The sequence below is a fragment of the Prionailurus viverrinus genome, chromosome D3 (assembly GCF_022837055.1).
Source record: "Prionailurus viverrinus isolate Anna chromosome D3, UM_Priviv_1.0, whole genome shotgun sequence".
Lineage (NCBI taxonomy): Eukaryota > Metazoa > Chordata > Mammalia > Carnivora > Felidae > Prionailurus > Prionailurus viverrinus.
The window spans coordinates 81,786,616-81,858,472 of NC_062572.1; the positions used below are offsets into that span (position 1 = coordinate 81,786,616).

General features: G+C 47.5%; 1 long non-coding RNA gene across 3 annotated transcripts; it reads left to right on the plus strand.

Annotated features, from left to right (window-relative positions):
• Positions 1 to 824: 824 nt before the first annotated feature.
• Positions 825 to 35,991, plus strand: LOC125149055 (uncharacterized). 3 transcript variants are annotated; one of them, XR_007145796.1, is made up of 5 exons: positions 825 to 1,316; positions 3,679 to 3,893; positions 4,454 to 4,541; positions 15,338 to 15,426; positions 35,851 to 35,991. It is a non-coding gene; the product is annotated as an uncharacterized LOC125149055 (long non-coding RNA). The 3 variants fall into 3 exon arrangements; XR_007145794.1 differs by lacking the exon at positions 825 to 1,316 and adding an exon at positions 2,334 to 2,575; XR_007145795.1 differs by lacking the exons at positions 825 to 1,316; positions 35,851 to 35,991 and adding exons at positions 2,334 to 2,575; positions 16,457 to 16,542.
• Positions 35,992 to 71,857: the final 35,866 nt, after the last annotated feature.

A 71,857-nucleotide genomic window follows, 5' to 3' on the forward strand; every position in this document is an offset into this window, starting at 1 on the left:
TGACAAGCGTGGGATCACAGGGACTGGAGAGGTGAACTCCGCCTGCCGAGAACTGGGGGAGGATTTTCAAAGGCACAACGTCTTCATTGGGCCGAGAAGGACGAAGTCCGATGTTCCCTGGCAAAGAGGGGAGACTTGGCAAGGCAAAGAGAACCGCATGACCACACATGGGTCTCGGAAGACACACTGCCACGGAGGGTGTGTGTCGGGCCAGGAGCTGAGACGGCAGGCGGAGCTAGCGGGAGCCCGCGGGGGGGGGGGGGGGGGGGAGGGAATGTCGGTGGGCCGTGTGTGGAATGGTTGGCACCACGGAGGAGCGGGCCTATCCCGCACCTGGGAGGGAGGCGGGAGAAGCAGGTCGCCAAGAAAATCAGGAGTTGTTTTGCTCACTGGTAAACTTGTGGCGCTTAGTGACACGTGCTAGACCCGCGCTGGTCTCAAAGATCACCTGCAGCAGTCACCTGAAGGGTTTAAATAAAAACACAGGTCCCCTGGACTCGCCCTTCCTTACCCAAACTCAGATCTACAGAACGGAAGTTCCTGTTTGGGAAGAGTTTGGGGAGTGGGAGCAAAGCAGAGCGGTCAAAGAAGGTTGAGAATGAGAACCCCGAAGTACCCGAAGATGGAGAGAGCGAGGGTGTGCCCTTAATGAGCTCCCCCCCCCCCCGCCCCGAAAGAATTGGCCATCACTGGCAGGTGCAGCAGGGATCAGGAATCGCGGTCAGTGGGGGGGGGGGGGGGGGGGGGGGGTCGCCCGGGCTGGGCCGATGTTTCCTAGAGGAGCGGCGCGGGGTGGCAGGGGGAAAGGGACCGGCGACCCGGGGGCGCCGGGCTTGAGCGGGCCCGGCTTGGAACGGGAGCCGACGGGCGCCGGGGAAGCCGCGTCGCCGGGCTCGGCTGGGGGTGCGCAGCGCAGCGGCGGGACCCTCTCTACCGCCGTCGGGAGCGGGGGGCGGAGAGCGGGGCTTCGCCGCGGAGACCGTGCGTTGGCTCCACCGCCGCGGCCTTTCCTTCCTCCCGTCCCTCCGCCGCCTCCCGCTCGGGCCTGAGCGCGGGTCCGCGGCCGGCAGGGGGCGCTGCCGCGCCTGCGGGCCTGGTTCCCGGCGGCCGCGGCCTCTGGTCCCCGCTAGGTCCCCGGAGGCCCCCACCCGGTCCACAAGCCACCCCTGAGCCTCACGCCACCGGGGGACGGAAGAGAGTCCCGGGGCCACCGGAGGGGCTGTCTTTTTACGGGCTGGGCTCGATGCAGGAGCAGCGAGGCCTACAGGGAAGCCACATCTGACTCGACTCCGGGGGATTTATGGTAATAGGAAAAGGTGAGTGGCTGAACTTTGCCGTCGGGACAGTAGGGGTGAGGGGAGGGAGGGCAGCTTGCCTGACAGAGGAGCACGAACTCCGTTTCTGGGGCAACGTTGACACCGCTAGGCAAGCACTTTGCAAGCATTTCGGGAGGATCTAATTAACCAACAAATGATACCATACGTCTGTTTTTAGGGAGGTCCCTGGACAGTCTTTTAAACTCCGTCTAATTGCTCATTTTCTTTGAAGGCAATGTGACATAGTGATCGTCAAAGTCTAGTTTGAATCCTAAAACGGCCACTTGAGCTGGAGCCTCGTCCGAGTAAGCGCCCTTACCCGAACATACAGGTTGCAGGCGTGTCCACGGGGCACTGTGAGGGTTAATACACTCAAGCGATAATGCACTCCCTAGCCTACAGGGAGCTCTAACACATCGGTACATTCCCTTCAGAAATGTTTTCCTATTCCAAACCCGCCTTCCTATTTTAGGGCCTTTCAAAGTTAGGAATGCCTCTTTTCTGTGGACCAGACTGCACTTTGTTTTATTTATGTTAACCGTTTTTATTCCATACATTCTCTACATGCATTTTATAGCTTTCCTTTTTATGATGGGTGAGCCAATATTGAAACTTGGCTACTAAGGCCCCTAGTTTACGTTCGGTTCACTGCTGTGTCGTGCATTCTGTGGGTTTTGACAAATGTATGACATTTTGGCCCCATTGTATCTTACAGAGTAGTTTCCCTGCCCCCTCCCCCATGCTCTGCCTACTCATCCTTCCCTCCCATCCCCAGCAACCAGTGATCATTCTCTTGTCTCCATGGTTTTGCCTTTTCCAGAATGTCACCTAGTTGGATTCATACAGCACGTAGCCTTTTCAGATCGCCTTGTGAAGTAATTCTCATTTAAGGTCCCTCCGTGTCTGTTCGTGAAATGATAGTTCATTTCCTTTTTTGCTGAAGAATCCATTGCCTGGATGGACCACAGTTTATTCATCCATCCACCTACTGAAGGATATCTTGGTTGCTCCCAGGAGTTGGCGATTATGAGTGAAACTGCTCTAAACATCCGTGTGCAGGGTGTATATGGATGTACATTGTCAACTTACGAGTAGATACCAAAGAGTGCAGTCGCTAAGCCGCATGGTAGGCTATGTCTAGTTTTCTAAGAAAGTGTCGAACTGTCTTCCATTTTGCTTCCCCGCCAGCAGTGAATGGGAGTTCCTGCTGTCCTCACCAGCATCTCATGTTGTCAGTGCTTTGGATTTTAGCCATTCTAGTAAGTATGTAGTGGTAATTATTGTATGAATTTGCAGTTGCCTAATGACATACAACGTGGAGCGTCTTTTCATATGTTTGTCATCTTTTTTGGTGAGGTGTCTGTTCAGATCTTTCGCTGATTCTTTTTTTTTTTAATTTTTTTTTCAACGTTTTATTTATTTTTGGGACAGAGAGAGACAGAGCATGAACGGGGGAGGGGCAGAGAGAGAGGGAGACACAGAATCGGAAACTGGCTCCAGGCTCCGAGCCATCAGCCCAGAGCCTGACGTGGGGCTCGAACTCCCGGACCGCGAGATCGTGACCTGGCTGAAGTCGGACGCTTAACCGACTGCACCACCCAGGCGCCCCTCTTTCGCTGATTCTTAAAAGCTGGGTTGTTTGTTTTCTTATGCTGACTTTTAAGAGTTCTTTGTATATTTTGGATATTAATGTTTTGTCCAGTACGAGTTTTGAAAACCTTTGTCTTTTCATTCTGTTTCTGCTTTGTTCTTTCCACTGCAATGAAATGGAAATGTGGGAATGTTAAGGGACAGAAACCAGTCAGAGGGCTTCACTCTGTCTTTACATTTGTCGGATGCCACACCGAGCAGTCCCCAGTGGCACTTCCTGGTGCATTCATCGATGTGCCAGAAATGGATTCCTCAGTGTTTGCCGAGCCCTTGACCCAGAGCTGGCACAGGTCACCTGGCAGTGGGTGTAGACCCTGGGGGCATCCAAGTCACCTCCATGTAGGGACAGCCAGGCACTTTCAGGGGGCTTGGCCACTGCTGACCCCTTTTATTCTTTGCCCGGAAGACAGAAATCGTGGGCCTCCAGTGACGTGCCCCCCCATAACTTCTTCAACCTTATTTGGGACACAAAGGCTGAGTTCCTCCGCGATTTATTTATAGAGACATGCGTAGTAAAAGAAGAAGTAAGCCAGTTTTTAAATGCAGGCTTCAAGCGGGGGCTGCAGGTGTGGCCTGTGGCTCCTCAGTGCATCTGTGACTCCTTTCTGGAACATAGCCCCCCCCCCCCCCCCCGCCCCACACAGACCTTCGTAGGGCCTTGGCAGAACAAAAGACAATAAGCTAGACCATTAATCCTGTCTGCTTCCCACAGGATGGAAAATCAGTGCGTGGACAGTGAAAGGGAAGTCCAGCCTCACGGAGGGGCTTTTCCTGTGGGTCTCCAGAACATTCCTCCCACCCCACCCACCTCATGACAAACTGAGGCAATGTCCTAATGCTTCCGGATAACAAAGCGTCTGAGGCTCTGAAGTTCAGTGTGAAAATACGCACGTGTTCGGCTGTATTGGAAAGCACGGCAAAGAGAAAGTGAGATTCTCCGCAGTGTGTCTGGCCCCAGGGAAAACAAATCATTGTGCAAAGCTGGTTCTGAATCCCAGCTCCCTCCGAAATCAGACTTTCCGCCTAATGGAAAGTGGAGGTGTGTTTGCTGTGGCAATTCATTCTTGATTGAACACAGTTGGAAAAGTCCACTGAAAGTGGCAGAATGCAGTGGGCCAGGGGCTTATCCCAGGGCCCTCCGCGCGCCGTCTGGGGGGGGCTGGGAAACGTGGACCCTGCCCCACTGTGTAGCATACCTGGGAGGGGTGGGGGTGCTGAGCGGGGGCATCTCACAGGCTTCCGGGCTGCTCAGATGTGCACTGATTTTGAAAATCATGAAGTTAAAAGCACAGAGTTTAGAAACTTAAAACCTGGATTTAGATGCAATGTCCCGAGGCTTCAGAATAGCTAAGCATCTTCTCTGAAGTTCAGTATTCATTGAATATGAATTAATTCAATCTTAATTGTGGGCCTACAGTGTTGCCTCATAATTCCTTGAACCTTATGTGGGACACAGAAGACTGAGTTCCTCCTTGTTGTATTTACAGAGACACGTGGAGTAAGGATAAGTGAGCCAGTTTTTAAGCTGAGGCTTCCTGTAGGAGTTGCAGCAGCCGTGTGACTTTGGACAAATATGTAAGTACCTTAATTAAGCTACCGAAAGTACGGAGGCTAAAGTGTTTGTGACACGCGCTAAAACATACGAGAGCTTCTCTGAAGATAAGGAAAAGGGGTCTCGGAAAGTATAGACCGTCCTCTTCTGCTACTGTGTTTTATTCCATAGGAGGTAATGGTAATGACGAGGTTTTGATCCTTATCAGGCACCGGGCATTATCCTAAGCACTCCATGCCTTATTTAATCCTCAAACAATCCTTTGAAATAGGTGATGATTATGATACCCATTTTATAGATGAAGAAGCTGAGGCAGAGAAAGGTTAAGCAGCTGGCTTATAGTCACACAGCCAGTAAGGTGCCGAGTCAGGGTTTGAACGTGGGACCCTGGAGCCTGGAGCCCTCCCGTCTCCTTGGGTCTGCAGCCCGATAGTAAACCGAAGGAGGAAAATTGCAGTCCACTTCCTGGGCAACAGGGGGAGTCTAGTTCCCCTTTAGCAACCATATGGTAAGAATGTTCAAATAATTATTATTCCGGAGCCTACAGCAGAGCTTTCTCTGATGAGAATTACAAATTGTATCCTTCTTGAGATGCTTACAGTCTAAACCTGAGACGCCCAGCTTGGTAGCCACTAGCCACAGGCGGCTGTTTAGGTTTAAATGAACTGATCAGTGGAATATGAGAGTCCAGCTATAGACCCCACACAGACACCAAACACTGATCTTCAATAAAGGGACAAAGGTGATTCAGTGGACAAAGGGTGATCTTTTCAACAAATGGTACTGAAACAGTTGTATATTCGTATTGAAAAAACTGAACAATCCCCGCCTTGCCCCACATGCAAAGTAGTGCATTTAATGGTCCATTTAACTCAAAATGGACCATACATCGAAAGGAAAAAAGATCTATAAAATTTATAGATGAAAACGTAGTGAAAAAAACCTTTGCGACTTTGGGCTAGGCAAAGATTTCTTAGGTGCTCCACTGAAAACATGACCCATAAGAGACTAAATTAAACTGGGCTTCCTCAGAATTAAAACTCCCCTCTTTGAAAAACATTCAGAAATTAAAAAGACAAGTAATCACCTGGGAGAAAATATTTGCACATCACGTTATTTGATAAGGGACTTGCATCTAGAATATGTAAAGAACCTTCAAAACTCTGTGGTAAGAAAACAATATAATACAAAATGCACACTTCACTGAAGAAGATATACCAATGCCAAATAATCCCATGAAAAGATACTCAACATCACGAGACAGCAGGGAAATAAAAATTAAAACCGCAACGAGAGGGGTGCCTGGGTGGCTCAGTCGGTTAAGCGTCCGACTTTGGCTCAGGTTATGATGGTACAGTCTGTGAGTTCAGGCCCTCGTCAGGCTCTGTGCTGACAGCTCGGAGCCTGGAGCCTGCTTCCGAGTCTGTGTCTCCCTCTCTCTCTCTCTCTCTCTCTCTCTCTCTCTCTCTCTCTGAACCTCTCCCACTCGCACTCTGTCTGTCTCTCTCTGTTTCTCAAAAATAAACATAAAAAAAAAAACAGCAATGAGATACCCCTATAGACCCATCAGAATGGCTACAATTAGAGACTGATCATACCCGTTGTTGGCCGGTTCGTGGAGGAACAGGCAGGAATGGTACCACCACTTTGGAGAAGTTTGCCTGTTTCTTTCTTTTTTTTTTTTTTTTAATTTTTTTTTCAACGTTTATTTATTTTTGGGACAGAGAGAGACAGAGCATGAACGGGGGAGGGGCAGAGAGAGAGGGAGACACAGAATCGGAAACAGGCTCCAGGCTCCGAGCCATCAGCCCAGAGCCCGACGCGGGGCTCGAACTCACGGACCGCGAGATCGTGACCTGGCTAAAGTCGGACGCTTAACCGACTGCGCCACCCAGGCGCCCCTAAGTTTGCCTGTTTCTTAACAAGGTAAACAAAACACCCACCATGATCCAGCCATTCTACTTTTAGGAATTTACCCAAGAGAAATGAAAGCCGATGTCTCTGCAAAGATTTGTGCAAAAATGCTCATAGCAGCTTTACGCGTTCATTGCCAAAAAGTGGAAACCACCGAAAAATCCATCAACAGGTGACCTTGTGGCATCTCCACATAATTAAATATTATTCAGCAATAAAATGAAACCAACAGAGACCACGTGGGTGAATCTCAAAATAATTTTGCTGAATGAAAGAAGCCAGACCCCCCCCACAAATATATATATATATATATATATATATATATATATATACACAGAAGGCATGATTCCATTTACGTTATATCCTAAGGAATGCAAACTAATCTCTAATGACAGAAAGCCGAACAGTGCTTACCTGAGTGTGTGCATGGGGGGTGGGGGTGGGGGCAACGACAGAGGGATATAAAGGGGTGGCGTGAGGAAACTTCTGGACATGCTCTGCATATTCACTATTGTGATTGTGGTAATGTTTTCACAGGCACATGTGTCAAAACATCAATTTTTACACTTCACGTGCAGTTCATTGATGGCTTTTATACCTCAAAATGGCTGTTGAAACTTTTAAATGTTTAAATAAAATTTAAAATTCAGTTGCCCTAGCCGTATATCCAGTGCTCAATAGCCTCATGTAGCTAGTGGCCACCGTATTGGATGAGAACATTCCCGTTATAGCAGAAAGTTCTATCCCACAGTGCTGGTACAAACACAGCATCTCCTGCCCCAGGCTGGCAGGAAGTTCTACTAAAAAGGAACGTTTCTTCTGGCCAAAGAGCCCACTGCCCCTTTTGTCTACAGAGCAAAATGGATGGTGGAGGGGAGGGACATTTGTCACAAGCAATCGTCTGCCATCAGGACAGGCCATTAGAAAGGGGCCAGGTGGCAGGTGCTGCTGGAGGGTAGGGAAAGGGGGTAGGGAAACCTCAGGCTGAGCTCTGAGGCTGGGGAGACCTCCTGCTAAGTGACTTGGGAGGAGGAGAGGGAGGTAGGGGAGGAGGAGGGAGGGGCGCAGAGGTAGCACTGACAAGTGGCAGAATCGTAGAAAGCTCGTCTCCTCTAGCGATGGATCTTTTGGTTCAAACTGGACGAGGGAGACAGGACCCTGGACGGGAAGGGATGGGGCCGGATCTCAACAGGATTAAAGACAAAAAGCCACAGCCGGGAGAATCCAGGTCTCCTGACGCTGGGAATCTAAGGTGTTGGTGATTAGGGAACTAAGTAGACGTTGTGATTGTGTGAGGACTGTCGAGCACGCCCCTTTCTTCAGTCGTACCGTTTGGGAGCACAGGTATCTTGCTCTCTACCTGTGTTCCTCAGACTCCATGCACCCTTAGGTGACCTACCTGTCCAGTGTGGCCGGGGGGGAAGCCACTGCCCCTCCTGACAATAAGTGTTTAAGTGCGTGAAATCAGGCACACAGAATTACAAAGAAACCCCCGGGGGTGTTAAAAGGCAGTTCTGTGCCCGGAGCCTCTCTGTGCGGGACCGGGAACCTCACTGCAGGGCCAACGAGGCCCCGCAGTGAATCTGTTCTGGCAATTTGGCAGTTCTCACCCCGATTCCGGAATGCAACGGAGTGAGGTGTGGCTGCCCTGGAAATCGGGCCTTTTGGGGATGTAGGGAAGGAGCCCACAGGACAGAGGACTCCTGCCCTCCCCAAGGGCGGCCGCAGGGTCGTCTCAGCCTGTCCTGCGACCAAGTTCAGGCTCCAACTCCTCCTCCTCCAGTATCTATGTTTGAAAATATCCATTTGACAAAAATATGTTGGGGCGGAGGCCTCAGTGCAGCGCTGGGATGAGACCCTCACGTGGAACCGCAGGAGACCCAGGGTCCCGCTGGGTTTGGGGGCGCAGGGGCTGGAGGAGGGGGCGGGTGGCCCGGGGGGGGGGGGGGGCGGGTCGCGACCCCACAGCTTCCCAGCAGGTGGGTGCCATGGGGTGGGGAGGTGGGGGAGGTCGCATGCGCCCCGAGGGCAGCCTGGGGCCGTGGGGTCCCCAGCTCGCTGGGCGGCTTCCCAACGGCGAGGTGGGCACACCGGGCGGGGGGGGGGGGGGGGTTGAGACTCCCCGCGGCTCGATCCCCAGGTGGGCGGAGACACCCCTGCTCGCCTCTCCTGCCCCTTGCGGCACCGAGAGAGAGGCGCCCAGAGGACCTCCCCGCTCCAGAGGAGGCTGCCCCGAGGGCTGCTGTAATGCCAGGACGGAGGATGCTGACTGTCCAGAAAGATGCTGGCGACAGCCCGGTCCCACCTGCGGTGGCCCCTGCTGAAGGCCGACGGGGCCCCCGGGAGGACGAGACAGCCCGGCCGCCTGCATGCTCGGAGCCGACGGGGGCCTGGAGGCCGGGAGGGGAGGTGGGCGCCGGCCAGTGCTCATCTGCAAGGAGGCCAGAGAGGACACTTTCCAAGAGGCGCGAGACACAGCTTTCCCCAGGGCTGGTGGTCTTGAAAACGCTCCCCTGCTCCCATCAGCCCATCCCCAGGGCCTCAGCCGGATTGCGCCCTGGAGCCCAGACTGGCAGGCAGGCCCACGAGGTCGGGAAATTTTTCCTTTGGGGTATCTTCTCCCCTTCTCCATCGCCCCGGGATCCTACCCAGCTGTCTCAGGTTTGCCGTCTCTGCATTTGGCTCCATCGTGAAAGGAGAAGGGAGAGATTGGACCTGGGAATATCTGCGGAACAAGAAATGTCTTGCGCATGTGAGCACTCGGTCGGTGCTGGGTGAGTGAAGTGTCCTTCCCAGAAGCAAGAAATGATGATTCTCTGAGTGGACGGTTTAGGACCGCAGGCCTGATTAGAAGAAATCATGAGGGCTTCCCACCCCTGGGTCTTTTCCGGATGGAGACAAGAAAAGGCCCTTCTGAGCCGTCAGCCTCCTTAGAACAAGCAGATGGAAAGGCAGGAAAAAAACAAAGCAAAAACAAATGGCCTCATTTATCTATTTTTAAAATGATACATGTGAGACATGAAGACTTGTTCAAAAACATTTTTGTGTTGAGAGTTAACAGTTAAAAACCCTGGTCTCGGAGCTCCGATCTTAATTGTCTCCCCAGGGATGACTGCTGTTAATGTGAAGCGTGATCACTCATCCCACTGTCCTCTGGCCCCTGGCCCCTGGGCCTCTGCCTTCCTCCTGGGACCACCTGCTGTCCCACCCAAGCCAGCCGCACCTGTAGGCCTTTGTGCTAAAGTTTCCTTCCACCTGGAACCTCCCCCCACCTCCGCCCTTTCTTTTCTCTTTTGGGAAGGGGTATTTTATTTTATTTTTATTACTGTATAACCTTCATGTAGTAAAGTGCACAAACTTTAAAGCGTGCAGCACAGTGAGCTTTTACATAATTCTGTACATAGATATTCACCAGAGTAGAGATATAGATGCCAGCAGGCTAGAAGGCTCCCCCCGCCCCCTGCTTTGAGTCAGTACCCTTCCAGAGGCAACCACTGCTCTGACCCCATCGCCACAGATTCCTTTGGTCTGTTCACATGTCCTCTTGTGTCTCCAGCGCTTTCTGTGGGAGCTCATTCCCATCTTCCAGGTCTCAGCTCAAATGTCAACTCCCCCCTTCCTTTCCATATCTCTACCCTGTCCTTTTTTTTTTTTTCAGAGCCCGTCACAGTTTGCAATTTCTGTTGGTTTACGTGTACGCAGTTCTTCTCCCCAACTAGAAGGTAAACATCCTCTTCTAGTCACTGCTGTCTCCTGAGCCTGAAGCACAGTGTCTAGTGTGTGTAGACGATCAACAAGTATTTATTCAATGAATGAATGTGTGTGTAGATGAAAGGAGGAAATGCCCCAGGTATCAATTTGTACAGTCCTGAATCTAGAATTGATTCTAGGTTGCCCAAACGCTGGCCTCTGTCTCGGGCCGCTGAGCTTCTTGTTACAAGGACAATATTCACCAAATTCAAATGTAAAGACGGAGAAATCCTAGAGCTGTTCCAGCCTGCCTGCGAGCGGAAAGTGGGCTCCTTCTCACCCTATATAACAGGATTTCTTTCTCCACCAGAACGGGCTTTCGCTGGGTGCTGCAGAATCAGTGTTTTATGAAACAACTCCGCTTTGGCTCCATAAAAAGCCTCTCAACAGTGGCAATCTCTACTGGAGTGAGAGAGGATGCCGTTTTTTGAAACTTCCTTTCTATGTTGTTATGTTTTAAAAGCCAGCACATAATAACCTCTTAAAGAGTTTTAATCGGGGGCGCCTGGGTGGCGCAGTCGGTTGAGCGTCCGACTTCAGCCAGGTCACGATCTCGCGGTCCGTGAGTTCGAGCCCCGCGTCGGGCTCTGGGCTGATGGCTCGGAGCCTGGAGCCTGTTTCCGATTCTGTGTCTCCCTCTCTCTCTGCCCCTCCCCCGTTCATGCTCTGTCTCTCTCTGTCCCCCAAAAAATAAATAAACGTTGAAAAAAAAATTAAAAAAAAAAAAAGAGTTTTAATCGTGGTGAAATACACTTAACATGAAATTTACCACTTAACCAATTTTTAAGGATACATACAGTCCGGCAGTGTTAAGTACATTCACACTGTGCAACCAATCTCTGAGCTGTTTGCATTTGCAAAACTAGAACTCTGTAGCCATTAAACGGCTCCCCATTCCCTCCCCCCAACCCCCGCACCCCGTGAACCTGCAGCAACCACCATTGTACTTTCTGTCTCTGTGAATTTGACTACTCTAGGAACCTCATGTTGAGTGGAATCTGTGATATTCAGTATTTGTCTTAGCGCCCGGCGTATTCACTTAGCAAACTGTCTCCAAGAGGCAACCATGTTGTCGCGTGGGTCAGAATTTCCTTCCTTATTAAGGCTGAATAATAATTCTAGCGTATGTGTGTGACACATTTCATTTATCCTTTCATCTCTTGATGGAGACTTGGGTTGCTTCTGCCTTTGGCTATTGTGAATAATCCTGCTGTAAATAAAGCAGAGCATCTCTTCGAGGCCCTGCCTTCAGTTGTTGGGGGCATTTGTCCACAAATGGAATTGCCGGGTCATATGGGTGGTTCTGCTTTTAATTTTTTGAGGCACTGCTGTGCTTTTTTCCGGAGCATGGCATCATTTCGTATTCCCGCCAGCAGTGGCTAAGTATTCTGATTTCTCCACATCCTCGCTGACCCTTGGTATTTTCTGGTTTCTGGAGAGTGGCCATCATAATCGGGGTGAGGTGATAGCTCATGGTGGTTTTGATTTCAATTTCCCTGATAGGCTGTGATGTTGGGAGCATCTTTTCAACTGCTTGTTGGCCATTTGCACATCTTCTTTGGAGAAACGTCTGTTCAAGTCCTGTGCCCATTTTTTAATCAGTTTGGTTTTGTTGGTGGTGGTGGTGTTGGTTTCTGAGCACATAATATTTTTAAACTCAGAAAGGAATGTTATAAAGAAAGGGGGAGAGAGCATCCAGAAGGCCAGTCAAGAGAGTGTAGCGGTTAAAAGCTTGGGCTCTGAAATTAGAACGTTCAGTCACCATAATTATTGAGTGCCTTCTATATAAGTCAGGATCGGCTAACTAACACACGACCCTAAAAGCTCAGTGACCTAATGCAATAAAAGTCTTCCTCGCTTCCCTCAAGTCCAATGGGATCTGAGATGGAAAAAGAATGGAAGCTAGGGAGGGTCAGTAGGTCATCCAGGGACTCTGTGTCATGTACTCATTTAGGGACCTGGGCTGCATCCATCCTGTGACACTGACGTCCACAACATATGCCTCCAAGGTCACCTTGGGAGGGGATAAAAGGGAAAATTACATAAGGGTAACTTTTTATGGACCAGTCTTTGCCTGTCTTACATCAGTCTAATCTTGTAACGCCGCCCCACCCACTACAAAGGAGACTGGGAAACATCCTTTTCCTGTGTGCCCCAGAGGAAGGGAAATTGCACTGTCTCTGCAACAGTACGTCGCTTTGGTCACCAGACCATCTCATTCTTCTTCCCACACACAGAAATACTCATCCCCTTCTCTAGGGAGACAACCCAAAGTCGCATCCAGGATCTCCAGGTCACGTACGTTCTTTTCCCTTGAGACCACATGATCCGGTGACCAGTGCACTAAGGGGGATAAGTTGTCTGCCCCACACCCCACAGCCGACACGCAGTCATGAAGTAGAAATAACGAAACTCCCATTGAGAAAAGGGAGAGTGCTGTAGCCCCTGGTCCCGGGAAGTGATAGACTCCTTCCTGTGAGACAGGCTTTGTGAGGGTTCCCTGCTCTGGGAAGGGCGAAGTTCCCGGATTAGGTTCTGGTCTGACCTCTGAAGGGCAGGCCCTGCCCATTTTCCTCCATGATCTCATCCTCACCTCACAGGAGTCTTTCCTTTCTCCTGATCTCCCCAGACTCTACCTGAAGCCTTCTTTGGGGAGGAAGTCCTTCTCCTTGACAACATCCAGCTCTTGGAGTTGTTCTTGCTTACGTGTCTGCCAGAGTCAAGGACGTTTTTAAGGGTGACTTCATGACTTCTCAGGCACTAATTCTCTCAGAAGGTCATGGGCTTGGTGAGGTGGGGAGAACTCTGCAAAGGGCAGGCCTACTGGAAACCCGCACAGAGGTGTGGACTGACTGGTTGGACACAGGAGTCTGGCCCGTGGGGAGTAGTCCGGGCTGGAGAGGGACACTGGGGAGCCATCACCATATTGCTGGCATTTATCAGCAGGCTGGTGCGCGTAGACAGGCCAGAGAGGAGGTCCAAAGACTGAGCCCTGGCTCACTCCAGTGGCCAGAGAGCTGAGGAGGCGCCCACCAACAGAGGAAGGGAAGGACCTGGGAGTAGGTGAAAATCCAGAAGAGTGTGGTGTCTGGGAAGACAAGTGACGCACGTGTCTCAAGGCAGGGGTGCTGACAGGTCGCTAAGGTGAGGACTGAGGCTTGACAACGGAGGAGGCGACCGGTGACTCTGGCAAGGGCGGTTTCCACGGAGCAGCGGAGTTAAGAGGCTGAGTGGCGTGGCTCCAGCCAACAAGGGGAGGGGAAAAGCGAGTGACCGTGACTGTGAACAGAAGAGTCTCGCTGCAAAGGTGAGCAGGGACAGTTGGCCCCCGCACCCCGAGAGAGGGAGGGCACAGGGTGTGACACAGATGCTGGGGGGAGTGGCGGGGCGGTGGGAAATAAAGTCTGAGGAAATGACACTCGTAGTGTGAAGTTAGGACCCGGTGAGCAGCTGGGGGGTGGGGGTGGGGGGTGGACGAAGAGGCGTTTGAGGGGGTCTGACGAGGGGAAAGCAGGCAGGAGTGGACCGGGGAGATGGGCGAGTGTGGGGCAGCAGGAAGGGCTCTGAGTGGTCGGTCGTGTGCGTGTGTGCGTAAAGAGAGGCGGCCCCGTGGGGCTGGTGACTCTCTTCAGCAGACGCAGCCACGTGAGCACGGACATGGAGCCGGCAGGGGTGTGATTTAACTGAGGCGCCCATGTTCTCAGGTGTTTAGACAAGACTAGGCCTCCAGCTGTCCTGGGCCCAGCTATCCTGGGTCTCTGGTTGTCCTGGGCCCAGGTATCCTGGGCCTCCCGCTGTCCTGGGCCTCCAGCTTGCAGATGGCAGGCCTCCATAGTTGCATGAGCCAGTCCCTCGTAATAAATCTTTCTGTAGATCTGCATATATCCTATTGGTTCTGTCTTTCTGGAGACCCCTATTACAAGGCATACTGGGGAAGTGAGGAGGGAAGGGTGAGGTGTGGCGGGCTTAGGGAGGAGGGAGGGGTAAGTCCTGGAAGAGCAATGGGAAAACCTGGCCCTCGCTGGCCGGGAGGGGAGGACGGGCATCACCTGAGGGGCTCCCAGCCGCAGTGCCCTCAGGACCGAGCCCGGTTTGGTCTGAGCGTGAAGGGGAAGAGAACATTCAGGGAAGAGGTTGTAAATGCAGGAAGCCTGGGGAATCGGAGAGGGTAGGAGACGGGATCCCAGGAGGGATGCACGACACCGTGAAAGGCTTCATGCATCAGGGGAAAGGCTTTGGGTCTCAGATCTGTAGTGGACACACCAGGCTCACAAGACAGGGGTGCAATCCTGATGCCAGAGCCCAGACTCTCCCCTGTGTCCCAGGCTTCTTAGTGGGAAACACGGGAGTCTCTTGTCTACCTCCTATTCCTGAAAACCCTAGGACTCCAATCATCTTTCCTTTCCTACAAGAAGACCCCTAGGTCAGTGGTTTAAACCCTTCTGGGCTCACAGATGCCTCCAAGATGCTGGACAAACTCTATGGAATTTTCCCAGAAAAATGCACCGGCCTGCAAGGTGTCACCCGCTGCTCCCAGGGGGTCACGAGGTGTCACCCGCTGCTTCCAGGGGTCATGGGTTTTCTGAGACCCATCCGGAGCCCTCAGGATGATACGCCCTGCCCTCTGGCCTCCACCTCTCAAGGAGATAGAGCTGAGGTGAACGGCAGGTTTGTCCTGGAACAAAACGGCCCAGTGGCCCTGATGTGACCTCCATCGGTAGAGCCGGTTTTAAGGGCCAGGTGACCACGCCACTGTTTCCGCAGCTCGCTGCCTTGTCGGAAATCTCCCTGGCTGCTGCCTGGACACCAGCGCAGAGGAGGAGGCGTTTAGACAGAAAAGTGAGGAGGGGCCTCCTCAGCCGGGAGTCCGGGGGGTGGGCGTGGTGCGGCTCTGTGCCACCCAGGGCCCGTGAAGATCATCCTGCAACCCCCGCACGGCACTAAGTAGGTCACCTGGCCTGCTCAGGAGCCCTTTGGAAGTGTCCTCCTCAGTCAGCAAGGCAGCCCTGTCTGGGAAGCTTCCGGGCACTCCTGTCTTGTGAGCATCCAACACCACCCCAAAAAGCCGGTTGGGGCATGGCTAGGACTTATGGGCACCCTACCCCCAGAGCCCCACAGGGAGTCCCTCTGATGGATACTTCGTGCTCTTTTCCAGTCTCCAAATTAACAACCACCTCCAACTGGAAATCACACTTCCGCGTGGGAGCAGAAAAGGCAGCTGTGCAGACGGACCAGGGCTTGGAAGTAAGTAACCCCACGGAGGCATCGGGCTTTAGCCAGAAAGAACCTGCTCGGGAGGCCTGAAGAGGTTTGCACAGATGCCCCTGGGGAATTTGCAGGACCTTGGCTTAGCTTGCTGGCCAGACATGTCTCATTCTCTGGGTCCCCAGGAGTCCCTGGCTTTTTCTGTCTTTTCCTGTCTTTTCATCTGACGCTAAAGAAACCCAGCCATTGTTTCACACTGGAAAGGGAACGATGCATTTGCCTTCTCCTTCTCCCCGCCTGGCCTCCCGTTTACTGGAGAAGATGAAGACTGTAAACAGTAATCACGATAAAAGCAGCCCTTAGCCTTACTAACGATAGCAAGAATAAGGAACATCAAAGTAAGCAGCTATCTTAGTCATTAGGGCATTAAAATGTACTCAGGGTGGATATGCTGAGAAACCAGGGCTCCTGTGTGTTTTAAAAGTTTTTTTTTTTTTCAACGTTTATTTATTTTTGGGACAGAGAGAGACAGAGCATGAACGGGGGAGGGGCAGAGAGAGAGGGAGCCACAGAATCGGAAACAGGCTCCAGGCTCCAAGCCATCAGCCCAGAGCCTGACGCGGGGCTCGAACTCACGGACTGCGAGATCGTGACCTGGCTGAAGTCGGACGCTTAACCGACTGCGCCACCCAGGCGCCCCCTGTGTGTTTTGATGACAATGCTGAGGCCTAATTTCTAGGCAATTGCTAGATCACCAGATCCCTATCACCCACATAGAATATTATCATTTCCTAGACCAGTAGGGCCCATGCTATCTGCTCAAGTTAGGCCCTTTTCATAGTAAGAGTCTTAAGTTACTTAAAAAAAAAAAAAAAAAAAGTTCACTTTCAGGATACCCGTGACAGGTGACAACTGACATGGGACACTATCAGGGGTTGGGGGCTCTGCACGCTGGCCAGCAGGACCCTAGTCCCCGAGCGTCTCTGCTTCTCCCTAGACGCCCTCCCCTGGGTGTTCCCCGGCCCTCCACTGGCTTCCTCTACCTACTCACGGATCCTGTTCTCTCCAGACCTCTCCAGATCTCTGAGTCCCCTTCCATCACCGACTGCCTCTTAGCTCTGATTTCTGAGAGAGGAGTGGACTGGCCCTTGAATTACTTTGCTAAGGCTGTCCTCAGAATCGGGCCACATCTGTTCTGATCAGCTATGGAGAGTGTGTCTTAGGCCGCACGACATTGGCTACAAGTGGGGACAGCTTGCTTCTCCTAGAAAGGGCATGCATCTATCTAAGAGACCCCATAACGTGCCGTCCAGTACATAGTTTCAAATACACTGGCATCTCATCTGAAGCCACTGCCGATTACTGTCCCAGACAGAGTAGGGCAGGGCCGTTTCAGAAACTGCTTGCTCATCACAGAGTCACTTTCATCCCTGGTTATGTTGGTGTCCCTTCCAGATATTTCTCTCCATTCTGCAGTCCATTTACTAAATGGTTCATGTAAGCACAGCCACTATAGTTTCCATATGACACTGAAGTAGAAAGGACAAATTGCATGGGCACAAAGAGCCACCTTCTCACTTACCTCCTGGACCCAGAAACTCCAGTGATGGCAGGGGTGGCGACATCATCGTGACTTGTCCGCAGTCAGTCGCGAGTCTGCAGATGCCATCCTAGCCTCACGGTGTTGGACCTCCACTATCAGATTAACCACCGGTGGACAGTGGGAGAATTTGGGGTCCCCACGTGGCCTCACTCCTTTGCCCCGCAGTGACTTTTGGTTACTCGATGTGACTTCTGGAGACTCTGCCTGCTGGAAGATTTATTCCACACTGTGGCCGGTGCCTACACCACAGGAAGAGCCACCTGGCTTTCCAGCTCTGTTCTGAGGTCTCCGGATTAACTGAGGGACCAAGAATCCTTGCAACACTCCTTTGAGGGAGACACGCCCCTTTTTATTAGACTGGGATTTGTATGATGCTCTAGCCCCTGCAGAACCTGTGGGAGCTGCCCCTCAGTTTCTTGCTCTGGGGTATTTGGGCTTATAGATGGATGATTTTACAGCCGCATCGGTTTGGATCACCACGGCCAGCTCTCAGTAGCTACCACTGGGCCTAAAAGACCATAGTCCCACAGCCTTCTTTGCTTACTAATGACCCGGGCTGGCCTCCCCACGCTAGAGGCCGGCATGGGGTGCGAGGACATGAGAGCCTAGCATTTTCCTCCTGGATCTGATTTTGACCTTATTGCATGATGGCAGGTGGAGAGCTTTGACACACAAGTTGTGGGTGGGGCAGGCACAGAGAAACACCCGCTGCAGGCTATCATGATGTTGTATGAAGTTCAACGACATTAAAAATAAATTCAGTCACTTTGGCAGGTGGTCAGTGGGTTGGCATTTCCATACACAGTGTCACTCACCCCACGGAGGGCCCCAGGTGGCCCACACTCGGCTTCCCCGATTGGGATCCCATGTGAGCCTCCAAATAATCCTGGTTTTAGGATTCCCCGTCTTATAACGGGGGAAAGTGAGGCAGAGAACATTTAAGTGATTTGTTCAGGGTGACAAGGCAAGAGTAAGGACCTTAATTTCTTCACTTTTCGCCCTATTCTGGGCCTTTCGTTTGATGTGAGAAAGTCTATATAATTTTAGCAAGGAGGTGTGTCCACGAGGGGTGTTTCTCAAGAAAGGACGGGCAGCCTCACTAAATGCTTAAGAAGGTCAACGTCCTTTATGCCTCCAGGCTTCCTCGTTGCCTGTCTCGGTGCCCTTGTTATCTCTGTTAGAAATTCACTTTGCTTTCTGCGGTGCTCATTAAACATTGTTCTGCTGGGGCAGAACGAATAATTAACTCGCGGGCTTGGCCATCCCTTTGTCCTGAGCACTTAGCGTGCTCCCTCTTTCTCCTCTGGAGATCAAAACCTTCATCCCTTTTTCTGGTTTCCTTTGATGCAAGCCTTTATGGCTGGGAGGATGTGCTTGTCAGTTGCTGTTCTAAGGACTCACGAAGGTCATCATTTCGGTCCCTGCTTCTGTGAGAAGGATGAATTTGGAGGAAGGCAAGCCACCAGCCCCCCCTTTCCTCCACTTCGTTTGTTTGTGTGTTTACATCATCTCTTTTCAGCAGTCATTGTCCTGTGTATGAAAATACGAACCCTTATTTTGACAGCTGGGCAGTGTCTTTGATTTTGGAAGATGTCACTTGGGAAAGGTGGGGGTGACGGCAGATGGGCAGCAGCCAGTCCGCGCTGCAGTTGCCCTGCGCACAGCTGTGGGTGGCTGCAGTGGGATTTGGGATGAGGGGTGCCTTTCTGTCTGTTCCGTGTTTTGCCAAGTTCCCGGGGCTGGATATCATTAGGCTGCAAGCCGCGCGCTCTGAGCTGTTAGAACCAGGAGTTCCCGGCATCAGGGAAGAGGGAAGGAGGTGGACGGAGGAGACAGGAGAGGAAAAGTAGGAAGAGAGCTGAGAGCCCCCCAACAGGTGCAGTCCCAGTGCCGGGAGTGGGCCATGATGCGGGGGGAGAAATCCCAGGAAGAGAAAGGAGGATCTAAGGAGGTGGTAACAGAGTGCCGGGTGCATGGATGGGCCAGTCGCCCAAGTTGGGCTCTGTCCTCGTCTGTTCAGGCTGTTATGACAAAATCCCACCGACTGGGTGGCTGGGAAACGGCAGAAACTTCTTTCTCGCATTTCTGGAGGCTGGGTGTCTGAGAGCGGATGCCGGCGTGGCCTGGTTCTGGTGAGGGCCCTTGTGCTGGTTGCAGACGGCTGACTTCTGGAAGGGTTGGCGTCTCTCACAAGAGCACTGACCCCGCTCACCGGGCCCCACCCTCCTGACCTAGGCACCCCCCCCAAAGGCCCCACCTCCTAACACCATCACGCAGTGGGGCGGAGGATGCCAACACGTGAATCTGCAAGGGGACGCGCTCGGTCCAGAGCGGGCTCTTCCCTGAGATCTGGAAACTCTCCAGCCATTTTTGCTGATTAACGTCACAGAGGCTGCTGCCTCCGTAGCACAGGCAGCAGGAAGCTTGTAGGGCCGACGGCCCCCTCCGGAGCTCTCATCCGCCAGGGAGGGTGAGAGGTAGAAAGCCATTTGCCAGCTGGCCTGCTCTGCAGGCTGCCTGTCCAGGAAACTAAATGTGTGAGACTTTCTAGCTCTTTCTCAGGGTCCCAAGGCAGACAATGGATGTCCATGGAGGCCACGGTATTGCCGTTCCCTTAGGGTCATGGGGCCCACCACCACCCAGCTCACATGTCAGCCCAGCTACAGGACCAGCTCAGCAGCTCCCCACCAACCCCTCTGATGCCAACACACACACACACTCACACACACACACACACTTCTCCCCTGCTCCCTCCTGTTCGCAGTTTTCTGTTCCGGGTGCCCCTTGTCATCACCACCAGCAGCAAGTCCTACCCGAAGGCCCACAGAGACCAGGGCTTTGTGGGGAATTCTGGCCCAGCACCATTCCCGAGGTTCAAGGGTCAAGCCAGGAATCCCAGAGACAAGTCTCTGCTTTATTACTCACAGAGATGAGCCTTTGAGTAGAGCTGGATGCAGGCACGGGGGTGGGCACCTCTCTGAGGTGTGTGACAAGGGCATCAGCCATTGGACCTCAGGGAGGACAGCCAGGCCCCTCCCTGGGCCCCTGCCCTTCGAACTCAGATCATCCCACTAAACCAGGACTAGCCTTGACCATGCGGCAGAACCACAACCCCAGGGGTGTTGCTGGGGAGGCCCGGAACCTGCTTGGGGTCCGCTGCTTTCCCCCTTCCAGTCTGCAAACTGTGAGCTGAGAACCTGCTGTCCCCCAGGGGTGCCCTGGAGACCTCCGTGGAGCCAGGGAGGCCACCCCTCATCCCCACCACTGTTCTGGTGGGAGCCTTGTTGGCAGCCATTTTTGCCTCTGCAGTCATGGGGAGCTTTCTAGGAAGCCAAGGGGAACCCTTTCCATGTACAGCACACTCAACTGATAGGAGCTGAGGACTCCAGGGAGGAATTCCAGCACTTTCTGAAGAAGGGCCTGGCCACACAGTGGCCCAGCTTTCAACTGGAAGGAAGAGGGGGCAGGGAGGTGGGGTGGCTGAGTCCCCCTGGCTTCCACAGGTTTCTCGTGGTCGTGTCCTTCCTGTGTCGGAAGTCTCCCAAACTGCTGCCCCCTGCCTGTGGCCCCGCAAGGGTGGGGGTGGGGTCCCAGGGTGGGGCCGGCAGGGGACCAGTCCCATAGGGGATCCACTACCTCCCCTGTTCTCAGCTGGCGGTGGGGGCGGCTGTGTGCCCCCGGGAAGGCAGAAGCGATAGCACACCTTGTTGGGGAAGCCGCTCTGTTGGGTCCTTATCTTGCTGGTCTCTACGCCAGCTTCTCCTGGCTGTCGGCAAGGCGGCCATGGGCCCGAGCTGGGGAAAGTGCTGAGGAGACAGGTGGTCCCCCCGCCCCCAGCACTCAGTGTTGCAGACAGCTCGAGGAAAACATTTGCCGAGTCTTACAACTGGGAAGTCCCCGAGATGGAGAAGCTGCCGAGAGCGGCTGGCTCCCGTGGGGACTTTGGCCGACAGAGCAGAACGTAGGCAAGAGGAGGATGAGACGGACCCCAGTGAAGGCCTTTACAAAAAGGTCTGAGGAAATGGAATGATTGTTTAAGACTGAAGAGATCAGGTAGCACGGTATTAATACTTCGGGAACAGTGCCGGTATGAATATCACAACAGCTTGTCAGTTCTGACCTCTGGCACACAGCAACTGGCATTCACATGGAAGTGACACACACTTCCAGGACCGTGAGCCTGCATACACCCGGGGCTGAGGTGGGACCGTCCTGCCTCTGCTGAAGAAAGCATCCTAGGGGCGTCTGGGTGGCTCAGTCGGTTGAGCCTCCAACTTCGGCTCAGGTCAGGACCTCACAGTTTGTGAGTTCGAGCCCCACATCAGGCTCTGCACTGTGAGCAGAGCTCACTTGCGATCCTCTGTCTCCGCCTCTCTCTGCCCCTCCTCTGCTCACACACTCTCTCTCAAAAGACTAAATAAACATGAAAAGAAAAGAAAAGAAAAGAAAGGAAAAGAAAAGAAAAAACATCCTAAAACACATGCCCGTGGTGGTGACTTTGTTTTAGAGACAAGACTGAATTGCCTGTCATCTGTCAAAATACTGTAATAAACCAAAAGGCCATTACTTTAACTAATAATGACAAATGACTGGCATCGTGCCTTTTAGTAACATAAACCAAAGAGAAACTCAGTGAGGTTGTGGGGTGCCTGGGTGGCTCAGTTGGTTAAGTGTCCAGCTCTTTTTTTTTTTAGAAAGTTCTTTTTTTAAATGCTTATTTATTTGAGGGGGGAGGGAGGGGCAGAGACAGAGGGAGACATGAAATCTGAAGCAGGTTCTGGGCTCTGGGCTCTGAGCTGTCAGCACAGAGTCCGACATGGGGCTCGAACCCACAAGCTATGAGATCGTGACCTGAGCTGAAGTCAGATGCTTAACCAACTGAGCCACCCAGGTGCCCCTAAGCATCTGGCTCTTGATTTAGGCTCAGGTCGTAATCTCATGGTTCGTGGGTTCGAGGCCCATGTCAGGCTCCGTGCTGACAGCTCAGAGCCTGCTTGGGATTCTCTCTCCCTCTCTCTCTGCCCCTCCCCCACACACTTGCTCTTTCCTTCCCCCCCCCCCAAACAAAACAAAACAAAACAAACAAAAAACAATACCAGTGCAAGTAACTTACAGAAAAAGCTAATAAACACTGAAAACAGCTATTTGTTTCACAAAAATTCTCTTTGGGTGTGTGTTGATAATATAGATCAGTTTACAAAGCTGCAGTCAATATGTACATACAATCTCACATTCTACGTTTCTTCACTAAGTATTTCATTTGCACATTTCCATTTACTTGCACATTATCCCAATATCTGGTAGCTAACAATATTTCACGGATTCACGTTTCCTTATTGAGTACTCATGGCTTTCATTGTTTATTTTATAAATAGTGGTGCTATGTATTTTGTATGAAATTGTTTCCATTTTGAGGTATAGCCTTTCAAAGTGAAACTGGGGTCAAAAGGTATAAAGCGTTTAATATCTCATTACATATTCCCAGATCTCTTTTCTGCAAGAATAAACTTATTTTTAGTTCCACTGGCAATGTGTAAATAACCAATTTCCCTTAGGCCTAACAGACTTTTTTTTCTTTCTTTTCTTCCTCCTTTTCTCCTCCTTATTCCTTTTCTTCTCCTCTTCCTCCTCCTCCTTCAATAGTATGAAATATTACGTAAAGAATTATTTTAATTTTTTAAAGTTTACTTATGATTTATTTTGAGAGAGAGCCAGCGGGAGAGGGGCAGAGAGAGAGAGAGAGAGAGGGAGAGAGAACCCCGAGCAGGCTCTGAGCTGTCAGTGCGGAGACCCACGTGGGGCTCGATGCGGGACTCGAACCCCTGAACCGTGAGAGCGTGACCTGAGGAATTTGGACGCTTAGCCGACTGAGCCACCCAGGCGCCCCAGAATTAGTTAAAATTTTTATTGGGGAAGTGGCGATGAGCAGCTGGAGCTCGTGTTGGAGCGCATGTGACCGGGCAGAGGGAAGTGTGCAGCTGGCCCAGAGCACATCCACCCCAGCCCCTACCCCGGCCCCTGGCAGACAAAGCTGCACTGTCGGCATCTCGGGGGCACTGAAGAGAGTGTGGCCTGGTGAAGCCACGGAACACTACAGGTCACTGCTAAAGAGTCTCCTGGCTGTCTTCTGTTCCAAGTATGGCAACCACGTGTCCTCAACCTGCCACCATTTCAAACAGTGGCTGCGGTTGTCCCCTTAGACGGCTCCCGTTCTTTTCAAGCCATGCGTCCCAGATTTGAATTTGGAAAATATGGCCACTACTATTTCCGAACATTGGTCGCACCCACGCCGCTAGATGCCAGCCTCAGAGTAAAGACTGTGTCTGATTCATCATCCCAAACCGTGCGGCCCCTCCCCTCCTACTCCCCTCCCCTTTCATTCTGAAAGCGGTTCTGTTTGCTCTCTTGTCCCTTGGAGAGTGACTCTTCTTTGAAAATACAGGTTTTAAAATAGCCCTCAGCTCTTGTCTCCCTTCCAAGCCGCGTGTGTGCGTGTGTGAAAAGACACACGCAAATTCTGCAAATATAGCTTTCCTTAATGTTTCATATGTAGCAATATAGAAGGTAAAGGCAACGATATTGCCTATCAGGTGAATTCCTCTGGATACGTCACCGTGCTGATGGCAGCGGAGGGGTATTCGAAGTCACGAATGTCACTGCTTTCACTTAGTATCCAATTTAAAGTTGGCACGGCCAGTGCAAGGTATGAGCTCTACGTGTCCATCATAACCGGAGCTCTCAGCCATGAATCCCTAGCTTGTAATAATTATAAAGATGGAGATAACCAACGCTTTTAGGAATTACCTACTGGTCCAGCAGACCCATACAGCAAAGCGTCTAGGGTATCAGGAGAAGAATTCTGGCAAATGCTTTGACTCTAAATTCTCCACACTCCTCTGACTTTACGGCAGACCCCAGCACTTAACATTTTCTCCCAGATTCCCCCCCTGGTGTAACTGTCCAGGAGCCAGAATGCTTGAACTGGCACAGTGTTCAACATGCGAGGAGACCGTGGCCATCCTCAACCTATAACAGCTCAGAATCAGGCTTGTGCTGCAGATGGGGCGGGTGAGTGTGGAGTGGAGGTGATAGCTTAGCATTTATGAAACGGTAAATTTGATCTGGCAGGGACCGTCTGTCTTTCGTTGTCCATCAGATTTTAAGATTCTCCACAAAAAAACTTGAACCGCCAATTCAAGGCAAATGAAAAAGTGTCCTTTGGAAAGTGAATATCGTCTCCCTCATTTATGGCCTCCCAGGACAGTGGCTTAAGTGGCTGATGTGGGCCAAGGGTGGTACAACGTATCTTCCGCACCTCCCGACTCTGTCTCACCTGGCCCCAACCTCAAGCTTCTAAGTCCAGGGGACTTTACGCTTCACAGCTGTCTGTTGCCCAGAAGTCGTACTAGACCTGCTGTGGCTTGCCTGCGCTAAGGCCGTAGGGCTTCAGGTCACCCAGCGAGTATCTGTTTTATCCTTCTCCTTTCTGCAAGACATCAGCGGGACCTGATGCACAGCAGAACGGAGCAGGCCGGGAGCTCATCCATGTTACCTCTGAGACATCGCTCCCAGGGGCCAAAGACGAAGCAAGGCAGGAGCTCCACTAGCCTTGGAGGATGGAGGTGGGACTCCGGACTCGCGAGTCCGGAGTGTCCACTAGGGGGCTGTCCATGTAGAACCCCAATGGCCATCGGGACCAGGGAAGAGGTCTGCCATGAACAAGAAAAGGCTGGGCCTGGGGACAACAGGAAGGGCGCTGAGTTGAGAGAACTGGCTTCTAGACAGGCCGGATTGCCTATCAGGGCAGGTGGGAAGGGCTGAGATGAAACCTTGGTTCAGGACCCCTCGGTAAAGGTGAGAGATTCTGTGACCCAGCAATCTCTACGGGGGACCTTGGCGCTAAGGATCGTTCACTCATTCAGCATATATGCTGAGCTCCTCTCACAGCCGGATAGTGACCTGGGAGCTGGGGACGTAGCAGCAGTAGAAAGCATGGCTCCTGCTTCTATGAAGAAAACAAAAAACAAAAAGCAAAACGAAAACAGAACCATTCTGGGGGGAGAGCTGGGATGGATAGCAGGAGTTAGGATTAATAACTAGGTCCCAGAGCGCACCCCTGAGCTAGGACTTCATTGTAAGCCCTGCCAGATTACCAGTCAAGTTCCTGCCTTCACTATGGGTGGCTCAGGAGCAAGATGGGACTCTGTGGACAGAAGAGCTGTCAGTGGGTCAGCGGAGAGCACCGGAAGCAGCCTCAGACGGTTATCTGCACACTGTTCCCAGCAGCACTCTCACAGCAGCCAAAAGGTGGAAACAGCCCGAAGGCCCGTCCGTGGACGAGTGGCTAAAACAAAATGTGGGGCGCCCGGGTGGCTCCGTCGGCTAAGCGTCCAGCTTTGGCTCAGGTCACGATCTTGTGGTCCGTGAGTTCAAGCCCCGCATCGGACTGTGCGCTGACAGCTCAGAGCCTGGAACCTGTTTCGGATTCTGTGTCTCCCTGTCTCTCTCTCCCTCCCCCACCCACGCTCTGTCTCTCTCCCTCTCAAAAATAAATACACGTTAAAAAACATTTCAAATCAAATGTGGCCTGTACACACAATGGAATCTTATTCAACCTTACAAAGGAAGAATATCCTGCCATGTTACAACCCGGATGAACCTTGGGGACATCACGCTAACAGAAAGGAGCCAGCCACAAAAGGACAAATGCTCTATGATCCTACTCACAGACAGTTCCTAGAGCAGTCACATTCATAGAAACAGAAAGTAGACTGGTGAGTGCCAGGGGCTTCCGGCGGGGGGGAAAGGGGAGGGGATTGTTGAATGGATAAAGTTTCCAGTTTTCGTGACGAAAAAGTTCTGGAGATCCGTTTTACACCGATGTGAAGATACGTAACACTACTGAGTTGTACACTTAATGGTTAAGATGGTAAATTTTACGTGTTTTCTAACCACCATAAAACAGAAGGGGAAAAAAGGAAGGAAACTCTGACCCATACTACAATGTGGCTGAATTTCCGAAATAGTATGCTGAGTGAAATAAGCCAGACACAAAAGGACAAGTGCTGTTTGATTCCATTCATATAAAGTGCCTGCAATGGTTAAAATTCACAGAGACAGGAAGTAAAATGGCGGCTGCCAGGGGCTGAGTGGGGAGGAATGGGAAATCCGTGTTTAATGGGAACCAAGTTTCAGTGTAGGGGGTGTAGAAACAGTTCTGGTGATGGATGAGGGCGATGGGTGCACAACAATGTGAATGTCCCACTGAACTCTACGCATAAAAATGGTTACGACGGTTAAGTTTTATATTATGTATATCTTACCACAACACGTTTTTTAGATGCTTATTTTTGACAGGGAGAGAGCATGGGTGGGGGAGGGGCAGAGAGAGAGGGAGACAGAGGATCCGAAGCGGGCTCCAGGCTCTGTGCACAGAGCCTGATGCAGGGCTCAAACTCACAAACCGTGAGATCATGACCTGGGCCAAAGCCGGACACTCAACCAACTGAGCCACCCAGACACCCATAAATTTTTTTTTTAAGTCCATAATATAGTAGATAAGCTTCCTTTGAACTCAGAATTCGTTTCCAGGTCATCTTCCCCACTTGGTATGTCAACCCCATGAGATTTAGCAAGCTCCAAAAGAATAAACTAACATGTTCTCTGGTGGAAAAATAAATAAAGCAGCGCACAACTGGGAAGAAGCAGGAGCAGGGGGAATGGTGGGGGATGTTGGCCCTTTCTATGAGCTTAGCCTCAAATGTTACGTGCATCTCTAACAAGTTCTCAGGTGACGCTGAGGGGGGACCACACTTTGAGAACCATAGGCCTATCCAAATCTCTTTAAGAGTGTCAAAACCACAGTGAGGGGTTCTCGAATCATAGCAAGAAGGTTTACGTGGAAATTTTATTGCAATGCTAGAATCCTGAGTCCTTTAGACGTTTGTACTTTTTTTTTAATTAGTTTATTTATTTGGGGGGGGTGGGCAGAGAGAGAGGGAGAGAGAGAGAGCAGGTAGGGTGGGGAGAGAGAGAGAGAGAGAGAGAGAGAGAGAGAGAAAATCCCAAGCAGGCTTCATGCTGTCAGTGCAGAGCCCACGTGGGGCTCGATCTCACGAAGATCTCACAAACCGAACTGTGGGATCATCACATGAGCTGGAATCAAGAGTCGGACGCTTAACCCACTGAGCCACCCAGGCGCCCCAAGACATTTATATGTTCTAAGGCTTCCCCAGCTGATTCTGATGTAGTAGATTCTCGTTCCCCAGGGAAAGAAATGATGCCCTCGCCCACTGGTTCTCAAAGTGTGGTCTAGGAATCAGCAGCAGCAGCACCAACTGGGTACTAGTTAGAGAACCACATTCTCAGGCCCCACCCCAAACCTACTGAAGCGGACGCTCTACGGGTGGGGGGCCCAGGAATGTGCTTTGACAAGTCCTTTGGGTGGTTCCGAGTCACGCCGAAGTCTGAGAACTGTGAGCTCTGTCTTCTGACACCTCCCTTTTTCACTGATGTGCTGGTGACTGAACCAGGGCTTTTGGACAAGTGGGTATGTAGTTTCCCCACGTCTGTGACTGGTTACTGAAGAAAAGGACAGTTTATTCTTTTTTTTTTTTTAATGTTGGCCTGGAAATGTGATTTGGGCGTGACTGGGTTGGGAAAGTTAATGAAGAGAATTACGAATACTCTGACACCAGAGACCGCACCTAGTGTAATTCAGAGAGACTTCAAAGAGGCAAATTTTCACTTAGTAAAAGGAAAAGACTTTAATGACTGGAGGGCCCTGGTCATGGGGAGGGTTTTCTTGGGTGTAGTGACTGTACCCTCGTTGGGTGGGTTCCACGTGATGGCCATGAGGAAATCTTAGAAGGAAGTGGACTCAGTCAAGGGTCCCAGATGACTGCCTGAACAAGGTCAGTTTCAGAGTCACCCGGCGTTGTTAAAAATAAATTCTGGAGTCCCACTCATGACAGTTCGGATTTGGCACCACTGGGGAGGGACCCTGGCATTGCACTGACCCACAGGGGGCTTTAAAGTGTTAGGTCGGAGAATGTCTAAACGGGATGTATCTGCCATTCCTTCCCAGTCCTACGACTGTCTGAAAGAGGCTAGAAAGGTTAGCTTCTAAAGGTTGGAAAATGCAGAAAGATCAAATAATTTTCTCCTTCAGATAAGACGTCTACACTAAAAATTAAAATGGATGGTAGTATTTTTGGCTTTACTAAGGGCCCCCGTAAGAAACAAGTTTAAACTACAGCAGAAAGGATTTGCATTAAAACAAGGAAAATCTCCTAGCAATGGGGGATTATTAAACATTGGGATGGGCTAAAAGAGTTGATTGTGGAAGAGTCTTCTCTAGACACTTTTAGAGCTGGGAACCTTTCTCATCTGTCTGGAAGGATGTTGGGGGGCTGGTGGGGAGGGTGGTGATTTTAGGCTCCCTTCCCTCTTGGATGCTGATGTTCCATCCACAGCAGCATAGTGAACTAAGGCAGACCGCTTCCCTCAAGGGTATGGAAGAGCCACAATGAAAGCTTCCCTCATTAGCAGATTGCTAATAAAACCAAGTCAACAAATGGTGGACAGATAACGTGCTCACGCACTGACAAGACCTGTGTCTGAATAGGACAACCCAGTTCTTTCAATCCAGTCACCAACCCCCCTGCGGATGATCTCACAGGCATCAGCTGTTGTCTTTCGCATGTATTTGACCACGAGTACCAAGTCTCCAGTACAAAAACAATGACGAAAGGGACCCCTCCTGACAACATCTTTCTGAAGTTCTAGTGTTGAGGTTCGGTTTGAGTTAGACATCAAGGCCGAGCACTGAGAAGGGAGGACCTTACGAGCGAGAGGAGGCAGGAAGGAAGCCTCTGAACAAATACAGATAGGAATAGCAACCGGAGAGAACAGGCCCCGCCCTGGATGTAAAGTGACGGGCTGACAGGGAGCCAGGGCAGGGAGACGGGGCCCAGAGGTGAAGCCAGCTGGGGCTGGGCCAAGGAGACACGGGCATCACTGCACTTCAAGCCTGTATTTCTGCCTCAGGAAAGACAGTTCTGGGGAGACCCTTGTATTTCTTCAGTTGGAAGCGTGACCAGAATGGACGCAGAACTTGTGAAAACCCTTCCAGGTGGTCCAGAAAGTCGTCCTCTGTCAAGGAGCAGGTTTGCAAAATGCAGCATCGTGGTCTAGGAATCAAATGCTGGCCCTGGAGTCAGGTGACCTGAACCAAGACTTTCCTCTATCAGTTGACCACAGACAAGTTGTTCTGTTTTTTGAAATACTTTCGGGCCTCCGTTTCCTTTCTTGGAATACGAGGACAGTAAACAGGCCCGGGATGACAACTGAGGGCAGGGGCTGGCCGGGGGTACGTGCTCGCTGTTAGCTTTTCCCATTTTTCTAAAGCATGTTACGGCTGGACTCTCCGATCCACCGAAACGGGGCCTCCCGGACGCCAGGCTGACACCCGGCACCTGTCTGTGACGGGTTTTCAGCATAACTTGGCAAAACGGAAGAAATAAGAACAAAGTCGTACGTGTGCGTGTTAGCATTTGGTAGCTAACGACAGCTTTCTTCCTCGGAGAATGCACAACGTCCCTTGCTTTTGGAAATAATGAACACAGTAGAAGGTACTTTTAGCTTTATGTTCTTGAGAGCTTTAAGTCAGCCCTTGTTTTTTTCGTTTCTGGTCCGTGAACTCCAAGAATCTGGGAACCATTCTTCTAAAAGGTGTGAGGGAAGGGGGCACCTGGGTGGCTCAGTCGGTTGAGTGTCTGACTCTCGCCTTCTGCTCAGGTGATGATCTCGAGGTTCGTGGGTTCAAGCCCCGTGTTGGGCTCAGGGCTGATGGTGCGGAGCCTGCTTGGGATCCTCTCTCTCTCTCTGCCCCTCCCACTTCTCTCTCAAAATAACTAAATACATTTTAAAGTAAATAAATAAAAGGTGTGAGGGAGATCCAAAGAGGGTGGGCAGGGCTCTCTGGAAGATTCTGCCTGATGCCCCACGGGCATGAGCTCACAGCATACAGGTGTCTCTACCTCTCACACCAACACGAGCCTCTCTCTTCATGCTTCTCATGCTCTTCCTTTGTCCCCTCCTCCCTCTCTCTGAGTAGATTCTAACCTTATTCTCTCTCTCCTGCTTTTGCTCTGGCCCTTGCAGGGCAGTAGAATATGCGCCTCCCCCAAAACATGCCGCTTTGGCCTCAGGATTATTTTGAGCTGAGAGCAACTGAGAAGAAGCAGATACAAGAACAGCTCTCTGCCGTCGCCTCTTCACCCAAACGCAGGACAAGACTCTGTAAAGGCGCCCAGCTTCCCTCTCTGCCAGGAAGGACAGAAGTGAACCGCCGGAGAGAACTCTCCACCCTTACCTAGACCACAGCAGACACACCTACCTAACGCCTCTATCACCCTTGTCTTCCCTTAGTCCCCCGACGTGATAAGCTTCTCAGTTCGCCACCCTACAAACTCCCAGTCCTTTTCTTGGTCTCGCTACTTCTCTAAACATTTATTGTTCTTTTGTTAGGATGCTGTGTAAGCCCAAGTTCCAACTACCCCGTGAATTACTCCTCACTGAGCACTTCTGTGCACACATGTTGCACCTGTTAATACAGGTGTTCCTCTTGTTAATCTTGAAGTTTTTCCTCCCCTACACCCCTTTGGGCTATTCCTGCCACCTCTCCCCCCCCCCCCCCCCCCCCCGCCTTTATTTTTGACTTTCTTCCCTGCCCTGTTTCTCCTCCCCTCCACCCACTTTCGTATCTGTTCCTGGTTTTGCTCCGGATTGTTTTCCCTAGCCACAGGTGCTGTATCTCCGGGTGTGCCCGGCTCACCCAGGTGGCCGCACGCAGATGCCGTGCGCGGTGTGGCCGACGCCCTGCCGCGTCCCCTCCTGACGGAGGCCTGTGCTAAGGACAGAACAACAAGCGAGGCACTCAAGATTGATCTTCCTGTCTCCGCACAGTGACATGTCATTAATTGAGATGCTTCCTTTTAGCACCAGAGGATGGCTCATTGCCCATATCCCTTCCAACAACAGGGACACATTTTGGGCACTGAATTTGAGGGAGAGGAGTCAGGCTCCATACAAACCTGAGGATTACAGCCGAGGCACAGCCACGAATGTATTATTTTGGCAGTTTCCTTGAAACGTGGGGGGAGACATTTCTCCTCTTTGGAGAGCCAGCTTGGCCAGTCTGTCGCGCTTTGCCTGGGGCTTTCCTGGTTTCAGCATTAGAAGTCCCGTGTCTTGGGAAGCTCGTGGCACACTAGGACAGTTGGTCACCCTAGAGCCGGCAGTAATCAAGCCTCTACTGGGCTATTTGTCAAAGATTAAGCACAAGTAGGTTCAGTTCAGACAGTGAAAACAATGAGAAGAGAGTAAAGAACCATTTAACTCAGAGAAGAGAAACCTGAGGGTGGGGGTGGGGCAGGGGAGGCTGTTTTGGTGACAAGTCTCACGTGTGTTCGCTGAGTGGGCTAGGACGTGTGTCCAGCTGCTGTCCATTTCTCCCAGAGCTCAGAGGCAGAGGAAATGGGTGTGAGTGGAGCCCGAACTTCCAACGCCAAATTTCCTGACAGTAAGTATTCTTAGACTCCAGAATGAGTTTCTAAAACAGATTAGGTATTGTCTTTAGAGGTAAATTCCTAAGGGCTTTAAAAGTTTAGGTGTGGCCCGAGAGCTGGAGGGATGGACAAAAGACATTTCCAAGATTCCTTCCAACCCTGGAATTCTGTTTCCACCTCCCCATCTTTTATGGCTCTGATTATTTTTTGTGTCCTCTTTTGCCTGTAGTTAAATCGTGTAGAATGACCAGGAAAAAGTGCTTTGATTCTAGTCTCCCGGGGCATGAGTCCAGCTTTTCCAGAACATGATGGAAAGGAAAGATTAGCATGTTTGTTTGTTTGTCCCTAAGGATGCTTAAATTTAGAAAAGGTTATTTATTGGTCAATTTCATGACAGCAATATTAGAGGTTTAAAACAGGGAGAAACATTCCCTGTGGTCCTATTATCCCAACAGCCTGAGTGACCCACTTTCTCTTCCCACTCACTGTCCTGAGATTTTCCTGGGATTTCATTAACGTTTCACCTGGGATCCAACTTTACCCACACAGGATTCTTATATTCTGGCAAGTGGGCCTTTCCGAGAGATTAAAGCAAAAGGCAAACAACCTTAAGAAAACTTAAAAAAGCATTCTGTGTAATTGAGTTATTTCCAATGTTTAAAATCGGCTTAGTTTTCCTCCACAGAATTGTCTCACATCCTGGGAAATCAAGCTGAGCCATCTGGTGAATTGTTGTGGTTAAAACTGAGAGAGCTTTGGGGTTGGTGGCGGGTCCTTGTTGCTTTAGGGATGTGTCTCCTTCAGACAAACACTTCTGTTTGTTGGAAACTGGGCACTGCCTCCATGAAATCTGAGCATCTCTTTCCACTCTGTTCTTCTGAAGTTGCTACTTCTCGCTGATCCCAGCCCACCAACCCTGAAGTCAAAAGCTGATGGCAGAAACCCTTTGGCTGATCTCCTTCTGATCAGCCCCTTACGGGAGTTGCTTGGTGTATTCGTCAGGGTTCTCCAGACAAACAGAACCAATGGGATGTGTATATATGGAAAGGAGATTTGTTTTAAGGAACCGATTGGCTGGCAAGTCCAGACTCTGCAGCTTGGGCTGTCAGGTTGAAGAGCCGATGTTGTGGTACCAATCCGAAGGCCATCAAGCTGGAGAATTCCTTCTTGCTCTTGGAGATCAGTCTTCGTTCTGTTCAGGCCCACCCACAATACGGAAGACAGTCTGCTGTTCTACTTAAAGTCCACCAATCTAAATGTTAATCTCATCTAAAAATACTCATGCAAAAAAAAAAAAAAAAATCCAGAATAATGTTTGACCAAATATCTGGGCACCGTGGCCCGGACAAGTTGACGCATAAAATTAACCATCACGCTTAGATTCACTCTGCCTGGGTGCTCAGGGCACTCCCCCGTCCTCACCCTGACTCTGCCCCCACCCAGGGTGCCCCCACACTCATACCTGTAATCTTGTCATGGGTTACCCGATGGGGGAGAAGGCAGGGGAGGATCTCTGGTCCACACACTTAAATGGCTATGAGAAAGTCAACCAGATGTAACCCAAGTGATAAGACCAGGGCTGGGAAAAACTCTTAACTCAAAGAACATCTTGATTCTTACATAAATGGCTGTTTTTAGGTAAGAATACAAAATAGCTTTGGTTTGACCTTTGGATGCAAACTAGATGAAATAAATTATGCTCAAGGGTGGTATGAAGTAGGAGGCCCTGGTTTCATATTTGGGGCAGTGGTTGTTACAAAGCCACAAGGCCGCCATCGAGCACGATACACTGTGAGCAGAGGCCAGCTCTTGGGTGTGAGGGAAGGGGACCACTGGCCTTTTCATATACGATTTCAGCAGCGAGCCTGGGGGGGGCTCCCTACGTGGGTTCTTCCTTTAAGAAGAGGAAAGATGACTTCTGTCGTGTTTTGCACTGGGCATCGATTTAGCGATACAGATTAATGAGGATGCTTTGTGGTACCAGTAGAATGTTCTCGATGTTGGGGGGATCGCTCTGCATTTTGTGCTGTTTACATAAAAGAGGCTCTTTCTTGTGTGCGCGCGCGTGTGTGTGTGTGTGTTTTGTTGGCTTTCCGAGTCATATCTTCATCAGTAAAACTCATGTTGTCATAAGCAATAGGTACAAGTATAAAATTAATTTTCTGATTTCATGTTAGTTTCGTCCCTCAACTGCCCATATGATTCTCCTCTCATAAACACACATTCCGGGTCTCAACCTTCACACATCTCACTGTATTCACTTTGTCACTCACTGTGGTGTGTCTGAGATGTAGCCTTGCTGATATGAGCAAAGCTTACTGCTTCTGACTGCTGTGTAGTTTTTCCATCGATGCACGTGCCACGGTTTACTTATCCTCTCTCCCTCGGAAGGACAGATTGTTTACAGCTGCTGACATGGAAATGTTTATGCGAACGTGCTGACGTGCGTCTCTTGGGGCACCCTCGGTTTCTCTTTGGTGTCCCCCAGGAACAGTATTTCTGGGTCACACAAAGCATACACGCGTGCATGTTCTCACCAAATACCGCCCAACTGACCTCCCAAAAACGGTGGCAGCAGGTGACTCCTGCCCATCTGTGGTGCCGCAAGGGCTTCCATTTCCCCACATCCCTAGCAGCACCTGCCGTTCGACAGCTTTTCAGTTCTTGCTAGTCTAATGGTTGGAAGGTAGGGTCTTGTTTTCAACACAGGTCTGCCTTTCTCTGACTACTGAGGAGTTTGAGGGGCTCCTCACGTATTTGTTGGCCATTCCAGTTTCACTTCTGTGAATTTCTTTTTCATAGTTTTGCCCACTTTTCTATTTGCTTCTTGCTGACTTGCAAGAGTTTCTTAGATATTCTGGATTTTAAGCTTTTGTCCCAGTTTTGCAAACTCTCCTTCTTTCCAGCACATCTCCTGTGTGCTACCTTTGTCTAGGGTCTTGGTTTAAAGGGTGAGCTTTACTTTTGATGTCCTTAAATCCCTCTATTTTGTTCCTTTGAAGATTGTACTTTTTGTGCCCCTGCTCAAACCAGCTAGTTTTTGCTCTCAAAAGAACCGCTCCAAAGCATAGTGGCTTAAATCAACGATGATTAATTGCTGTGGGTTGGGGAAGGGGTGGGTCTTCTGGACCAGGCCTGCTTCCTGGGGCTGGATAGTCAAGGGTGGTGGCCTTCCATGATGGGGACATCGCTGGGGTGGCTGGGCTTCTCGCTCCACATGGCCTCTCGGGCTCCTGGCAGCTAGCCCAGGCTTCTTCACATGGTGGCCTCAGGGTCTCCAGAAGCAGGGGAAGGTAGGCCCCAGCGCACACACTCATCGCGTGCTGTTCCAGCCTCTGCTTCTTCATATTGCTCACACCCCGTGGGCCAAAGCAAGTCACATGGCCAAGTCCAGATTCAAGGAGTGGGGAAAAAAGACTCCACCCACCTCCTGATGGGAGTAGCTGCAAAATAGGTGTGTTCGTACGTTTTAAGAAGCAGCTTTAGGGGCGCCTGGGGGGCTCAGTCGGTTGAGCGACCGACTTCGGCTCAGGTCATGATCTCACGGTTCGTGAGTTTAAGCCCCGTGTCGGGCTCTGTGCTGATAGCCTGGACTGCTTAGGATTCTGTGTCTCCCTCTCTCTCTGCCTCTCCCCCACTCATGCTCTGAAATAAAGAAATAAATAAACCTTAAATAAATAAATAAATAAATAAATAAATAAATAAACCTTAAAAAATAATTTAAAAAATAAGCAGTTTTGGTTCACAGAAAAATTGAGCAGAAGGTACAGAGATTTCCCACCTAGCCCCCCACCCCCAGCATGCATAGCCTCCCTCACTCTCAACATCCCCCTTGTTATAATCAGTAAACTTTCATTGTCACATCATTGTCACCCAGAGCCCATAGTTCGCCTGAGGGTTCACTCTTGGCGTTGTATATTCTGTGGGTTTGGACAAATGTATCATGACATGTGACCACCTTATAGTATCATACAGAGTAGTGTCACTGCCCTAGAAATCCTCTGTGCTCTGTCTTTTGTTTCATTATTCCCAATCTACCTTGTTACTCTCAGCTTATAAAGATATCCTCCTCTATTTCCTCTTAGTAGCTTTATAGGCTTAAAACTGTTTGGTGTTTCTTTCTTTAGATTGTGATTTTTAATGTAGTTGAATAAGTTGTCTAAATTTTTAAATATTTCACTTGTAATTACATACTTGGACTTATCACACATTAATATAAGTGCATATTATATAATTATTAAAAATACGTTTAAATTAAAACATTTTTCATTTAAATCTATTTTTTTCCAGAATGAACCACATTTTCCAAGATCCGTTATTATATCATCTGTCTTCTTCCCTCCGATCTGTGATGGAAGCCCTGTCATACACTGATTCCCCACATATATGTAGTTCTGTCCCCAAACTTCCTGTTCTATTTGCCTTTCCTATGTTGATGCTTGTAATATGGGTTACTATCCGATTGAGCTAGTACTTTTTTGCTTTTCTTTCTCGGAATTCCCTTGGCTCTTTGTGGATTTCTATCCTTTATAAATTAAAAAAAAAATCCCAATTAAGAAAATCATCTTGAATTCGTCCGGTTCTGGGGATCGAAGGTACGGCATGGTGACTATAGCTAACAGTACCGTATTGTATACTCACAAGTTACTAAGAGAATGGACTATTAATGTCCTCACCGTAACAAGAACAAGATGGTAATCATCTGAGGCGAAGGATGTGTTGGCCCAGCTTATTGTGGTAAACATCTCACAATGTATACGTACGTGTATCAAATCATCACATCATACCCCTTAAGCTTACTTAATGTTATGTACCAGTTCTATCTCAATAAAGCAATCATCTTGAGATTTTGATTAAAATTTCATGGATTTGGAGATCAATTTAGGGGAAATTAACATCTGTTCTGTGCTAAGCTGTCCCATTGGCACGTATCTCTGTTTATTTAGGTAGTCTTTTACATCCTTCATTACTGTCATTATCCATAATTTCATGTGATTTTTTTTTTTTTGGTTAGGCTAATTCATAGATATTTTTACAGTTTTTGATGCTTTTTCAATAATACCAAACAATGTTGGTTTTCCTCCCCCCTGGTTTTTTTTTTTTTACCAGAGTTCAAGTGTTAGAGGCGTGGCCTAATGGAATTAGTGAAATGTAGTAAAGCCCTGGATCTGAGGAAAAAGCATAATATCCAGAGTTATAACAATATTAATATCTGAGGCAACACCACTTACCATACCTTCTAAAATGCACTGACCGGTTAGTTTCAGAGTGAAATTATCTGGTTGAAGTGTTCACCCAAGAGATTTTTGGTAGATTTTCTCTCCCGGTAACCCAAGATGTCCGCCTCAGCAAAACTCACACAGGCATGAGGTCACGAATGACTCTCTTCGGAGTCTCCTTTATTTCGACAGTTCCCGAGTGTTCAGGAGAATTAACTGCTCAACTGTAGAAACTGGGTCCCAGAGAAGTTTCAAAACCCAGCCAGATGGGAGCGAGTTTTATGGCACACGTGGTCTTATACCCCAGCAACAGATAACCGGGGTGGGGGGGGGAAGCTTGCATTTCCATTATCAGCACAACACCTGTACTTTTCCTTTGTTCTGGGGGATAAACACAGAAACATGAAGCTCAAAACTTATATACCTGCATTTCCATAATGCTGGGTGCTGGGGGTTGTCATTCCTAGCTCATCGCTTGTCATTTTTTGCGTAGAAAAAGAGAATATAGGGGCGCCTGGGTGGCTCAGTCGGTTGAGCGTCGGACTTCGGCTCAGGTCATGATCTCACAGTCCGTGAGTTCGAGCCCCGTGTCCGGCTCTGTGCTGACAGCTCAGAGCCTGGAGCCTGCTTCAGATTCTGTGTCTCCCTCTCTGTCTGCCCCTCCCCTGCTCATGCTCTGTCTCTCTCTGTCTCAAAAATAAATAAAAACATTAAAAAAAATTTTTTAAAGAAAAAGAGAATATAACAAACCTTTTGAGAAATACATCTTTAGACAGCTTGAGAGTGCTTCGTCTTGTTGCTGCCTGTGTGCATTTAGCAGAATGATTACCTGGTCTGGGGAGCAAATACCGTAAGGCTAATTTTTTTTGTTAAAGACGATTCCCCCTGATTTTTGCATTTTTTTGGTTGGATTGCTTTTTTGCTATATTTTTAATCCTTTCCTTTTTTGCATTTATTTTTTAATATCCAGATCCAGGGCAAGTATTGCAGCTAATAAAGAGGTGGGACACAGTAGGACCTGGGGAGCTCAGTTCAAAGTGCCAGCATTCCACTGGGGTGGGCCTTAGGCAAGACTCACTTTTCTGAGCTTTCGTTTACCCAAGTGACACACGAAGGGTTGAGATGACCTCATATGTCCTCTCAAACAAATTCTGGGTATCTTCTTGGACTCTGAGCATTTGGAGATAATTCTTGAGGTTTCTATAAATAAAAGTGAAAATCGGTCACTTCTTCAGAGCAGTGGGAAGCTTAGGAAATACAGTAATCACCATGTGTCTGTAATCCCTATGGAACCGAATCAGAAACTGCTGAGACGGTGGAGCATTCACAGGATAGCGAGGAGCAGAGTGCTGGCTTTACCTATCTTCCCTAAGTCCACGGTTCTTCTTCTAGCAATTTCTTGAATTGCCATGAAAATTGGAAGGGATGAGAATTTCGGTTTTCCGACAAGATAGAAGGCTCACAGATAACGTGAGTCATCTGTATTTTCCGACCGAAAGGTGACTTTACCAGAAATTATGCTGAACATCTAAGGAATTAATCTGGATGAGTGAGCTCAGCCTGACATAAAGATGCTCTGATGCCCTTCTTAGCAATGATGCTGAAATAGCAACAGCTTCAGTTTGCTGAGGCAGTAACAGCTGCCAGGGGAAAAAGAGAGAGAGAAACTAGGAAATCAACGCCATTCCGAAGCTATAAGGTAGCAATTTAGAGGCTAGACTCTTGAAAAGCTTATTTAAGCAATCACTCAACCAATATCTATTGATTGCCTACTGACCAAGATGTCACATGTGCCTTCTCTGCCTTTCAGGGGCTTCTGATTCAGTTAACAGCCACCGTCTCTGCTCCAGGCCAGTGAGCCCCAGTGTCCACTTGGCTGTCTCAGACAGCAGCCCCTCAGCCGTGCGTGACTGTGTCATTGGATCTTTGACTTTTCAGTCCCTTTCGCTTCTCAGGTCCCCAAACTAGGAAATCCACCCACTGCTGGGATCTGACCCATTTCTGGCCATTCCTCGTTCTTAGAATCCACCTCGGTTACTCTTGTGTTTGCCTTTCCAACTCCATCCTATCTTTAGCCCCAGTTCTGCTGAATTCTGAAGCTAAAGACCTTCTCCCCACCCATCCTTGTCGATGTGGCGCGTTGACGGTCCTAGGTTCCACTTCTGCATCTGCCCCAGCAGATCCTTATCCATCGACTGGAGCCACCCTACAGCCTGTCCTCTACTGGAACTTGACTTTCCCTTGGACACACAAATGTGCCTATTCACAGCCAATGTGAGTTATGTCCCCTCATCCCCATGTCAGGTCATGAACCACCGGACATGCCTACTGTAGTGTCCAGGTGTGGCTTGCTAGGCATTGAGCAGAGCAGACCAGAGCAAGAACAGTATCTCCTGTGTTCTAGCAACCGTGCTTCTTCAGAGCTCCACTGAAGACCCAAACTGAGACTCTTCTTGAGTTAGAGCTGTAGAGATAAATTCATTACAGATCCAAGGTTCTGGATGGGAGAGGTATGGGCTTCCTCCAGAAGTGAATGATTTTCTCAGGTAGAAGGAGCAGGGTGGCAACAGAAAACATTCATTCCTTGGTGCCTCACCAGCAGGAGGACACAATTCCCAAGGGTCGACATCTGTGTAAGCTTTGGGATTACCAAGCCTAGCTTGGGTAGTTTATCAGGGCAGACACAGTAGTTCAAAATTAACTTCATCTTTCCTACCCCATCATTCTCTTCCTCCTCCTGTTGCCGACACCATTGTATAGCCAGCTGCCAGGTCTGAAAACCTCTACACCCTAATAGAATACTTTTGAGTGTATCTGTAAAAATTTCCCCTCTATGACCCCTCCTCTCTATCACCTAGTTTGGTCCTCATTATCTCTCAGCTAAGCCAATGCAATAAGTTCTTACCCCCGAGATTTCCAACACGACTCTTTCCAATCCCCATCTCCACTCCAACATAGCAGCTTCCCTTTGCCTTAAGAAGGGAAGTTCATGTTGCTTAGTACAACAGTCAGAATCCTCCATGAGTTGACCTTCGCCCATCTCTCATCAGCACATACCCTGCAAAATAAGGTGGAGAGAGGCCAGATGTTATCCCTGGTCTGACCCGATATAGTAGCTCTCAGATTATTTCTGGCCTGCCACAACAAATGTCTCCTTGTTAAACAGGCCCTCTATTTCCACCTTTGACCTGAGTTCCTGCCACGCCTTTGCCTGGAATGCCCTTTTGGCATCTCCCATCTTCTCTCAAGCTGTGCTCAAATATCCCCACCATCCCACATGTCAGAATGACTCTCCTCTTCTTTGAGCTGTTATGGCGTTTAGCATCTTTGATCTCGTGCTGAGTATGGTTGCTTATGTGTCTATCTTTTCTACCAGCTTATAATCTTTTTTGCATCTAGAGACACGTAATACTCCTCTTCTTGGTTGTCAAAGGCATTGGTCATTGTAGGTACTCAAGGAACGTTTGTTGAAGCGAGTCTGTCTAAATATGCACCTGAGTGTCTGGCCCCAGAGCTTGATACAGACATACACGCACACCTGTGCTATAGGCACACCTGTGTAAATGCACGTTCAGGCACACACACGTACACCCATGCATGCACACGTTAACGCATATGCGTAGGATGCACACCTACATTTGCACACACGTTCGCTCATGGGTGTACATTCACATGCACTGCTCACATGCAAGCTCACAGTGAATAATATGCACATGGGCACACACTTGCACCTCAGGCAGACCCACACACACACATGTCCACACACACATGCACACATACAAACCCACACATGGAGACACATGGACACTCACACCTTATTATTACCTGCTAAAGAGGTGTTTTGCCAAAAGCATTTGGATGTGGACTGGTGAGGGAACCCAAGTGCAGCCAATAAGGGAGGTGAGGCACCAGAGTTATATTTTCGAGGTACCCTTATTCCCTATATTCTTTCAGGAGGAGGGGGCTCTTTTTATGTAACACCCCTCAGCTCAGAGAAGATGGAGTGACTTGGTTGATAGGAAATCGGCGAAGAACAAACCAATGTGACTGGCTCAGACCCTCTCTGTTTTCCTCTTTGGGAGCCAGCCTGCTGTCCAGACACGGATTAGGGGGTGAGCTGGGGCAGGGCAAGGCCAGTGTGGGAGGCTAGCGTGGTCTGGGCTGCTGTTCAGTATTGGAAGTTCAGTATTGGAAAGCCTATTTGCTCACAGATAGAAGCTACGTCTTCAGTATCAGATTAATAAAGGTGATATTAGAGCCCACCCCTGCCATCTCTCTTGCTTTCTTTCTCAACTGGTTCATCAATCAGACAGGGAAGAAGAATGTCATCTCTTGGGAGCCCTTGAAGACCCTAACAGGACCTGAATAATTTACCACCTCTCTACTCTGAGCACGTGACTTCAGATTCACGTAAGGCAAGGAGGCCAAGGAAATGGTTGCTTGTTATCAGCTGATACGTTTCCTTACTGCTTGTGAAGCGGAAGCATCACAAGGTGTAAGACACCACTGCACGTATTTACTGTATATGCCTTGCTCTATGGTAGTTCCGTGATGCATGACATATATATGATGCTTCTCAGCTCTCCCAGGGTTATAATCTCCTCGAACAAAAGGCCTCACTCATGTTTGCCTCAATTGGTTGACAGCTTTTTGCTGGCAAGTGCCCTCCTGGTCTGTTGGCTTCATCTCCCTGGGGAGTTGGTCTCAAACCCTGGGATGTTTGTCTTCCTCCCCTGGGAATGACATCATTGTGTCAGCTGCGCCTTGTCAGGGATCTTATCCAGTAGGATCTGTATCTTCTTCACTGTGATACGTCACTTCTGAAGACACAGAACAGTAGCCCTATCTGTCACAGCGTGCGTAATTCCGGGGTGAGACACTCCCTTCCTCTGTTGTCCTGTGACATTCAGAACTGATTTCACTTCTTTTTTTTAATGGGTTTTAAAACAGGTTTTGAAAATTGAAGTATAGTTGACACACAGTGTTACCTTAGTTTCGTGTATAACAGTGATTCAACAACTCTGTCCATTAGGCTACACTCACCACAAGCATAGCTACTACCTGCCACCACACGACGCCATTAAGATGCCATTGACCACGTTCCCTATGCTGTGCCTTTCATCCCTGTGACTCATTCATTCCATAACTGGAAGCCTGCGCCACCAATTCCCCTTTACCCATTTTGTCCATCCCCCACCCGCCTCCCCTCTGGCAACCCTCACTTTGTTCTCTGCTTTTATGGGTCTGTTTCTACTTTTTGTTTGTTCGCTTGTTTTGTTTTTTAGATTCCACATATAAGTGAAATCATATGGTGTTTGTCTTTCTCTGTCTGACTTATTTCACTTAGCATGATACCCTCTAGGTCCATCCATGTTGTCACAAATGGCAAGACCTCATTCTTTTCTATGGCGGAGTAATATTCCATTGTGCATGCACGTATGTGTGTGTGTGTGTGTGTGTGTGTGTGTGTATTACATTTTTATGTGTTCGTCTATTAGCTATTGTAAATAATGCTGCTATAAACATAGGGGTGCATATATCTCTTCAAATGAATGTTTTCATTTTGTTTGCATAAACACCCAGTAGTGGAATTACTGGATCGTATGGTTCTATTTTTAATATTTTGAGGAAGCTCCATACTGTTTCCCACCGTGAAGGCACCAATTTACATTCCAACCAACAGTTCTTCCTCCACATCCTCGTTAACACTTGTTATCTTTTTGATTCTAGCCACTCTGACAGGTATCTCGTTGAGGTTTTGATTTGCTTCCTTTGATGATTAGTGCTGAGCATCGTTTCATAGTCTGTTGGCCATCTGTATGTTTTCTGTGTAAAAATGTCTATTGAGGTGCTCTGCCCTTTTTTAAATCAGATTATTTCCTTTTTTGTGTTGAGTCGTATAAGTTCTTTATGTTTTTCAGATGTTAACCCCTTATAGAATATGCTATTTATAAACTCCTTCTCCCATTTACTAGATTGCATTTTCATTTTGCTGGTGATTTCCTCTGCTGTGCATGAGCTTTTTATTTTGATGTAGTCCCAATAGTTTGTTTTTACTTTTGTTTCCCGTGCCTGAGGAGACAGATCCAGAAGAATATTGCTAAAGCTGATGCCAAAGAGATGACTGCCTATGTTTTCTTCTAGGAATTTAATAGTTTCAGATCTCACATTTAGGTCTTTAATGCATTTTGAGTTTATTTTGTGTATGGCTTAAGAAAGTGGTCTCGTTTCATTCTTTTGCACGTGTCTGTCCAGTTTTCCCAACACCATTTATTAAAGAGACTGGTTTTCCCCATTATATGTCATTGCCTACTTCATCATAGATTGATGATATAAGTGTGAGACCATTTTCTGAGTTCTTTATTCTGTCCTATGAATCTATGTGTCTATCTTTGTACAGGCACCATATTGTTTTGATATTATAGCTTTGTAGTATATCGTGAAATCCGAGATTATGATACTTGCAGCTGTGTTCTTGTTTCTCAAGATTGCTTTGGCTCTTCAGGGTCTTTTGTGGTTCCATACAAATTTTGGGACTCTTTGTTCTAGTTCTGGGAAAAAATGCTGTTGATATTTTGCTAGGGATTGCATTGAATCTGTATGCTCGGGATAATATGGGACATTGGAACAGTACGCGTTCTTCCGATCCATGAGTATGAACTATCTTTCCACTTGTTTTATGTCATCTGCCATTTCTTTCATTAGTGTTTTATAGTTTTTCAGAGTATAGGCCTTTCACCCTGTTGGTTAAGTTTATTCCTAATACTTTATATCCTTTTTGGTGCCACTGTAAATGGAATTGGTTTCTTAATTTCTCTTCCTGCTACTTCGTTGAGTTGATAGAAACACAACAGATTTCTGTATATTATTGTATCCTGCAACTTTACTGAATTTGTTTGGTACCTGTAGTAGTTTTCTGGTGGAGTCTTTAGGGTTTTCTATGTATACGTATCCTGTCATCTGCACCCTTCTGTTGTCTTTAGGGTGAGACAGATTCAGAGAAGAGTCAGAGAGGGTAGGGTTAGAGTCCAGGTCATTTAGGGCCATGAGGAAAGGCTAAAATGACAGTGATTATTGGAGGGAGGGGCTGAGGAACAGGTTAATAATTGTGGTGCCTAGAACCTCGGGGGTTATTTTATAGACGTGGTGACCACCTAATCCACCTCCAGTAAGGAACGAAGAGGAAATAGCCTCAGACCACAGCAGAGGGATCAAGTCCTAGAATGGGAGTGGCAAGGGCTTGGTGGAGTGGCCTTCTCCGCATGGCTTGACAACTCAACGAGATGTTAGTCTGCCTGGCATGGTCAGCGTTACCCTGCACAACAGTCTCCGAAAGAAAGAACAAACCTGTCATGCCGAAACCACTTCACCAACTCCTCTTCCCCAAAGAGGAGAGTTCCGTTGTGATTTTGTCGTGTGTTTGCTTTGCCTTCTGGTCTGGGGAATGCAGCGATTGCTGTCGGCTGCCCGCGACCCAGGTTGCACTCAGATATCTGCCCGACTGCGGAGCCCATGGATACGAATAGTACAGTTATTTCTGTCTCCAGCTAAGGGCGCTCCCCATCGTGGAGGGCGGTCTGCAATTGCCAGCTTTGGAGGAGGGATGTAGAGAGTACTTTCAATTTAAAACTTATAATTAAATAAAACAAATGCTTCTAGAACCGTGTGCTATTTCCAAGAGTTTGAAATGGGAATGAGAAACTCAAAATGTAAAGTATTGTATGTACCATGCCGTGTGATGCTGTTAGACATATAATTCCTTTTGATGACATCCCCACGGGTCGCTATGAACCCTCTGACCTGCCCCCACCACCCTCCAGGTGAGGTGAAGCCCCTGGCTTGCACACCAGCTCACAATTCCCACGAATGTGGCCTATGCCACTGCTGGTGTTCGAGACAATGTCAGTGACACAGAGATGACCTTCCTTTTTACTTTAAGACTTACGTATCTATTTTCTTACATGTAGGACGAAAATAATTAAAGGACAGACATTTCAAAGAAATGTGAAGAGAGGCCAAGAATAACGTAACAAAGGAACATTATAGGGAGTGCAGCATTTGGTATTTGCCATCCGGAGGGAGAAGAGTATCAAAAGAGTGTGGTGGGGGGACCACGGTAAGATACAGGAGAGGGGCGCCTGCGTGGCTCAGTCGGTTAAGCGTCGGACTCTTCCTTTTGGCTCAGATCATGATCTCACGGTTGTGGGATCGAGCCCCGTGTCAGGCTCTGCAGCGACAGCACAGAACCTGCTTGGGATTCTCTCTCTCCCTCTGCCTCCCCCCACCTCTCAAAATAAATCAATAAAAGAAAGATATAGGAGAAATAATATCAGATAGAAAATGTGGCATCTGTCAGGGGTGACTTTAAGAGCAGTGATAAGTGGCATGACATGGGCTTTGGAGAAGATAAGATGGAATTCTGAGATTGAGATACTTAACTTGACCACATATGCAGTGATGGCTATTTATTTCCTTCCTTCCTTCCTTCCTTCCTTCCTTCCTTCCTTCCTTCCTGGTGATCTCTGGGTGTGGTGGCACCATAATTAACTAATGATCACTGGTGGTAATCACGCTTCTGGAAATAGCAGAATAGGTTATTTTGTATCACGTTTATTTCTGAAAACAGCTAGAAAAGCTGGACTAAATACAGGAACATTTTTTGAGGCATTGGGGAACCACCAAGATATTGAGAATTTGCAGTGCCAATGTTAGGGTGTTTTCTCTGACCACAGTGAAAGCAGGCCAAATATAAGGAATAGGAGTTGAGGAGAAAATCTCCATATGTTTGGAAATTCGGCACTGACAATACCCATGGGTCAAAAAAGAAATCACAATGGAAACTATAAAATATTTTTATTAAGCCATAATTAAATTTCCACATTTCAAAACTTGAGGGATGCAGTTAAAGCCAAGTGTAGAAGATATTTGTAGCTTTAATTTTTTTTTAATGTTTATTCCTTTTTTGAGAGACAGAGCGTGACTGGGGGAAGGGCAGAGAGAGAGAGAGAGAGAGACGCAGAATCTGAAGCAGGCTCCAGGCTCTGAGCTGTCAGCACACAGCCCAATGCAGAGCTCCAACCCACAAACCGTGAGATCATAACCTGAGCTAAAGTCAGATGCTTAACCGACAGAGCCACCCAGGCACCCCAGATATTTGTAACTTTAAATGCCTATGTTAGAAAAAATTTTAGAAGCTGAAAAACCAATGACCAATGATCTAAGAATCTATCTAAATAATTTAGAAAAGCAATCAGAAAGTCAAATCTAACAGTAAAAGGAAGGAAAAAAATTAAAAAGCAGAAATTAGTAGGATAGAAAATAAATCTACAAGTGATAAAATCAATACTGCCCCAAGTTAGTACTATAAGTTTTCCTCTAAGCATTGATTTGGCTTCTCTTCATATATTTTGATAAGTTGTGTTTTTGTTTTCATTTTTTTCAAAATATTTAATAGCATTTCTTGAGATTTCCTTGAGGATATCGGACTACCTGAAAATCAGGAATGTCTATGCATTTAAAGGATACCATTAAAGCAAACCACACAGGGGGAAGAAGTCATTTATCACAAATATAAGTGACAAAGGGCTTGGATACAGAACATATAAAGACTTCCTACAAATCAATAAGGAAAAGACAACCCAATAGAAAAATGGGCCAAAAACTCCAAAAAGAAAAAAATGAAGAAAGAAACAAAGAAAGAAAGAAAGAAAGAAAGAAAGAAAGAAGCCCTAGGCATTTCACAAGACAGAATATCCAAATGGCCAATAAATATATGAAAAGCTGTTCAGCCTCAGTGGTCATTAAAGATATGCAAATTAAAACCACAATGAGATACCTTTATATAGTAATGGTTAAATATCATTATTAAGTGTTGGAGAAGATGTTGGAGAAGATGTGGGTCACCCCAAACTCTCATATGCTACTGCTGGGCTGGTAGAAATGTAACTTAGTACCACTTTGGAAAACTGTCTTCACAGAATCTAAAACTGAATGTCTTTATACCCTATCACTCAGCAATCCCATTAGGCATACAGCCAAGAGAAATGCAGAATTGTGCACACCAAAGACGTATAGACGCAATCTAATCTCTGGAAACTAAATATGTCACCTTGCATGGCAAAGGGGACTTTGCAGATGTGATAACGGTGTTGAGATGGGAGATTATTCTGCATTATTTAGGTGGGCCCAATGCAATCACAAAGATCCTTCTAAGAAGGACTCAGGAGAGTCAAAGTCAGAGAGAAGAGGCAGGGATGGAAGCAGATGTCAGAGAGGCGAAAAGATGCTGTTACTGGCTTTGAAGATGGAGAAAGGGACTGTGAGCCAAAGAACACAAGTGGCCTGGAGAAGCTGTAAAAGACAGAAATGGATTCTTTCCAAAAGGGTCCAAAAGGAACACAGCCCTGTGGACCCATTTTAGACTTCTTACCTCCAGAACAATAAGATAACAATTTTGTTACTTTAAGCCACTAAATCTGTGCTAATTTGTTACAGTGGCAATAAGAAACTAACATGTGGTCCAAACTGCCAACAGCCCAAATGTCCACCCCGAGCCCAATGTACAAATAAATGGTGGTATATTCCCCCTAATGGAAGGCTAGCCAGACATTTAAATGATCAATTACGGCTTCGAACAACAACATGATAAATTCTCACAGATGTGATCTTGAGTAAAGAAGCCAGACATAAAAGAAGACACATCATATGATTCCATTTATATGACATTGAAAGCTGGTGCCCTCATGGCCTTCTTGGGTGTCCCACAGATCAATGTGGAGCTGTTGAAGTGAATCGAGTTACATGGAGGCTCCAGTCGCAATGGCCCCCTACCCTTCAGGAACTCGGCAGAGCTAACCACGGGGATAAGATAATGTGAACAAGTACTATTTGGAAATTTTTGTTTATCTTAGGTTCTTGGCTTTTTCGACAACATCTGTATTCAGAGGCAGTCCTCCATAAAATTGAACAATAGGATAATAGGAGGAAAGGCATTCCCTTTGATTACCTTTCAGAGGTGAATAATGGGCTCGGAAAGCTCACTGTTCTGCTTTCTTTCTGAACTGCCAAGCAGGAAGCTGTCTCCAGGGTGGAGCTGGCATTTCCCCACATAATAGGGGGCCTCTCAAGAAAGAATGTAAGGGAGTTTTTGGCTGTTTTACAAGACTTCAGTCCTACGAAGAATTCCTTAGGCTGCTGTAACAGAGGGCTTTGCAGATTAAGGGTCTTGGAACAGATCCTCCGCGGAGTAAAGCCGGGCACCGCTCCTTGACTGGCGGTGGGCAGAGCCATGGTTTACGTGGCTGGGAACGTTCCACCTGAGTCACCACATCTGAGGCGGACAGGGTGATTAAGAATCTGCATGTTCAGTCCCAAACTATGTTGTACAAAAGCAAGTTTGGAGAATGAAAGCCACTGGGCAATCTGTACTTTCTTGTCTCTTTAAGATCACGCAGTGGAAGTGGCAGGCGCTGAAAAAGGCCATACGCTCAAGTAACATGGCAGCTGGCTTCCCACAAAGCAGTCCCATCTATTTAATACTGCCCATTGGCAGCTGGGATGGCACTTAAGTACTTCAGGGGGCTCCCTCTTGTGCCCATCGATCTCTTCCAGGCCTGATTTATTCTAGATTGTCAAAGTTCCACTTTAGTGCAACGTACTCTCAGGATGGGTCCAAATGTTTCTCTTGGAGACCCGTTCACAGACCCGTTGTGGTTTTTTTCATCTATTTGACAGAGCGAGAACGTGGGGGAGAGGGATAGAAAGAGATAGAGAGAGGATCTCAAGCAGGCTCCATGCTCAGAGCAGAGTATACCGGAGGCTCGATCCCATGACCCTGAGATCATGCCCCAAACCAAAAGCAAGAGTTGGACACCCAACCAACTGAACCACCCAGGCGCTCCATGTTGTGTGTGTATGTGTGTGTGTGTGTGTGTGTGTGTGTGTGATTAATATTTGTTGTTGATGTTTTGTACAATGCTGATCCTAGACCAAATTTGTGGTGCGAGCCAGAGCCTTCCCTGGAGTTCCCCAACCTGTCAGAAGTCTCACCTCCCTATTTTGGGTCTTAATCTCTTTGCCTAAACAAACCCCTCTCGAGACAAAATCTGAAACCAAGTCATACCAACAGGTGTGACTGTCAACAACTACCAGCTCAACTAGTTGCCTCCATCATTTTCAAGGAGGTCAGGGTCCGAAAGCAAAGGAGTCATGCACCTCAGGGTTTTAGGGAACAGTACGCAAGAGAGTTTGTTGCTCAAAGGAGCTATCCTGGTGCCCCAGAAATCACATCAAATAGGCAAATGACAGTTTGTGATGTTCCCCGCATCTCCATTTTAATATCTCAGAATTGGCAAGTAGGGGTTTAGAACAATAATAACCATTGATTCATTAGTTGGTTCAATTCCAGGTCTCCCTCAGCCCTGAGTATAGCAACAAGCAATTTGCACACGTCACCCAAACATCAATTCCTTCCTTATGAGAAAAAGTTATACTTATAAATGGAAATGATAGGGTTTCTTTTTCTTATCTAATCTTCCAAAGTGCCAACCACAGCAAGCTGAGCATTGCAAGCTTTCAAGGGTTGTTTATGGGATAAATATTAGAATATTACCTACTAATGGGCCCCCAGTTATTGCCTTGGTGTCTATCTCAGCAACGGCGTGTTAACATACATCAGCTAAAATTTCATACATATCTATCTGGTGGGAGAGAAGACTACGTCAAAAAAGCAGATTTTTTTCACCATATTTCACTAAGATTTCCAATTTCTCAGGAAGCCAAAAAAATGCCATTTACTTGGACTGACCCAGAATGCAACACTTTTAATACCAATTTGATATATTTATGACTTTTCTTGCAAAACCATGTCCGACTTGATTTTTAAATTGGCCTCTACATCAGCAATATTTCCCCCCGATGTCTTACTTTTAGCAATAGTATCTCTTTTTCTTGCTTTTATTGGAAATGCTCATGTTAATTCATACCAACAAATATTTATCCTTGAACCCTAATGCTTTGTTTCCAGTTTTTAAAAGGCTTCATATGATTGATTCCACCTTCACACATGCCTGTGAAATAGAAAGATGGTTAATGAGCTGAATGTTTACGGTGAAGGAGACACCATAGTGTCTAAGCTGCTCTTAGAGACCCAGCTGCAGGGCTGGGGTGGGGACTGGGGTGGGAAATGTACAGACAGGGAGGAGTAACAGGTAGAAGCCTCAAGTAACTCTTTGCCCCCATGGAGAGATTGCAAAATGTTAGATTGTTCCTTGTCAGTTACCTACCCCAATGCTTTTTGAGCCAGATCTGATTTTCAAAGAAAATATTTAAGAGGCGGAACGATGGCAGCCCAGGGGTTAGCACTTTGTTGCATATTGAGTTTCCCTGAATTCTTGCCAATTGTGGAGAATCCCGTGGCTTTGCGTTTCCATGGACCTCCCTCTCCGCTGCTTGGGACCTGGGTAGTTGCAATAGAGATCTACACATAGAGCGCCCAGCAATGTCACTCCTCAAGGGAAAGAAATAACTATACAGTTAGTTTGGAAGTTGTCTAGGAGCGGAGGTCACATTGCTATAGCTTTGCATAAATTGTGCCTGTGTTTTGGCAGACCGTAAGTGGGTATGAACGTAACACTCTTCAGTTCATATGTGGGGTGTGGCGCTCAGAAAGTCCTACCCTAGAACACCAGCTTAATGGACCGTTTCCTGTGTTGATGTGAGGTGTGGGGGCGTCCTGACCATGTATTGTACAAATTTACCACATAAACTGACAACGTCCCTTCAGCAGTTTAGCTGTGGTGTCAAGAATCATAAAAATGTTCATAATATCATAATAATATCATAAAAATCATAAAAATCATTACAAAAATCAAAAATCATAAAAAATTTTGTCTCATACAATAATACCGCTCACTGCTGGGGAAATTGATCCCAAGAAATGTTTAGCTGATTTTGAAGTATTTTTGCTTCAAGATGGTTTTTGGGTTTTTTTGGTTTTTTTTGCGGTGGAATCTATGAGGAAGGATGCATATGGAAAAAGGGACATATCATCAATTATTCAGTATTAGTAGAATAGCTATATAAATTCGAGCATGTTATCCAGTCGAACTTTACGCTGCAATTGGAAGTTGTAATTAGGTAACACCGTAGGAGAAACTTGATAATATAATACTCATTGGTAACAACAGAATGCAAAATTGCTCATGTCCTATGATTAAGAATATATATATGTATATATATATGTATAAACTATGTAATATATAATATATATGTTATATATTATATGTTATATATACATATAAACAAACACACTAATGTCTGAAGAGCAGAGCCTGGAGCCTGAGAAGGAATACAGAAAATCAGAACGGATGTATTCAGACACTAGAAGTGAGGTGGGGATTTTTTTCTTTCCCCTTTTATGTTGTTATAATAAAGGTTTTGTAATAAGCAAAAATAGATAAAATGCAACATTAGAACAATTATAAGGAGAGTCAAAAGAGAAAGACAACAGATTGCTGGTCTCAGAATTTTTTGGCTCGAGTCAATTTTGTGACACGGTTGACTATAATGCTGCTTAAGTGCCACTTGTCGTATTGGGTTTTCCAACACGAGGGAGTAGAAGACAGATTTAATTGTTTGGTGGATGTCTTTGGGGGGAAGACTTACCAGCATTCCATGTGCCTTATTATTATTATTTTATTTTATTTTTATTTATTTATTTTTTTTACTTTAGAGAGAGAGAGAATCTCAAGCAGGTTCATTGCTCAGCATGGAGCCGACACAGGGCTCGATCCCAAGGCATTCAGAGCATGTCACCCCAAAATATTCTACTTTGGCATGTTGATTATTTTGAGTTAAAGGCCATTGAGGGATAGCAGCTGTAAGAAAGGCACCCTGAGCCTCCTTTTCTTCTTGAAAGCAGGGGTTAAACTCCTGTGTGAAAGATGTCCTTTCTGTCCCCGGAGGGAGAAGACATTCTTATCACCAGAGATGGGGAACTGGGGCTGAGAATCTGTACGAACAAACCTTGTTAAACTCACCCTTATCTTCCTAGTTACTGCTCCACAGTTTACTACCCAGGCCCAAACCTCTTTGTCTCGTCTTAGCTCCAGAAATGTGTTATTGTTCTTTGTGGAAGATGCCGCGTGAGCTGGAATTCTAAGCCGCCATTTTGAGTTACTTTTCCTCTTGGTTTCTGTTGTATGATGTGTGATGCACACGTCAGTAAACTGTTTTCCTTTTGTTAATCTTTTTGTTGAAGAGTCCCAGCTGAAAACCTAAGCCGAGTAGTGGTAAAGTTTTGCCTCTCCTACCGCCGCAAAGGAATCCTAGAGGAATAATTTCTTGGGAAACTTCCAGACGATAAGTAACATGTGAAGCCAAGAAGCAGACCCAACACATGCCACAACAATACCAGTATGAATGACTATGATGTGTTTAACATGATAGGGGACAGTGCAGGAGAGAGAATTATGTGGGGAAGAACTTCAACAAAGAGAGGCACAGAGCACTTCCCAAGAGGAGAAAGCTCAAGCAAGATCCAAATGCTTGGAGTTCAGGCCATGTCCCAGTTCAGGCTGGCTCTGAAGGATGAGATGACCAGACAACTGCTTTGAAAAGAAGGGAGGGACATTATCTTGTTCCCCATTCGTTGTGTTTAGCACAACCTGACACGGAGTGAGTATTGAGTCAATGATCCTGGGTGGATCAACGAATAAAAACGTGTGCTCAGGATGGACTGGCAGAGAGTGGGAGCAGGGAACACTGGAAAGAGTTACGAGGGCCAGGGGCGCCTGGGTGGCGCAGTCGGTTAAGCGTCCGACTTCGGCTCAGGTCGTGATCTCGCGGTCCGTGAGTTTGAGCCCCGCGTCGGGCTCTGGGCTGATGGCTCAGAGCCTGGAGCCTGTTTGCGATTCTGTGTCTCCCTCTCTCTCTGCCCCTCCCCCGTTCATGCTCTGTCTCTCTCTGTCCCAAAAATAAATAAACGTTGAAAAAAAAAATTAAAAAAAAAAAAAGAGTTACGAGGGCCTGAACCGGGGCGGGGGGGTGGGAGTGAAGACAAGAATGGAGGGTCCAGGCTATGCAGTAGCAGACCTGGCAGAAGAATGGGAGTTGGCGCTAGGAAATGGATTCTCGCTTGAAAACCTGGGACAGGGGGAACATAGGAGGGGGAGGGGCGGCTGGAGTTGTAGCTGGAATCTGCGAGGTGTATTTGCAGTCCTGCAATATAGGCCTCCTCGGATTCGGTCTCTTAACTCATAATTGTAAGCACATTAAAATTTATTGCAAGGTGCTATTATGGCCACATGGGACCAAGAGAAAATGAGATGAGAAAAAACTGTCTCCAAGGTAAACGGGTAAAGTTGCTCAGGAAGAGGGGCGAGGAGTCATCTTATGGAAATGAAGGGGTCTAAGGAGTCCCTGAACATCTGTAAATTGTACTGATACACAATTTACATGGCCACCTGGTGGAGCTGTGCCTTTGTCCTCTTTGTCTGTTGTCAGGGGCTACCGGTCCTGGAGAGAGGACTAGCTTTGAAACAACTGATGAAATAAATTTAATTAACTTGGAAAACATAAATGGGGCCTCAGGAGACTTCTCTCTGTTTGGCCACATGTTAAGACACCATCACGTGACTGACTCTTCGGTTCCTGCCCTGACTGAGACGCTCCGACAGTTGTATGTTTTCACTAAAGGTATGTGTCTCATCCTAAAATACGTTCTTATATGACTAGAGATTTACTCCTCAGCCTTGGGGTCTTTAAAAACAACAACAACAACATTAACATTGAATCCACTGTATACAGCATGAGGTCAAAGGTAATCTTGCTTTACAGATGAGAATCAGTCTGTGTTTTGTTTCCGGATGGACTAGAAGCACATACTCCAGTATTCTTTTCTGTATCCTCCGATTTGAATTGAAGTAAAGGTTGTCTGTTGAATAAGCAAGTCAGAGACCTCAGCTTTGAGCTAAACCGGTGGTTCTCAAAGCCTGGCTGGGCCCTGGACTACCAGCAACAGCCTCATCTGGGAATGTGCTAGAAATGCATACTCTCAGGCCCCACTCCAAACCTACTACGGCAACAGGGTCTCGGCAGCCAGGGCTCAGCAATCTGTTTCAACCAGCTCCTGGGTGATCCTGATACAAGGACCACTGGGTTACAGACTAATTAACTGTATTAGGGTTTTCCAGAAAAACAGAACCAATAGGCTACATATGGAGATATATCTATGAGACGATTCATTGTAGAAATTGCCTCAGCAGTTACGGAGACTGAGAAGTCCCACGATCTGCCAGCTGAAAGTTGGAGAATCAAGAAAGCTGTGTTGGAATTCGGTCAGAATCCAAAGGCCTGATAGTCTGGGGGCCGAAGCGTAAGTCCTGATCTGAGTCCCGAAGCCCAAGAGCCAGGAGCAGCAGTGTCTGAGGGTAGGCGGAGATGGGTGTCTCAACTCAAGCAGAGAGGCCACATTTGCCCTTCCTCCCCACCTTTTTGTTCAGTTGGGACCCTCAGTGGATTGGTTGGAGGATGCCCGCCGTGGTGGGGAGGGCAATCTACTTTATTCCGTTCACCGATTCAAATGCTAATCTCTTCCAGAAACCCCCTCACCGACACACCTAGAAATAATGTTTTACCAGCCCTCTGGGCCAGGCAAGCTGACACATAAAATTAACTGTCACCATAACTAAAACCAGTCTTTAGATCGAGCATCAGGCAAATTGATACCTTTACTTTCTTTCACTCGTTTCAATCACTGTGTCATTTTATGAATATTTTATGGGGTGCTTGGCATATATCAGATATCACTAGACGTGCCTGGATGGGAAGGCAGTCGAGGTTCCTGCTCTTGGTAGAGCTGCAGATAAACGTACAGGAGGCCCAGTTAAAATGTGAATTTCAGATAAGTGATGAACACAATTTTTTTTAGTATAAGTATCTCCCAAATAGCACATGGGACATACTTATACTAAAAATTATTTCTTGTTGATCTAAAATTTGCATCGAACTGGGAGCTCTGTATTTTTATTTGCTGAATCTGGCCACCTTATTCTTGTGGCACTCCAATTCTGGTGGGGAATACAGACCAGAGTAAACTTATTTAACGAAGCAGTGCTTTTCAGTGGTGGTGGACACAAGTAAGAAAATATAATGGAGTAATATGGTAGACAGCGGCACTGGATAGACTGGTTAGAGAAACCCTCTCTGAGGAGCTGGGGGCCAGCTACATGTGGATCTGAGGGAAGAATATCCCAGACAAAAGGAACAATTTGGTGCAAAGTCCCTCGGGTAAGAAAGATCTTGACATGTTCTAGGAATTGGCAGAAGTCAGACCAGAGTAGAGAGCAAAAGGTATCCTCTCACTGGAGAATCTTCAAACACAGAGGAGTCCCAAGCCTGGCTTTCTGTTTTTAGATGATCTCCTAGTTTTTGCAAGGAGAATGGTTTTGCAAGAAGAAGGGATAAGAGTAGGAAGCAGGGAGGCAGGTCAGGAAGGACTTGTTGAGGTCCGGGAAGGAGATGGTAATAGCTGGGACTGGGGGAGGAGTGATGGGTATGGAAGAAAGGTGCAAATTCAGGATCTGTTTTGGAGAGGAAGTGACAGCACTTGCTAACAGATGGCATGTGGTGGGTGGAGGAAAAGGGGAACCACATGGGTGAAGGTCCTCATCACTGAGATGGAAAAAGACTAGGGACGGGTGGGTTTCAGTCAGGGGAAATGGAATTTCGTTTTGGACAGGTTGCATTTAAGCAATCGATCAGATATTCAAGTTAGGAATTTGAATGGATCATTTCAGGCCTAGAGATTTGCGATCTATCAGCATATACATGGTATTTAAACTATGGAACTGATTAATACTACCTGGGGAGTGACTGCAGGTAAAGAGAAAAGGGACCAGGGTGAAACAAGGCACTGCCGTGCTTAGAGGTCAGACAAAGTCAGGTAGATTTGGAGATTCAGTGAGGAGACAATAAGGAAGTCCCAGGAGGAAGTACCACCACTTGGTTGAATGAAAGACTATCACAGCTTGATCAGATGCAATTACAAATTACGTGTATCATGAACAATTTCAAAGAGATTTTTGCTCCATCTGGCTTTTCTTTAAAACAGTGGCTGAAAAAAAAAACAACAACCCCAAACTCATAACATGAAATCTATTTTCTTTAAGTGTGCAATGTTGTTAACTACGTGAACACTGTTATGCAGGAGATGGCTAGAGCTTCGTGTTTGCATGACTGAAACTGTATCCATTGAATAACAACTCATTTCCCTCCGACTCCACCTTAGCTCCTAGTAACCACTATCATATTCTGTACCTCTGTGAGCCTGGCTACTTTAGGTACCTTACATGAGTGGAATCTTGCAGTGTTTGTCCTTCTGTAACTGGCTTATTCCACTTAGCATCATGTCCTCCATATTGCCGTGTATGGCAGGATTTCCTTCTTTAAAAAAATTTTTTTAATGTTTATTTAGTTTTGAGACAGAGACAGAGCATGAATGGGGGAGGGTCAGAGAGAGGGAGACACAGAATTCGAAGCAGGCTCCAGGCTCCGAGCTGTCAGCACAGAGCCCGACGTGGGGCTCGAACTCACAGACCGTGAGATCATGATCTGAGCCGCAGTCGGATGCTTAACCGACGGAGCCACCCAGGCGCCCCTCCTCTTTTTTATAGGGCTGAATAATATTCCATTGTAAATGTGTACTACATATTTATCCACGTCTCTGTTAATGGACATTTGAGTTTCCACCTCTTGGCTATTCTGAATAATATTTCAGTGAATACGGGTATGCAAATATCTCTTTGAGATCCTCTTTTCAATTCTTTTGGATAAATACCCAGAAATGGGACCTCTGGATCATATGGTAGTTCTATTTTTAATTTTTGGAGGAACTTCTATCCTATGTCCCTAGTGGCTGCACCACTTGACATTTCCACCAATAGTGCACAAGGCTTCTGGTTTCTCTACATCCTTGCTAACTCTGGTTATTTTCTGTTTGCTTTATAATGGCCATTAAAACAGGTGCCAGGCGATAGCTCATCGTGGTTTTGATTTGCATTTCTCTGATGATTAGTGATGCTGACCATCTTTTCATGTACCTGTTGGCCATTCATATGCTTTCTATTAGAGAAATGTCTATTCAAGTCCTTTGCCCATTTTTAATTGGGTTATTTTCTTCCATTGAATTGCAGGAGTTCCTTATATGTTTTGGATCTTAACCCCTGTATATGGTTTGCACATGTATTCTCCCGTTCTGTAGGTTGCGTTTTCGCTCTGTGAACGGTTTCCGTTTTGCTACGCAGAAGCGTTTCAGTTTACTGTCATGCCACTTATCTATTTTTGATTTTGTTCCCTGTGCTTTTGCTGTCATATCCAAGAAATCATTGCCAAGACCATTTGGTTTTTTAATATTAAGAGCAAGTGCATTATTTTTCCCATGGTGCAGTGCTCCTCCAAAACTTGTATTTACATTTTACCTGCAAAAACAAATCATTTTATTTTTAATGATGACCTTTTGACCTGAATTCACAAAGGAATTAGCAATACCATCATGTATTTCACCTTTAGCAGAATAAACCTCCCCAAACTTTACGCCGATTCCGTGACTTGTAAGAAACAACAAATAAATGCCATTCCTGGGCTGACCTGCCTTTCTTTTTGAAACATCCGATGATGCCCATATCAAACCACTGTCACCAGCCCTTTGCAAAGTCCTGTTGCTGCTAAGGGAGCCAACACAAAGAGCGATTGCCACAGGTCTCCTATCTGCGAGAGAATTCGAAATAAAAAAGAGCAAGATGAATTTAGGAGAACAGTTATTTGATATACACAAACACTCACACCACAGAGTGAGGTGCAAATGACAGCTACACATGTCAAATTGTTGTCTGTGGGAATAGCTACTTAACTTCTTAAAATAAATGCTACCTTGAAAGAGACGCTGCTATTTCTTGAGCAGTGCCTTCTGGTTTTCCTGTGATCAGTGACAGAACAACAGCTCCCATGGTGGATGTAAATATCAACAAACATCTTGACCAAGCCATTTAAAGGGCCCACTTCCAGTATTGCTATGGGGACCGATGCTTCTTATTCTGGTCCCCATGCATTACCTGCTTGTTTTCTCTGAAAGCTTCTAGGAGTTTTTTTTTTAACCCCTCGTGTTTTCCTTTTACAATGTTATATAGCTTGGTGTGTGTGTGTGTGTGTGTGTGTGTGTGTGTGTGTGTATGTGTGTGTTTTCATTCTAGGTGCTCAGCGGACTCTTTAAATCTATGAAGTCATGTCTTTAAATTCTAGAGAAAATGTTTCTTTCTGTAGTTAATATTGCTAATTGCCTACCTAGGACATCTTTTCTTCTTTATTACTAGCAGAGTATGTCTACACAGGACGGCCAGTGCCTAACTGGAGTTTCCCAGCCACCCTCACTGGTAGATGCAGTCATGTGACACAGTTCTGTCCAATGAGGTGCCAGCTGCTGTCACAGCGTGAGAGATTTTGCCCCTCTTCTTCCGGCGAGGCACACCATTGCAAGGCCTGAAATAGGAAAAGGGTTGGCAGAAACCAGCCAATTCCCCCAGGGCCACTTCACCGCACAGCTCCAGGGAGCGCCATTCACGCTCAGTATACGGAATGATGGCTCCCTAGAGTCCGCAATACGGTGTCCCTACAGAGAAAGCAGTGCCACACTGTGGTGTTGGGAGGCGTGGGCAAGTGGGTGCAGGTGGTCTGTCCAATAGGATCTCTGGGAGCCCTACTGTTTTCAGTAAGGCTTTGTATTCTTGCCCTATGCTATGCTTCCTGTCTCCTGGATCAGAATATCTCGGGTTCACCTTCAGACAAGAGCAGATCTGTCATCTGCTGGATGATAAAGGGGCAATAAATAGCCCCTGACTGTGTGGGGCAAGGAGAAAGGTCTGAGTCTAGCTCCTTCTCATATAGACTTATGAGCGACTCCTCGTGGTTTTAGCCCCATCCTGACCCCTGGATTCAGAGATGTCTGGTGCTTCCAAACCCTCAGCCTCTTGAGGATCCATGATGGTTTCAATGTATGTTTGTTGGCTTCTCTGGGTGTAGACTTTTGGCAGAATGGAGAAAACTAAAACAAAAGTAGACGCCCTTTGTCCAACCACTTTACATCTTCCCCAAAACGTGTTGATATTCTTTGCATTCCCTCTCCCATTCACTTCCTCCTATCTTATTCCTTTGTTGCTGCCTTAGTGGGTTTGGAGGGGGAGGAGAGATGCATTCAATCTGCAGAGTTAACGGGAAGTTGACAGCGGTAGCTGAGAAGACAAACCTGGGCGAGTCTACGCTAAGAAATCTCAGGCTTTTAGATCACATCCATACCCATACGGATTATTAAAAGAATTGCAAGTTAGAAAAGCATTAATCTACTTCGCAGTTTTATCTAGAGATGCCTAAATCTAAATAAACAAATATCTCAAATAGTTACCCAGTTTCCTCTTGAATGACCAATAAAGCAGCTGCAGATGGTTACAGTAATAAGAACCATTCACTCTACTCAGCACTATCAGACTCCCAGCCCATTGTCTTTCCAGGCCATTGTCTGTCCGTTAGACCGCGTTGCCTCTCACAGATGCCGCTGCTGGAAAAGTTGCAGATACGAAGTATGGTAGCTGACACTTGCACAGCGCTTCGTACGTGCCCAGAACTTCTCGCATTTTCACCCTCACAACCGTCATTGCCTGCAGTGACGGTGGATTATGACCCCAGGCAGGATAATAAGGCACAGAGCAATTAAGCATCTTGTACAAGTCACGTGGCTAGAAGAGTTCAAATAGAATGAATGGTTCAAATACAGGATTTGAACCAAAGAAGTCCTACTCCAGAGTCTTCGTTTGTATGACTGCGTAAGGATAAAAATATCGAAGGTACATGATCATCTATAAATTCAAAAGCACTTTCACATTCTCTCATTTGATCCTCGACATCCCCCTGCGTGGTTGAGAAAACTAAAGCTTCTGGCCTGAGATAGTAATAGTAAGGTAACTTACTATTTTACCTAGAGAAACACGGATGAGCTGTGTTTTTAAGATTTATAGAGCTTTGTAGCCCTGAGCTCAGCTACGTCGCTGGTTCATTTCGATGATTAGGAACATTCATTTACACAAAATTCCAAGAAGAGGCATTAGAAGTATTCAAATGCGAGTCGCAAACTGTGGGCTCAGACCTCAGAAAGCATTTTCCCATGGAAATAACGTGAGTCATGGTGAGTAGGTGCAGAAGGGCTAACCCACAAATACCAGAATATTTCTCACTGTTGCCACAGTAACTGCAACACTCCGGGGCCTGGGTGGGGAGTAGCCCAGCCCAGAAGGGGGGGTTTGGGGGCAGCGGCGGTGTCCCTCCCTGGAGGTATGAGGCCTGGAGGTGAAGAGGTATCTCCAGGGGCGAATGCAAAGGCCAGTTGTAAGCTGAGTGTTTGTAAAATGGGAATGGCTGGGCACACTTTATACATAGGACTCCACCCAAACCCGTGCCACTTAAGTACGAGGGAGTAAAAATTGCCGTTTAATCAAAGAGACTTCCTGGAACAACACACACTCCCCATCTAAGGGCTCCTGTCATGGGAACCTGAGTTTCTATGCTTATTGAACCAAGGGTGGACAGAAGTCAAATGACAGGCCAGCTGAGAGCCATTTGTAAGACACTGTGTCCAGATGAGTCCGATTTCCTGAAAAAGTTCTGCTTTCTCTCTAGCTGTTGGGCACCTAGTTTTACTATTAACCTGCAGATCTTGTATAGAGGCCCTTTTTCTCCCAGGGTGACGTTAGAAGACTCATATTCTGAGTTAATGTGATCAGTCATTTTTAATGAAAGCCTTCTGTGTTTTACCAGATTCCAAATTAGGGATCTTTTGGGGGATAAAGCATTTGGCAGCTTGACCCAGAATAAGAGCTGGGCATTATTATGCCTTAATTAATTATAATCATTATAACCATAATAATCATTCATTCATTCAATTACTCATCTATTTCCTTCACTCATTCTAAAAATTACGTGAGGTGACCCAATGTAATAATGATGATGATCTGAGTCCATGAATTTGTTGGATCTCCTGCAATTGCAGAAGGTAAACATTTCTATGCAGAGGGCTGGTTTTTCCTCTTGCCAGTGATCAGAGATTGTTTTCTTTTATTTTTTGTATTGTGTTTTCTCTTGGAAGAAATTAAACAGGTCTTACAACCCAACCTGCCTCCTGGCCACAAAGTATCCCTGCTATTCATTATCAGAGAGACTCTGATAAGAGAGCAGCCACGTTAAGGGGAGCCCGGGTGGCTCAGTCAGTTATGTGTCCGACTTCAGCCCAGGTCATGATGTCGCGGTTCGTAGGTTCGAGCCCTGTTTCAGGCTCTGCATTGACAGCTCAGAGCCTGGAGCCTGCTTCAGATTCTGTGTCTTCCTCTCTCTCTCTGCCCCTCCCCTGCTCGCGCTCTGTCTCTCTGTGTCTCAAAAATAAATAAGCGTTTAAAAAATTTAAAAAAATAATAAAACAGCAGCCATGTTAAATTCTGGAAGATTTGTGATGACCAGAAGCTAGGTCAGGGACCAAGGATCAACACATCCGTCAGGGCCCTGCAGCTGGAACGTTGGGAGACTGTAGTACCTTCTAGTGTCCTAGAGTAAGCAAAATCTACTTGCGGGATTTTTCTTATTCTGACCTCAAAACAAACCAGGAAAAACAATCGCATTTGAATGATCTCCGTGTCGGGAGCCAGTCAAATCGAGGGCTCCACAGCCCCTCCTTCCAAGATTAGGATGCTCGGTGATAAGTCATTATTCTGGTCCAGGCCACCCTTCCATCCTCACAACACCAGCCCTACTAGTGATAGTTGGTTGGCTTCCCAAAGGGAGACAAATTCTCCTTTTATTCATTCACTAAGAAAATAGAGGCCATTACCAAAGTTTGTTTCCCTCTTCTTCTTACCCTTCCAGCTATACAGTGCTCTACATCTAAAATCCAACCTGCTGGGGCCCCTGGTGGCTCAGTCAGTTGAGCGACTGACTCTTGATTTTGGCTCAGGTCATTATCCCAAGGGTTGTGGGATCGAGCCCTGGTCAGGTTCCACACAGAGCATGGAGCCTGCTTAAGAGTCTCTCTCTGTGTCTCTGTCTCTCTTTCTTTCTACCTTTGTCTCTCTGCCCCACTTGTGAGCTCTCTCTCTCTCAAGTAAATAAATAAATAAAATCCATCCTGTCTTCTATTTTTGGTTCAAGGTCAGCTTTTCCACCTATGTTTTGATCCTCTATTCTTTTGGCACCTGGGACACTTTTTTCATTGAATGAAATTCCCATAACACGAAATTATCCATTTTAAAGTGAACAATTACTGGCCTTTTGCATACTCACAATGTTGTGCAACAGTTCCTTCTATCTAGTTCCAAATCGTTCCATCATCCCAAAAGTAAAACCCTGTACCCATGAAGAAGTCACTCCCAATCTCCATGTCCTCCTAGCCCTGGGCAACCACTGATCTTTCTGGCTGTATGGATTTACCTCTTCCAGATCTTTCGTATACATGAAATCATATTATAAGTGACCTTTTGTGTCTGGCCTCTTTCACTTGGCATAATGTTCTTGAGGTTTATTCATTTTTGGTTTTGTTGGTTTTTTTTAAGTTTATTTATTTTGAGAGAGAGAAACCATTGAGTCAGGAGGGGCAGAGAGAGGGAGAGAAAGAATCCCAAGCAGGTTCCACACTGTCAGCGAAGACACCAATGCAGGGCTCGAACTCATGAACCGTGAGATCCTGACCTGAGCCGAAATCAAGGGTCGGACGCTTAACCGACTGAGCCACCCAGGCACGCCATGTATCAGTACTTGGTTTTTACTGGCTGGATAATATTCCATTGCATGGCCGTCCCTCAGTTGATTTATGCATTCGTTCATTGAGGAACACTTATGTTGCTTCTGCCTATTTACTATCATGAGCAATGCGGCTGTGAACATTCAGGTACAGTAAGTAGGTGTTTTCAGTTCTTCTGGGCATAGACGTAGGAGTGGCATTGCTTTGTCCTATGATAATTCTATGCTTCACTTATCGAGGGGCCACCAAAATGTGGTTCCTCCCAAGCCTCCTCCTTCCCAGACTTTCAGGTCTGTCCGCCACTTGCCTGGCCCCGCATCCCTTACCCCGGGGAATCTACGAGCAACTTTTCCTCTTTACGTGCTTCTGCCTCTTTTGTGATGTCAATCAACCATGTGCTGGAGTTTGCTGAGTCATTTCATTTCTCTAATTTTTCCTCAAGATTCTTCTCTCCTCTGGTATCTTCCCTTAGGTGAAAAACAATTCCATTCTCACCCATCTAGAAAGCAAAGCATCTCCGTCCAATTTCTCTTCTCTAAAGAGTTGTCTACATTCTCTCTCTCCGCTTCAACTTCCTGTCACCCCTTAAATGCCCGCGTTCTGGTTTCTGTGAAAGCTCTGCTCCCTGAAGACTGCACGTGACTTCCCAATCGCTCCCAGCAGCGTCTCACTCCTCTTCTTGTCCGGTTATTGTTCCTTGTTAACCCATCCCTCCTTCCTTGACGCTTGTCCCCCTTGACTTCCGTGACACTTGCTCATTTGGGATTCCTGACGTTTATGATGATTCCTTCTCTTTTGTAGGCTCGACTCTCTCCACTCAGTCCTTAAACTCCAGGGGTCCTCCAGGGCTTAATCCTTCACCCACAGTCCTTGCTACACTCTCTCTAGGTGACCTCATCCACACTCACTGTTTCGACATTGTCTACGCACGGATAACTCCCAAATCTCTTTCTCTAGCACTTTTGTCCCCCCCCCCACCCTTGAAGAGGACTCAGCTATCCTATTGCCTATTTGAGGGCTAGATTAATCCATATTTCACAAATGCTAAAACAGAGCCTAAACTATATCTTCCTCCTATGTTCTTTTTTTTTTTTTCTAATGTTTATTTATTTTTGAGAGACAGAGAGAGACAGAGTGGAAGCAGGGGCAGAGAGAGAGGGAGACACAGAATCAGAAGCAGGCTCCAGGCTCCGAACTGTCAGCACAGTGACGTGGGGCTCGAACCTGCAAACCAGCGGGATCATGACCTGAGCTGAAGTCAGATGCTCAACCGACTGAGCCACCCAGGCGGCCCTCTCCTACATTCTTGATCACAGAGGGGAACACCACTTGTCACTAGGCCAGAAACCTGAGTGTCATTCTAAACTCCTTCCTGTCCCGCACCATCAACACCCAGTCACTCAGTATTTCTCAAGGTGGTCCAGTTTTCTCCATCCTCATTGCCAATGTCCCCGTCCAGGCGGGCATCGTTCTCTCTTGGGCCCCTATGTCTGAATCCTCACCGGTGTCTCCTCCTCAGTCTTATCATCCTCTAATTCTTTTCTTCTGCCATAGCCCCTTCTTTGATCTGCACGTCTCATCTCCGGCACGTCCTGCCTCTGACTTTGTTAGAGCAAATCTGGACTGCAGCTCTCTCCGTGCATTCGCCATGATGCTTCTTGCCTCTGTGCCTCCCTCCTTCTTCTGCTCTGTAACTCCTACTCAAGTCGTCCTCAAAGCCTTCCTTGACCCCATCCTCAAGGTCCCTACTCTGAGGTCCTGCTACATGTCGGTCCCTTTCCTGTGGCTGCATCCAAACCCCCTTCTGTAGTGATCTATTTCCATGTCTTTCTCTTGGAAAGGGGGTTGGAATCTCTTTGTGTACCCGTCACCTGGCTCCGTTCCTCCTACATTGTTTTGGTCCTCAAAATTAGTAGAATGAATGAATGAAAGAATGAGTAATGACATACAGATTATCCTCCCTTTCTGTGGGAAAGCATCGGCAAAAGAGAAATTAGAGGCAATAACTAGAGACAACGTTGAGAAATACTTCAAAAAGAAAACATCACACTGTTGGTTAATCTGATTTTTTTTTTTTTTTTAGTCATGACATTTAAAATATTTTTAAGAGTAGCATTTGGGGGCACCTGGATGGCTCAGTCAGTTAACCATCCGACTTCGGCTCAGGTCACGATCTCACAGTTCATGGGTTCGAGCCCCGCGTCAGGCTCTGTGCTGACAGTTCGGAGCCCGGAGCCTGCTTTGGATATGGGTCTCCCTCTATGCCGCTGCCTCACTTATGGTCTCTCTCTCTCTCTCTCTCTCTCTCTCTCTCTCTCAAAAATAAATAAACATTAGGGGCGCCTGGGTGGCGCAGTCGGTTAAGCGTCCGACTTCAGCCAGGTCACGATCTCGCGGTCTGTGAGTTCGAGCCCCGCGTCAGGCTCTGGGCTGATGGCTCAGAGCCTGGAGCCTGTTTCCGATTCTGTGTCTCCCTCTCTCTCTGCCCCTCCCCCGTTCATGCTCTGTCTCTCTCTGTCCCAAAAATAAATAAACATTGAAAAAAAAATTCTTTAAAAAAATAAATAAATAAACACTAAAAAAAATTTTTTTAAATGCCTATGAAGTCTAGAAATTCTAAATTGGGAAGGATTATCAGAGGTCATCTGTCTCAACTTCCAGTTTCTAAAGTACATAGTTGAAAAAAATCATTAAAGAAAAAGACCTTTTAAAAATAGTTTCCTATACCTTAGACCATCCTTGGATGAGGAGTCTTTCAATATCTGGAGCTGCTGAACTGAAACTGTTCAATTCTGACACTAAACTAATCTCGAAGGACCCGACTGGAGAAGTCTGGGTGTGGAGAAGACGTGGCATTGCCTAATAGCGCACAGGGAGCACCTGCCAGGGCTTGCGCCTTCTGTCTGGTGTTCCAGGTAGCCCCGAGCAAGGACCCTTACTTTTCCAGGTGCTGATGGTATCTCTGTCACTGAGAGGGCACCAAGTTTACTTGCCTCCCTCACTCTTGCTGTTGAACCGGCTGGCAATGATTTTTCAAATGCTAGGGGCTGGGAAAATCTTCCTGATTTGTGTTCATTTAGGTCCATTTGCATAGGGCAGATGTGCCTGGCAAGTACGGTTGAATGTCTCACAAACTGGAAGGGCTTTTACACTATGTGGAGATAAGACTCATTTGTTACTTTTTAAAGCAGGGAGTGGAGCAGGAGAGGGAGATTAGAGACAAATAAATCACTTTACTCCCTAGTCTGGTGAGGAGGAAGAGTGATGTCAAATCATCCAGGGACAACCAAGGAAGAACAAAGAAAAGGCAACAGGTAGAACAGGTTGTAGAGATGCTGGGAATATGCCATCGTGATACATTCATCGCAAAACAAGGATGGGGGGCGCAGGGCAGGGCAACAATAATAATAACAACCAGCAGAGTGAATACGAAGCCACATCTGACACACGGATCATAAAGTCCTGTCCACGTCTGGGTAGAGTTAGCAGAGGAAAGAAAGCGGCCAGATCTGGAGTCGTAGGAACTCGAACAGCCCAAAGGGTGGATGTCAACGCAAAGATGCCCTAAAGAACTGGGAAGGGTTGGGGCACCTGGGTGGCTCCGTCGGTGAAGCGTTTGGCTCTTGGTTGCGGCTCAGGTCGTGATCTCGTGGTTTGTGAAATGGAGCCTGCTTGGGATTCTCTCTCTCTCTCTCTCTCTCTCTCTCTCTCTCTCCCCGTCCCCTATGTGTGCTCTCTGTCTCAAAAATAAGTAAACAATTAAAAAAAAAAAAAAGAATCGGGAAGGGCTAAGGTCAGTCTAAGGCAGTGAGTCTTAAGATGGAATGCTCCCCCTAGCATCTGACGAGTAGAGGCCAGGGATACTGCTCACGGTACAACGCACGGGGCAAAGAACTTTCCAGGCTTGAATGGCAACTGCGCTAAGACTGAGAGAGAAACCCTGACCTAAGAGACTTTTTCAACCTGATAAACAACCCGAGGGAGCTTGACTGGCTTTATCAAGGGCCGCGTCACAGGTCCCATCCCCAGTCTGACCAAGTAGTAGAGGGTGCTTGTGCCGGATTACAAGATCCCACGTCCCGAGACCTCACGTCGGTGGCCAGAAATCGGCTGCAGTGACGGTATTTACACCATGGAAACTGGCAAATACCGCAAAGCAAGACTTGTGCCCCCCACACTCTCCATCCCGGAGAGCTGATTTTAAGCGGATGGTACCACACCACTGCTTCTCGGCTACTGGAGGAATGAGACTAACTCTCTTTGTCCCCCTGTTTTTAAAGAGTGCCGCCCTTGGACAGGTGAAAGTGACTAAGTCCTTTATCTTCCTGCCTCCAGCCCTGGGAGCACCTCTCCGTATCACCTGGACGGCTTGTTAAACCACAGATGGTTGGGTCCCGCCTGCAGGTTTCTGATTCAGTAGGTCTGTGGGGCCCAAGGAAGCATTTCTCATAAGTGCCCTAGGTGATGTCGGTGCTGCTGGTCTGGAGACCATGTTTTGAAGACCACTGTTCCATGCTATGTCTGTGAATGGCCTTGGTGACTCCCAGGACTTTGTCATCAGGAAGCAGTTCAGACTGGACTTGAAGGTAATGCTCCCTCATCTCTCAAATACTCACAAAAATGGGCAAGATGTGACCCATCGCCTTGTTCAGGCTGCTTATATTCTAGTTTTATTTCTCTGGCCTCGGAATCCTATGAAGACAGATCGTGGGGTTATTGTGGGTGGCAGCTAATGGAATAATCTCAAACGTGGGGTGCTAAGTAACAGGGCAAGTTTCCAAGCTTCTGGGAAAGCCTCCCTACCCGTTGTGCCCAGTGGTCTAGAAACATGAGAACTTTTTAACGAGAAAAATTTCTTAAAAAGTGTGAAAATGATATAGTGCGGGGGGGGGGGGGATAAAAGTTAAAAATTTCAAGAAGATCAACATTCGTGTTGATCAACAATAGTGTTCCAGGTGCTACAAGAAGCACAGGACTCTGTTCTCCCTCCGTCCCCTCAAGGGAAGATGCCACCTGAGGCAGGAGTGAGCCATGTAAGTTTTATGGACTGTGAGAGGGCTTAGTTGCAGACCACTGGGCATCTCATCTCCTCAGCTCCCCATTGACTACAGAGCCATACGCTCCCCCCCCCGTCATTGTCCCCCGCCACAGCCAAGTGGAAACCTCGGCCGTCCTGTCCTGTGCGATGCTGAGCACATTAGCTCCAGCTCGGCTCCCTCAAGCCCAGCCAGAAGCTGGCCCCGGGGCTCGCAGAAGACTCAGGAAAGGACATTACCAAAACAGGCCACTTGCAGAGGGATTGTCTCATAAGGGTCCTGGAAGGAACAGATGGAACTTTCTGATGGGGTAATTTGAGGAGAATTTAACTGAGGGAACATTTACAAAGGCATAGGCAGGGTTTCAGGAAAACAACTCCAGGGAAGGAAGAGTGAATTGACTACCCAGTGGAATTCTACGATGACCTCCAATGCGTCACAGCCTTGTCAAATCTCCTGCCCTTGCGTGTGGGTGGACCCCATGATTTGCTTGTAGCCAACGGGATACCACAGACGTGATGGATGTCGCTCCCGTGGTTAAGTCACGGTGGAAGACTCCTACATCACGGTAGACAGGAGGAGAGATCTCCCTGCTGGTCCCGAGGAAGTGAGCCACCCTGCCACCAAAGGGCCACATGGCAGGGAAGTACAGGCGACCTCTAAGAGCTGAGAGCAGCCCTAGGCTCACAGCCAGTAAGAAAGCAAGACCTCAGCCCGACAATGGCCAGAAACTGAATTCTGCCAATAACCACATGAGCTTAGAAGGGAACACTAAGTGGGGTGCCTGGGTGGCTCAGTCAGTTAAGCGTCCGACTTCAGCTCAGGTCATGATCTCGCGGTTTGTGAGTTCGAGCCCCGCGTCGGGCTCTCTGCTGAGAGCTTGGAGCCTGGAGCCTGCTTCGGATTCTGTGTTTCCTGCTCTCTCTGTCCCTCCCCCGCTCACACTCTGTCTCTGTCTCTCTCAAAAATAAATAAACTTAAAGAAAAAAAAAAAAACACTAAATTCCAGGAGAGAGTGCAGTCTGGCCCACACCTACATTGCTGCCTTGTGAGACCCTGAAGAGAGCCCAGCTAAGCCACGCTCCCCTTAGGCATTACAGCCGAAATGTTTGTGACAACTCTCCCCACCCCCCACCCCGACCAAAATTCCTAAGTTGAAATCCTAACTCCCAATGTTAGGGGGCAGGGGCGGTTAGGACAGAGTAGGAGGTGGGACCTTCACAAGGTGATTGGGTCATGATGGTGGAGCCCTCAAGAATGGGATTAGTGCCCTCATAAAAGAAACCCGGGCAGCTATCTTGCCCTCTTTCTGCTGTGTGAGGACACAATGAGAAGGCAGTCATCTGCACCCCACTGGGCTGGCACCCTGATCGCAGACTTCCTGGCCTCTAGAACACTGAGACAAACTTGCTGTTTGTACGTGCCCAGGCCGTGGCACCTTGTTATAGCAGCCCGAATGCACTAAGACAATGTGACAGAGTGAATGCCTGTTACTTTAAGCCACTGAGTTTGTGTTGATCTGTTAAGTCACAAGATACAGGTGTTACGTCCCCTTAGGAACCCTGAGGTATGGGGGAGGAGCAGTTTCTAGACCCCAAACAGAGGGCAGACGGGGGCAGAGCTGAGGCCTCTGGTGGGCACAGGGCCACCCTGCAGTGGCCAGAGACAGAGGGAGCTGGAGAATGAGGGCCTGACCTCACACTCACCTGTCCTCTGCACCCCGCCCCCCCCCCCACAGTGTTCCAATTAACGGACCCTGCCAGAAGGCAGCGAGGTGGGGGCCACTTACACTGGTCTCATGGGTCAGCTGCTCGAGGCACAGAGCAGGCTGGAGAAAGGTGGGCGATGGATTTGGAGGGACACAGGGGATGTACCTCTCTTACCAGGGGATGCTCAGGCCCATCGTGGGAAAAAAAATAAGTGTTTCCTTCATAGTGTTACCTATATAAATGGACAGCAAAAGGAAGGGGAAAAAAGTGAGAGTTTTGGTTTCCATGGTAAAATTAGTAAAGTATCCTAAAAACTAAAGTGACTCAAACCTTTCCTTTTCCCTTTGTTAAGTGGGCTAATCACAGCCCGCAGTCACAAACATGCTTTCCTCGAGAGGCCCCTGTACAAGAATTACACTAGGGCCCCAGCATTGTTCAAGCTCTGGAAAGAGACAATTTCTATACTAAGGCTGGCCATAAATCAGACATTTCTGTAGTTACTGGGCAAATGGGATGGTCTCTAGAGAACTGTTCCACTGTTATTTTTTCCCTAGTTATTCCTAAGAAGATACAATTTATTCACTGCTCTGATAAGAATAGGTTGTCTAAACACACTGTATCTCACTTTACAGCCGGAGAGTTGATGACCTATGTAAGTTTGCTGGGGCTGCCATGGCAAAATGCCACCAACTAGGGTGACTTAAATAACAGAAAAGTTATTGTCTCACAGTTCTGGAGACTAGAAGTCCAAGATCAAGGAGGGTTGGTTCCCTCTGAGGGCTGTGAGGGAGGCTCTGTTCCAGGACTCTCTCCTTGCTTCTGAGAGCTTCAGGTCTTCCTTGGCTTATAAACGATGTTCTCCCTGTCTCTTCACACTGTCTTCCTTCTCTGAGTATCTGTCTCTGTGTCTAATTTCCCCTTTTTACAAGGACACAAGTCATATTGGACTAGAGCTCTCTCTAATGACCTCAACTTACCCATCTGCAAAGACCCTATTTCTGAATAAGGTCATGTTCACAGGCACCAGAGGTTAGGACTTAAACATCTTTTTGGGAGGAGTGGGGGGAGGGACACAGTTCAACCCGTAAGAGGCTCTAAGCCAACCTACAGTTTAAAGGCAAAGCCTACTTCTAGTTAGCCAAGTTGAAGATTCCATTGACTCCTCATTTGTTTGTTGCTGGTGAAAATATAAAATGGCGCAGCCATTTGGTAAAATAGTTTGGCAGTTATTTAAAAAGATAGGCATGGGCCTGCCATACGACCCAGCCATTCCATTGCTAGACATCTACACAGGAGAAATGAAAACGTATGTTCACACATGCATGTCAATAGCAGTACCAGTCATGATGGCTCAAACTGGAAACCCTCGAAATGTCTGTCACCTGTGAATGGATAAACACCAGGTGTTTAGAATAGAATATTCTATTATTCTATTATTCTATTCTATTATTATTATATTGTTATATATTATATTATTATATAATATAATATATATTATATTATATTATAGAATAATATTAAGGCATAAAAAGGAATAAACTACCAATAAATGGCACAACATGGATAAACCTTGAACACATTATACTAAGTGGAAGAAGCCAGTTACAAAGAGCACACAGTGTATGATTCCATTTATATGAAACGTCCAGAAGAGGTAAACCCCTAGAGACAGAAAGTAGATTAGTGGTTTCCTGGGTCTGGGGTTAGGAATGAGGGGTCAACAGGCAGGAGGGATCTTCTTGGAGGGATGAAAGTGTTCAAAAGCTGACTTGTACTGATGGTCGCACAAGTCCGTAAATGCACTAAAGATTATTTAATTGGGGGCGCCTGGGTGGCTCAGTCAGTTGAGCATCCAACTTTAGCTCAGGTCATATCTCATGGTTTGCAGGTTTGAGCCCCACCGTGGGCTCTGCACTGGATTCTCTCTCTCCCTCTCTCTCTCTCTGCCTCTTCCCCTCTTGGATGCTCTTTCTCAAAATAAATAAATAAGCTTAAAAAAAATTTTTTTAAAGATCATCTCATCATACACTTAAAATGGATAAATTTTGTAGTATATAAATTGTATCTGAGTAGATTTTTTAAAATTTTTTTTAGTATTTATTTATTTTTGAGACAGAGAGAGACAGATCATGAACGGGGGAGGATCAGAGAGAGAGGGAGACACAGAATCTGAAGCAGGCTCCAGGCTCTGGGCTATCAGCACAGAGCCCAACACGGGGCTCAAACCCACATACTGTGAGATCATGACCTGAAGTGAAGTCGGACACTCAACCAACTGAGCTACCCAAGCGCCCCTAGACTTTTTTTTTTAATGTTTATTTATTTATTTCAGGAGTAAGTGCCAGAGCAAACAAGGGAGGGACATAGAGAGAGAGAGGAAGAGAGAGAATCCCAAGCAGCCTCCACACTGTCGGTGCAGAGCTGGACGCAGGGCTCAATCTCACGAACACGGAGATCATGTCCTGAGATGAAATTAAGAGTCAGACACTTAACCGCCTGAGCCAC